Raw genomic sequence first — 65197 nt, forward strand, 5'->3', positions numbered from 1 at the left:
GCAGGGCTGTGTGTGCAGCCAAGGGACGCCGTGAATGTGGCGACGTAGGGACGAGGACTGTTATGGTGCGTTCAATGAAACTCGTAGACTCGTGTTTTTCCGTCCTGTGAAGTTGTATCAGTTTGATCTGGTAGGAGTTCACAGGTCGGAAGTTACGAGTGGCCGTTATAGTGACTTTCACAGGTAAAACAGGTCGGAAAAACACGAGTGGGTTGCCTGGAACGCTACAAAGTCGTAAGTTGTGACTTGAAGCTGTAATTTACGATTTCAAAAGCCTGCCTCGAACGCAGCATTAGCGAAAACGACCGGATCACTTACTTCTGCTTTAACTAAAGTGAGTGTATGTGAGCCCATGGTTTACCTAAGACTTAACCAAACAGACAGACACAAATAAAACTACATAAACTAATATTACTGACACAGTCTCTCTGGGATGGAGCTATACTGCTTTTAAAAAGAAAATGTCCCCACCCTATATTTGATGTGATATTGTATTTTATCTAATATGTAACTTACAGAATCATAATGAGAGGGATGGGATGATCTTCCTGTTACAGCATAACACTTCATCCCTCTGTGTACCATAACCTGCTTAAGACTGACACTTGGGTGTTTTACTTACTGCTGCTTAGATGAAAATGGGACGATAAAAACTGGAAAAAAAATAGCAGATGACAAAAACCATTACTTTTTTATGAGACTAAATTTGAGCACAGCTTCACCCATGTCCCATCAGAGTTTCTTGATTTCCAGAGATCCAGAGAGATGTTAGAGATCGTCTCAAATCCAAGACTATGCAGAGTTTGACCTTAAACAGCTTTGCAGACCATTTAAGAAGAAATCTGCCTGTTCTCTGTTCCTCGTCATAGCAGGTTAACCTGGAGCCCCCCCCTGACAAACAAAGATCACTTGTTGACTTTGCCTCGAGGCAGGGCAGCTGTTCATTTTACTGCTAATGGAGCACCACTGACATCACTTTAATGAGACAGCACTAATGAGTGCTGACAGACAGCACCATCACCTCACCTCCACCAGGTTTAGCTACAGTAGCAGCATCTAGAGAGCAGAGAGTGCCCTCTTCTGGTTAAAATAGGGAATGACCACCACAACCACCATATCCACAAGGCCTGGAGGTGCTCCAGCAAATATATTCCCCCTCTTATTTCCTGTCTGTCACCTGTCAATGAACAGGTTACATACAAACAAAATGAGCACACAGGAGAATCAAACATGTGTGATCTCTTTAGCAAATGATTAAGAGCGTTTCACAATAAGAGAAAAAAAGTGAACACAAAATAGGTAAATGGTGAAACTAGAACATTTAACTTCATACTTGTAATTCTAAAACTAAATACAATAGTATTCTTTATAGTTTATTTATAATAATAATAATAATAGTAATAATATAGTAATCCTGTCATACAATTGCTATTTAAAGCATCAAGAGTAATTTCTTTCATATACCTTTCTTTCCACTAGAGGGAAGCACTGCACCAGAAGTGAACCATACAATATTAAATGAAGGATATAAAGTGAATCTCTTATCAGTTGTCCTAATAGTATTAATGACTTTGTGTGTGTGTTTTGTGTTATCATCCGTATTTTTTCCTCTAAAATCAGGAATTATGTGAAACTTGCTTTAAGAGAAATTGGGAAGATGTCAAAAATAATTTAACGCCCTTTGTTCCCTACTCTGAGTGTGTGCTTTCAACAGCTGTATGTGAGAGTAATGAATAGTAGCAGCAGTAGCAGCAGCAGCAGCAGCAGCAGCAGCAGCAGCAGTCCTGACTGTAGGAGACAAGCAGGGGACAGACAGATAGATCAGCACATCCATCCACCCACGCCCAAGATAGGGTGGGTGTGATGATTAGTGCCACTGCTGCATGACAACAGTGACTTCTTATCACAGTGAGTAGACCGAGGAACCCCACCTTCCTCAGCAGTAACTCCATCCACATGCCGCGCTGAAGCCTCACGAAACGTCAAGATGCATCTCTATAACAACTAACCCTCCTTTGTCTCCCTGCTCATGACTGACATGTAAGACATATGACAAGCTAACGTCAGAAATGACAGAAGGGGATGGTATCAACAAACTACTGTAACATCAGCTAACTAAGGCAAAAGTCAGTAACAAACTAACATTAGCGCCCCTCAATGACATAGTCGTTGCAATGATGAGGCAGTGACGACTGAGGGGAAATGTTCAACCGATGTCAATGCAAAGGAATGGTACGATCCACTTTAGGGGTGTGAAATTATAGTACAAGATTCTTCCAGGCAAGAATACAGGAAATATATTATAATATTTCATCCACTGAAAGGCAGATGGCCCACCCATACATCGTGTAAGTCAAATTACATTGGATTTTGGAGGATACTGTATGCACATATCGGCGCCAAGACAATGCTTACCTTACCTGCTTAAAGCAAGAATAGACATGATAAGTGTTAGTATCTGTGTCATATATAATGAGAAAGGGCCACCAAGGCAGTGCTTGCTTAGTCAAATAAAATGATACTGCTTGTGACACCAGTAGTATTTGACCTTCATGGCCTGTGCATCTACATCAAAACATCCCCTGGAGTGATTAAAATGCAGAAACATACTTGCATGCTCATAATTTCATTATTGCTCCCGTGAGTCATCCAACAAATGTATGAAAGTATGGCAGGCAGATTGGTTGTGTTTGTGCATGTGAAGCTCACTCCACACAGAAGTGAGACGGCTGTCGAAGCACAAACAAACAAAGAATAATGTGAAAAGACAGCCTCTGAAATTGTGCATGAGCCAATTGGGGCTGCAGCCAGGCGTGCGCTCATTCAGCCACAGGCACGAGTCATCCACTGCTAGCGCTACTCTGCATCAACTTACTGTATCGTATTTGCTTCACTACTATTAGGAGGGTGTTTCTCTAACTAATTTGCTCTTTTTTAATCCAAAACTGACAGATATCTCCCTTGGAGGATTTTCTTAAGATTTCTGTTTCTTGTAGAAACTTCCCATTTCCCACAAGGATTTAAAAGGGTCACGCACCGAGCACACCACATATGACACTTAAAGATACACATATAACCAGTGTGTTAAGGTCCTGACACGTACCATCGTGATCTGTCAATGAGATGCTAAAAACTAGGGGGGGCAGCTTACTGTCATGGTTGTGTTTGGAGATGTCAAACTCATTACCAGAGAAAGGACATCAAAGCAGATGGGCGAGAGTGATTAAGTGAGCCTGGTGAATTTTTGAACAGCCAAGACACAACCAGCTATTTGAAATTCAGCCAGCAGAAAAACCACAGCCTTAAATTCAAGATGAAAGTGGTTCCACATTTAACCAGAGCAGCACGTAAAAGAGGAGTGTAAACACCAAGCTCTGTGTGATACTATCGGAGGAAGGAAAAAATGCAGATAAAGAGATGCAGTGTAGTGTTTTGATATTCAGTTATCACGGCCAAATTAGTGTTATAAACAAGATTGATTGATATGTAGTGAAGCAGACTTAAGGCCAGGCTGATATTCTAACCATGAGCCTTGTGTCAACGCCTCCAATCACAGAATCAACTTTTCTAACTGCAAAGAGAGACAATCTGTTACTGCAGGTTGATGAAGCAGTAACTGTGTGCACACAGCAGATGTCCAGTTAAGCAGACAAATCAATGGTTCAGTCAGTTTTAATTACCTGACTCATACAACTGAATAAAAACAGACAGTGCTGACAGATGATATTGCTTTGTTTACAGACTCCAACTAAATCATGCCATCTCTATCAGCCTCAAGAATCTTCTACTACTATGCATGTGTCCTTTTGGAAAACTTACGTAACTATAACGTACTGTACTGACTATACTATACTATAATATAAATACATAAACATCCGGTGCTGTGCTGTCAGTGGTGCAGCAGTGGTGCAGATTTTCTAATCAAGGCTTCCCATTATACTGTGATATTAAACTCAAATGCACCACTTTCAGTTAACCTTTATTGGCAGGTCGCATTATCTTGCCCTTATTGCTAACCCCAAAGCACCATTAGCCTAACCCTGCCCCTTTTTCCTGCTACCTAACTGTTTCCATTACCCTCTATTGTAGCCAGTAGTGATCAGGCCTATTGTGTCAGGTTATATACATGCCTGCATGAACATGGCGGGTCATAACAGGTCACGTGGTTGTGAATAAACGAGGCAATCACTGTACTCACATGACAAATAGCTGATCAGCCAATACAATCATGGCGTCATTGCTCTGCCTGAACTGATGCTACAGTATGCTGCCTTCATGCTACTTTAAATTTCTATGTGTTGGATTTTATGTTTTTAATCACACAATCTTTTAAATTATTCTAAAAGCAAGAAACACCTTCTTTGTATGAACAATACAATCTTTTTGGAAATGAGTATAGTTTACATGTCGCTTTAAGCCCATTCATTGGTTGTCCATTGGTGTGTCTACTACTGGATGTTACTGAAGAAAGACATTTATTTTTAATTATATTTTTTATTTATTAACATAAATATTGTGGCTTTACATATGTTTATATTTATTTTGCTTTAGAGCTGTAATTGGCATTAAGTTGAATTTCTTATGCTTTGTAGACAAGCAATCAGACAAAGTTTACAAAAGTGTATAAACTATAGTTTGAGAATACATTTTTAGCCAATTCTGGGTTCACAGAGATAAAAATACATCTCCTTTAAATGTAAATTTAAAAAAGAAACTTGCAGGAGTCTGTGGAGACTTTTGAAGGATTATATATGTGGCAAAGTGTAGCTGTAACCTTGCACTTCATTAACTCACTTCATTAAGTCTGCAGGCAAATGAATTTGAACTTTACCCTGGTTTGGGGGCACTGGAGGGACTTGACATTGTAAAAAAAAAAATCCAATGTAGTTTCACCATCTGTTCCTCGACTACATGGACAGGACAGATGTGAAAAACGTCTCTTTCTGAGGAATTAATTAGAAAATCTGCCCAGCCGCTATTGGCAATTTGTCATTGCTGATAATTTATAGGAAGGTTAGACAGCTGCACGTGTGACCACAGTTATAACAAATAGACTGGTTTCTCCTATGGCCATGGCCGGACAGTGGAGAAATCTTTCATTTAAACACTATAGATCACATTCATGCTTTTAATTTTGGTCCAGGAACTAATCTGAGTTAGTAATTTTAACTTTCACCCCTACTGGGGAGTCTAATTGAGCATGTTAATTGAAATTTTCAGAGAGCTCGGATGTATGGTGGTCTATGACAGTGGTAAATGGGTCTATTCAAAGAATAGGTGAAAGCAGAAACTAATAGAATATGGGAACCGGACATCACAGTTTTCACACGAAGTGGCTCGCCCTACTTTGTTTAGAGACACACACCCACTGCCACGACTCACTGTGGTGACTGCAGGGTGACAGAGAATCATTTACATCCTCTCCCATCAGCAGGGCGATCAGCACACTTGTCGTTTTTGCCTCCCTGCCTCAGAACTGATACCAGACATGCAACGAATATCGGTTTGATTCAGTCGACTGGATCAAACAAGTTTACCGCATGGACAAGATTCAGATAAAGGGCAAAAGGGCAGAGAGATAAACTTACTTCACCCTCCTCTACCTTCTCGACAATATATGAAACCGTAAATCCAACAATGTCAGATCAAAATGCTGATATGACAACATCATCAGAACCACCAGCTTAATGCATAAAAGATGACACTATTGCAGCCTAAAAGTGCAGTTTCTTTTTTCACTTCACTGTAAAGAAGACTAAAGAAGTTGATCAAGTTTAAACACATTAAGTCAAAGATTGTAGGTACTGTATGTTAAATTACATTTTGCAACAGACTCTACATTGTATGATACTTTACTCTGCAGTTCATGAAATGTTATATTGGTTGTAGGTTTATCAATCCAATAACCTGTAAAGTCATTAAAATCAGTTTCAGCATTTAAACACTGCTCAGACATTCCTGCAACCAAAATAATGATGATGATAATAAGTAATAAGTAACTATTATGTTACTAATACTCTATATGCACCCTATTAGTATAACATTCATTCACATAGACTTTTGGATTTTGTTCATAGTTCTTGTACTTTATCTTGAATTAGATTTTTGATGTAGAACTTTTATAGAATAACTTTTCAAGCATTCCCAACTATAACCCTGTGACCCCTGCTGATCTTTCCACCAGTGCACACTCCTGCAGATATGAGAAAAATGTTAGTCACCAAGGCCACACACACACACACACACACACACACACACACACACACACACACACACACACACACACACACACACACACACACACACACACACACACACACACTTGCATTCTTTTATGGTCGTGGGACACTGAAAATATGCCTTCCTTCCACGGTCAGAGGCAGTACACACACATATACACACACACAGCTGCGTGCCAGAGGCGGTGGTGCTGCTGGACTGTGGACTACACTCTGGGTTGAGTGGTCCACTAAACTGCATCCATTTAAAAGCGCCATATAAGGCTTTGAGCAGTGCCATGGTGAAACTCCGGGTCTCCTTTTATCCCACTGAAGCTGCAGATTTAACTCTTAGTGTTTGCTGCTGGGGATTTTTTTTAAATAAATGCATTGACGGTGAATCAGACTAGTTAGGCACTGACTTGCAAAAAGCACAGATATTCTACACTGGTTTATTCTTATTTTAAGATATATTTACGAACTTGCACTACTTAGGGGTTATTTGCACAAAAGACCTCATTACAACGTGACGCTCATGACATCAGCCTTACCACCAGCCACGCAATCGTGCGTCGTGCTTCTATTTTTACACTAAAAAGCTATTTTTGAACAGGGGTGCAGCAGCGCGCACTAGACTCTGGCAGAGAAGACAATATATAAGTAGCTACAGAGACCAAAAGCCTGAAATAGTTTCACGTCTTTCCTTTTTTTTTCAAAGCCTCACATCATGTCAACGCGCAATTGCGCAGCCAGGAAACCCAGAGCTGCTGCTGTGAGACCAGAGGCATGACAGGGTGCATGAGAAGTACCGCAGCGCCCCCCGAGAACAAGCCTCCCGCTGTGACCCCATTCCCACGGAACTGACTCCCAGATGTCCTCGTAACGTCCAGGTGAGCGTCTCTCTCTATGAATCCTCTGCGACCCGAGTGTGGTCACCGTTGCCGGCGGGCCCGCTGCCTATACTGAAGACATTTGGAGCCCGGGGAGGGGAAGCATGACAATGTATTGGACTGATATCTGCTGCGACTGCTACTCACGATGACAGTGTGCGTCAGGACTGTGGATGCGCTCATCAAAAGTCACCATGGACGCAGCGGACATCGCTGTCTCCGTGTTAGTTTTGGGGATCATTTTCGTGTCGCTGCTGTCCAACGTTGTGGTGCTGATCTGCTTTCTGTACAACCCGGAGATCCGCAAACAGGTGCCCGGTCTTTTCATCCTCAACTTGACGTTTTGCAACCTGTTGCTAAGCGTGTCCAACATGCCACTAACTCTTGTCGGGCTCGTGACCACGGGCCACCCCGGAGGCAACAGCTTCTGTCAGGTTGTCGGCTTCCTCGACACTTTTCTAACCACAAACTCCATGTTGAGCATGGCAGCTCTCAGCATCGATAGGTGGGTCGCGGTGGTGTTCCCTCTCAGTTACCACTCCAGGATACGGCACCGGGATGCGGTCATAGCGCTGGGATACACGTGGATACACTCGCTCTGCTTCTCCACGGTGGCCACCTGCCGATCCTGGGTCGGCTACCACCACCTTTACGCATCGTGCACTCTCTGCAACGCCAGGGCGAAGGCGTCCGGCACGCAGTTCATCATTTTCACCGTGGCTCTGCACTGTCTCACTTTCTTGCTCACGCTGATCGTGCTGTGTGTAACGTATCTGAAAGTGCTCAAAGTTGCGAGGTTTCACTGTAAACGCATCGACGTGATCACTATGCAGACGCTGGTGCTGCTCGTGGACATCCACCCCAGGTAAACAGTCAGCGCACATGCATTTCAGCCCGAGCCATGTTCCTGTCTGTTCTGTATGTGAAGCATTTCAGCCTGTGGTGAACTCAGTGGCTGCTGATCCAGTGGATTTATGAGATATTTATTGTTGTGCCATGAAACCTGCACTTAGTGTGTTCATACACAGCAGGAACAGGACGTGATACTGGTGGCTTTTCTCTTCCTCTTACAAAAGATACTCAATTTATCATAATTTATGTAAGAATAATCTAATTTATCAAACACATAAAACTATTATCTCACTCCTGTTTCAGGATTTGCTGCTTTTCTCCTTTTTATATAATTTGAAATGACATATTTTGAATGTTGAGGTAGTTGGACAAAGTAGGCCTGTGTAATTTGAGAATGGCACTTAATGACACACTTTTTTCTGACAATTTATGACCCATTGGTCAGCTATTTAAAAAACCTACACTTAGCAGTGGCAGTTAGCTGTCAAAATTAGGCCTTTAAAATATCAAGCATGTGCAGTAACTTTCTTTACTAGAGAACTTGTCAGGAATATAAAATGCTGATGATCTGACCTTCCAGCCTGCTGCCAGTCAGTGTTTACATCGTTATTTCTCATTACGATCAGCAGGGCCTTCTCTGGTTTGATCATGTACCCTGGCTTCTCCTCAATTAAACTTTGAATTGCTGTCCATTTACATAATTGATATCTGTGCAGTGTGAAATTTCTCCAGTGTAATCCCCCCCTCCAGAGATAACATTGCACAGTTTGTGCGCTTTCTTCCGCATCCACCCCTCCCAAACACTCTCCCACCCCTCCCACATGTTTTCACTGTTTTCGTTATGTCTGCCTGTCTGTGATCATGCCTCCTGGGTAGATAATGTTGTACCTGCGTGCTTTGGCAGTGTGCGCCAGAAATGCTTGGATGAGCAGAAGCGGAGGAGGCAGAGGGCCACAAAGAAGATCAGTACATTCATCGGCACATTTGTGGTCTGCTTCGCCCCTTATGTCATTACAAGGTGAGCAGAGATCTATTATAAGTGTCTTTGTTTGTGTCTGTGTGTGTGTGTGTGTGTGTTAGAGAGACAGAGAGGTATTGATTACAATGTATGAGGGTTTCCCACATTTTCCACTTCAAGAGAGACTTGTACATATTTTATCTTTTAATTATCTTACTCTTTCAGCCTCACGAGCAGAACAACTCACCCAGATTCTTAGTTTTCACTTACCTTGTTGTGTCTGCTAATGCGGTTATAGCCTACTTGGCTTATTGTGTTGAATACAGATGGCAGTAATATCTCTGTTGATGTCTGGTAGCATATCAAACATTTTTAACTGCTTCCTTTTCGTAATGTCACAGCTTATTGGTTCTACGCACGTCTCTAATCCTTGTCTCTGAGCCTTTATATCTGAGGAGATGAGAGGGAGAGAGACAGAGAAGGGAAGAGATAGCAAATGAGTCAGTGATCATAGCACTGGCTCTCATTAGTATTAGCCCCAGTATTGGCGGTGGCAACCTGTCAGAAGCTGTTAGATTTGCGCTGTGGAAAGAGAAAGGAAACACATTAGGAGCAGTGTGGTGGTGAGATGCGTTCGACTTAAGGAGATCACGCTAATTATGCAGACAGATTAACACCCAAACAATACTCCAGTTGGTTTTCACTTTGTCTTTAATTAGATTTATTAGAACAGAATAAGTGTCAAGCTCTGGATTCAGTGTGAAATGATTTTAATTAGCAAGAAGTCCAGAAGCAGCAAAAATGACTTGAAACCCGTCAGTTCAAATTGCCCAACACACTGATGACATTTCAATGAAGTGAAATGATAATGATATTTTCACAGTATTGCAGCACCGGGGGGGGGAGGTTCATTTGCTTTGGATGTCTTCCGCTCCAGTTACACTGATCTAAGAATCGGCTCAACCGATTGATGGTGCATGTGTGACTTTTTTCTCTCTCCTCGTTTTGCTTTATTCGAGGTAGAATCGTGGAGCTCTTCTGCCCAGTGCCCATCAGCCCTCACTGGGGTGTGCTGTCCAAGTGTCTGGCCTACAGCAAGGCGGCAAGTGACCCGTTTGTCTACTCGCTGCTGCGGCACCAGTACAGGAAGACCTGCAGCCTTCTGGCCAACAAGGTCCTCAAGAGGAGTCCGCTCAACTCCTCCTCCCTCCGGATGGAGAGCAACGCAGGGAGGAGCGACAACAATGTCAACACAACCAACAACATCCAGCCGCCTACCAACAAGCCAAGTGGACAGTGAAGGTCAACAACACTCTCTGAAACAATTAGATGACAAAAAAAAACTGGACTAAAGGAGGTTAACGCTCATGCGAAGAGGGGTATGACTTTACATTGACCTCTCTGTGATGGCGTGATATCAGAGTGAACACGTTTGTCACTTAATTGCTTGTTGAAGGACAAGACTGGTGATGTGCTGTATTTTTCGGACTGTCACAAATCCCCATACAGACACCCAAACCAACAATGTGTTAATCCATCTGTCAGTACTTTCCTACTTTCCCAGCCTGTCTGTGGAAATCAACCAAGTTCATTTGTTCCTGTGGAGGAGGAGGAGTTGGTTTTGTATGTTGTTTTTTCTTTTTTTCTTTTGTAAATGGTCCTTAAACTGGAGTTTGAAAAAAAAAGTGCATTTTACCATATTTGGTGCAATAGTGAATATTTGCTGCAACAGGACTGTGCACATGGGATTAACTGACAATTAACTACTGTGTCCATGTAAATGGTAATGAAGCAACTTGGGAGCCAGGGCAGTGGTGAAGCTGACAGATGTGTTTTTAATACTTTCTGGACGAGACGTCTATAGCACGGAGTTTAGGTATATAATAGCTGTCAGGGGGATCAGTCCTTTAAAAAAATATAGACTATCGCCAGCCTTCGACCACTTTTGAAGGTTGTGTGTATAGGTTGTTAATGGCATTAAGTATTTCAATACAAATGTAACACAGTCTTTTTCAGAATGGCAATTTCTAATAATGATAGTTTGTAGCACACTTGTAAATTTGTGTCAACCATCCTGTGAGACATTATGGTGACTACTTTGTTAATTGTGTGATTAATGGCACAAATTGTGGTCCAAATGGGAACAAGACACAGTCACTGCCAGATTGATTAGCAGGTCTCATACATGGTAAAACGGTAAGACGACGACTAATGCCCTATTCGCACGGGATTAGTATTACCTGGGGACGTCTGGTAATTTGTAAATTACCCCCCCACGTCTGTGTTTCTTGCGGTGCATTCGCACGGGATAAGTGATGTCTGTATTTTTACTCGAATTTACTGACATAGGCTCCGATATGACGTCAAAGCTGTGCACGTCGTAACATCCGCTGCTTCATGGACCGCGGAACGCATCTGGACAAGGGGGGGCCATAACTTCAAGTCAAGCGGGGAGGGGGGGGGGTGTCCTTGTACCAGGGCCAGGGGTTATTGTTACCAAGGATACGGAAATAAAAGTAGCGAAGCTCCGGACAGAGTTGCGGTGATTGTATCCACTATATGAAACATTATGAAAACACATGAGTCTATATCACGACAACAGATTTTCCGGGATCGATCAAATCCATTGGATCACCACGCTGATTATCCATACCAGAGGTAGGCTGCCGGTTCTCACAGCCCGGACTTCTGCCAATAGTTTTTTTTTTTTGGAGGGTGTGTGTGTGTGTGCGCCGAGCGGACCCGTCTAGAGAGACACGCGTCTATATGGGACAGGCTTTTATTTAATTTAGAACAAACCTTTATATGCTCAGCAAAGATGGAAAATATAGGCTATAGTCTAATATAATAAAATGGTTCGGTTGTTTGGCCACTGTTTAAAAGAGTCAGAATATAAGGAAAGAATCGTAGGCTATCCAGAGCAGCATCATTTACAAGTTTAATCAGCACCAATCAAACTTCTTCTAAATAAACGTAAACATTCAATAACTCGGGTCAGGTCGGACCGCAGGCTTCTTTTTTTTTCTTCATCACAGGAGAAATAAGGCGTGCGCTGCGCTCACCTCGCTACTCTCTGCGGTGCTCTGGTTGTGATTTGTCTGCTGCCTTGAATCCGCCTTTTATACGTGCGCGTTCACAGATTCACAGGCATGACGTATTGATAAACAATGCACTTGATAGACTCACGAATTCAAATCGAAATGCAGCAGTTATCGGCAGCAGTGAAGGTGTGTGTGGTGGTGACTTGGCTCTTAAAAACACAGATACAACAAAAAATGCCCCTCAATTACTGAGATGCAGATTCGCACGGGACTAGTTTTACCACGGGACGTCGGTCTTTGGTGAAATATAGTAGGTAATTTGCGGGGGAATTTTTACTTACTTTTTTACTGACATGGCGCATTCGCACGGGATTAAGATCACAGACGTCCTCCGCAATTATTACAAATTACCAGAGGTCCCCAGGTAAAACTAATCCCGTGCGAATAGGGCTTTAGTCTTCAGTATTAACAACATTAACAAGAGGAAGAGTAACAGATGTTGTAGTTGTAAATATTCTCTGTGAAATTCAAGCATAACTTCTGACCTCAATGCTGATTACCTACCTGGATTAAGTACTGTATGTGTTCAAGGAGTGATTTAAAACAACTATTGACTTCATCAGTACGGTCAACAATGTTGCAGAGAGCAGAGCACGGATGGTTTAATCAAAATTACTGTATGTTGTAGCTGTGAGGCTTGAGTTCTGAAGTGCCTTTTAGACTATGAACTCTCTTACATAATCAAAACACAACAGAGGAAACCCGTCACATTCTTTCATCTTCTTGGTATTCTGTGGTGTGGTTCGGTGTGATGATAGCGCCTGTTATACAGTTTGGTCACATTGTAGGAAAATTTTGAGTAATGTGTATTTTGTAGTACCGCCACATTGTATTGTTGCATCTGGCAAAACAGGGTGAAATATTATTTGAATGTGGTAGCCACTCTTCAGTGATGTGTAATTTACATTCCAACTCATGATATATGAGCGGCTGTGTGACGTCTGAGTATAAAAATTATTCATTTTGACAACACTGGCAAATCAGGATGTTGTACTTTGACTTTACTGTGACAGTATGAAGCCTTTGAAAGGCATAAAATCTATTTATTTTTGTCAAAATTGTGTTTGATTTTTGCTAAATACGTTTGTGATTCTATTGAAATAAATGCTGTGCATTTTGATATTTTAAAATCTCACCAAATGTCTTCTAATGCATTTATTAATGTGTGTTTATCTCTGTAGGATTTGGAAGTGATGTGTAGACAGTTTGTCAAATTTCTACTTAAACAATGCTTTACCAAAAGAGTGTCAGCCAGATCTTAACACCTTTATTCACCCACGCTGATTAAGCCACGGAGAAGGAATAATTAATTTGAGAAATAATTTAAGATGTGTTCCACCCACTGCTGCTGCTGTTGATGTGGCAGCAGAACAAAGACTTTTTACAAAAGCATCACGGCTGAGAGTTTAAGGCTTTCCTTAATTGCAGAGCTGGGATGGCAAAAGAAGAAAAGGAAGAAAAAGTGAAGAAAGTATAGGCACTACTTCACCAAGTTCAGGCAGCTGTAACAGATTCTGGGGATCAGCATCCCTCCATCCTCCTCATCTCATCATGAACCAAATTTCTATCATCCATCCTTCATCGACTCTAGTCATCCTCCTTCTACTCCTTCACACACTTTGATAGCACGCGCCTGAAACAATATCTTTTCTGTCTCTGTCGAAAACATGAAACCCATCGAAGCTTCCACTGTTGGTTTTTATCATTCACCAGGAAGGGAGAGGATGGGGCCAAAAGCTGCATTTACCATTATTCTGCTCTCACAGAGTGCACCAACGAAAGGGCAATTAGTGGAAAGTTTGGAAGGATCCCCAGTCTGGAGGTGTGTGTATACCTCATCTCCCTGGGAGACTCAGTGAGTGGGTGAGAGGCAGACACAAACCTGCCACGCTGGAAACGCTGTGTACAGACCTTGTGATTAAACCACACGGCGTAGGAAGTACAAGAAAGCAGAGGAGGAAAGCAGGGAAGATGAGTGCACTGGTTGACTTTACACAACCCCGACATCAGGGCATAAGTGGCTCTCCCCAACCCCGCAGAGTAAAAGTTGTCCCATCAAAGACCTGGATGTTGACGGTTTTGAGATCAGTTTTGTATACTTGACCATTAATAATGAGGAGAAACTATTACGTTCCTTAAGCCAAGTGAAGCCATAATACAAAAAATATCCTGGGTGGACAATTACATAAATGAACTTAAATGAGATACATTTGGGAATAACTAAACTCACCTTTGTCCTGTGAATTTAAGGAGCAAAGAGCCACCAGAAAACTACATATGCATGTGTATTTATTTTTTTTTGACTTGTTGTAATAAGAGAGAGTGGCCATCAAAGTGTTTTAGAAAAAAACATCCAGGGCAACTGGAGTCAGCCATGCGCAGCACTTTCTTTTAATCAGCAAGAGCAACACTGATCTAATGAATCACCCACCACCACACACTAAGAAAACTTAACTGATTGATCTTTTTTAATTTTGTCATGCCAACAAAAGAGCAAACAATGTGTTTCACTGTACGCTTCCCCAGGTCTGCTCATTAATCATGCTAATACATAGCAGGTGTTACACATAACAGCAAACAAAAACAGGCGATAATGAACACGGGAGATATGCCTTTCCATTACGTCTTATTGTCTCACTTACTCTTCCTCTTTTTGTTGTCTTCACCCTCAACCAGCCTGATATGCTCGTCCATAACTCAGCCAGTGGAACTGCAGGACTGATCGACCACCGGCGTATTACTGTATGATATTAATCATGGGAATGCAGAACTCAAATGTCACGGTATTCCCCGTTCCCTTAAAGCAAACAGTCTGCACTGCTCGCAAGAGAAATAAAAAAAGACCATCTATTTCTGTCCAGGAATGCTGTATTTGTTTTTGCTGTGGGCTGTGAAATTGTTTTTATTAGTGTTTTTTGGTCTCAAAGGCTTTTTCAGCAGTGTTTAAAAAGTGAAGTGAAAACATCATACCTCAAATATACAGCTTTCAGGACCCTTAAGGATATTAGACAAACAGCTTTGATTTCAGCCCCTGTGTAAAATCTTTCATGTAGCCTAAGCATAAATATGTTGATTCATAGAGGATATAACTGTTGCCATACAACAGAGTCTGGTTTAGATGGTTTCCACAGATCAACATTATTAAAAGCAACAGAGGGAGCTGTTTGTTTGTTTTTATATTATGGGTAATCCACCACACAGACATTGTCTGCTCCACATGTGTGTATGTCTGCAGCAAAAAATGTCAAGCAAATATTATGGCAAGGCTATTCAAAGTGTATAATGCTGCAGCAATCTGTTCAGCTGGTAATTATTTACTTTGCTGGCAATGTTGTAATTGCAACATGAAAAATGTCAATAACCATAACTAAACTGGCTATTGATTAGAAGATATAGCACAGTATTTCAGTAAAGGTGTGCTTCCCACAAGATAAAATCACATCTTTAACAACAGCTGGTGATTTGTTTATCAAACTAATAGGCTACAGCTGATAAACCTGCCAATCATCATTTTTTCTGATAAAATCCTTACCTAGGCTACAGCTGTTCATGTAAGTGTCACAAAGTTAAAGTTGCTCAGTGTCAAAGACCAAAAAAGATTAAATGACTCTGTGAAGATTAAATGACAAACCCATGACATCATTGGTGACATCAGGAAATGACCCATGGGATCCATGGTGAGTATGTTTGAAAAGAGGTAAATTAAAATAAATTGGGTTGTCTGTGTTTACAGTAGTAGGCTACTTACTGTAACAATACAAAGTGCATAAACAAACAAACAAACAAACTTGCCATTGTTAATGTGTCTAGTTCTCAAAATTTAGATACAAGTTTGTTTGTTTTTTACCCAAATAGAGTTGAATAATAGAGTTAAAAAAAAAAAACTATACAGGCTATATATTTTTTTTTCAAAGTAATAATATTAATAGGTCAGGCAGCTGAGTAGGATAGGTGCAACGCCTCACCCGTAGGCTACCTGCGTGCCACAGCTGTGAGAACTACATTACCCAGAAGTCTCTGTTTCTGCGCAGATGCTTGATATCGTGATTATCAAGATGCAGCCGCGTGTGTTGACAGTTTAACTACGAATTTATTTTTGTTTTCGTTTTTTTTTGGGTCTCATTTTGTGTTCACAAAGAAAGAGACCGAGGGGAATTGTATCGGAGGAGAAAAGGACTAGATGCTAGTTGGTAAATTTGCAACACCGGAAACCCCCTCGGTTGCTAGGAACTTTAACTTACTTCACCACTAGTTTACTGTGTGTGTTGATAAGTGGCTGTTTGTGTGCAGGCTACTGAAAGTCAGCTGGTAAATATTTAAATACACCGACTGCTAAATATAACTTTTAAAACTGTCTCACCCTGTAGCACTTAGCCTCGCGTCAGCACCTGTATCATATCAAGGTAGGGACAACACACCACTGCATCATCATATGCGTCACATCAGTGAAGATTTCAGGCTGTAATCACTGCTAAAGGTGTTTCAGCTAGCTACATAAGTGCTACGTAAGTTAAAAGTCTGGAAACTTATGTCAGTGTGATATTTCATTATTTTATTTCATTTGTTTTATTTTTTAATTTATCTCTTCATTTCTGCATGCACTGCAAAGCTGACAGACAACATGTCTAATGGTATTAGGTGCTTTCCACAAGCCCTTGTCATTACTTCAAATACTGTTCCAGTTACATTTCCCCCCCATGTTTTCATCATTTATCAGACATCACAAGAGCTCCTGCAACTTCATCACAAGACAGAGGAAAACCTCCTGAAAATTGGCTGCTACCAGTAACAGACTCATTGCATGTGCTCAGCAAAAAGGAAACAACACTTGGCATCATGTCATGACAGCCAGGTAAGTTATTTCCTTTGGTAAAATGTTGTTGTCTACTAAATGACAATCAAGATTCTTTTGAAATTAGACTGGTGGAAGTTTTTCAGACTTCTCACAGTATCAGTTGGCCAATATAACTTTTCTTTTCCCTGGTAACAAACTTCTCATCACAAGAATGAATCTTGATCTGGTGCAAACAGAGGCGATTTTAGAGTCTGCTGGGGCCCTAAGCAAAAATCCCCAGGGGGCCCTCCAACCAGTGTTTATCACCATAATTTTATAAATAATCGAACACCAACAAAAAATGTATGAAATTTAAACTTTTTTTATTCCAAATGTCCAGTTATGGTGTAAGCTGGTGACATGTTGTCTTCATGATGGGCAGGTGTTGCTGTCTCACTGGAGGTGGACGTTCAACTGATATGACAAAAAAACAAAAGACAGTTTTACTTTAATTGATATACCATGCCCTCTAAAGATTCTTTATAACAATATACACTTACAGTTTTCACTGTCAGCACTGGGAGGGGGCACTTTGTCCTTCTGATTTGCTGCTGTCAGAAACCTAAATAATAATCCTGAGGAGAGATAAGAGAGTGATTTTTAAATGTTTTCCTTGGGCATAGCTTTCATAGCACCAATAGATTACACTTTCATATTATTATAATAATAATAATAATAGGCTACTCACTTCAATACTATATGTCACCCTGCTAGCTAGCAAGTTAATAGTGTTGTTACTTGCTGCCAAGGAGGCCAGCAGATAACGTTAAGTTAATCTTGCTCTTTTTTTTGTCTTTTTTTTTTGTCACTTAACGACCGTATCCGAGTGGAGCACCAGAACCGCACACACCGAGTCCCTCACTCCAGTGCAGTCCCACTCGCTAACTGGTCACCACTGGTCTGAAGCTAACATTAGACTATTAGCATAACAGTTATTTACTGTTCACGTTACACTCTGCTCCACTTACCACCACTGTCTTGCATTCATTTTTACTTCAGTCTCTTTTTTCTTCTCGTCTTGCTCCCAGGTGGGCTCTTCTTTTTCCCTCGGCTTCATTAGAAACTCCGGGTGATAAGGTGCTGGTGCATCATACAGGTTGACGTTAGATGGGATCAGGTCCGGAGAATGACATGGGGCCCCGTTAGGGGGGTTTCCTACTGAGATGTCATTGCAAATCGACGCTATACGACGATACGGGGAGGGGGGTGCGGTCACTGCGGGTAGCGCATTTTGAGATATTTCTGTCGATAAAACTGCCCTCAGGCCCCGTCCCTCGGGGGCCCCCTAATGGCTCGGGGCCCCAAGCAGTTGCCTGCCTTGCCTGTTCACAAACGGCGCCTCTGGGTGCAAATGCATAATATCCAGTCTTCACTTCAGTATCTTTGCTGTCAGGTTGTCTCCTCTTCCCTCTGCTTCTGCCTTTCTCTCTCTTTTCTCACCATGCTCTGTCTACCTCGATCTCAAACATTGCAAACTTATGGCCTTCATACAGCATAAGTGAAGTCGACCAACATATTCAGTCTTCATGAATTTTAAAACCTGCCAAAATGATGAAAAGCTAAACTGCGCCTGGCTTGTCTCTTTTTTTTTGGAATAAAGCCCTCCAGTGAACAGCAGTCAGCATGGAGCAAATGTTAGTTTTTGAAATTAAAACCAAGTTTAGTCCATTGCAAGATGTTGCAGCATTTCTTGTTATTGTAACAGGCAACACAGTCGACACTCATGGTTCCCAGTCACCACCAGGGCAGAAAAGTCAGTATCAAGTAGCATTGACATTTCTTAGATGTGAATGCAGATCAGTGTATTATTCTAACGATACATAGCTGCTAAAAATATGAGATCCTCAAAGATTCCTCCGACCTTCCTCCCCCATCCATCTGCAGCAGACGAGAAAATAGTCTTCAGGCTGACCACAGAAGTGAGCAGCCTCAAAGTTTTTTGTTTTCTCGATAATATTACAATGCTAAGTGACTGGTGTGTGACTAACAGGTGGGGACCAACATGACTGAGTGTTTACAAAATGCAGAAAGCAGCCAACCGTTCCTGTTCATTTTGTGCCTTGGGGACGAGTTGATAACGTGCCAGCCAGGTCTTTACCATTATTTCAGGCGAGGCCATCAAAACAGAGTCTTTGCTTGAGGCTGTAGATATTTGTTTCAAGGCTTTCTTTGTGTTTGACATCAATCACACCAAGCAGAGCCTGCCCACTTGGGAGTTTCTCCAGCATGTGGTGTCATATTGATGGACATGAGTCCATGTCTGCGAAGCTTTTGAGGACAAGTTTGTTCGGCCCACACCTAGAGTTTGAGTGTGTTGAAGGATAATCAAAACTACATTTTTTTTCTGTAATGATATGGTGCCATTTAGCCATCAGTGTGTGCAGCAGTAATTTTTTATCCATGAATTCTCTGACAAAGAATGTACAATGTAATTATTAAATGTACATTTACAGCGGCCTGCTGTACGGTGTGTGTGTGTTTTATATGATTATGGAACATTATATATTATACATTTTATTGGACATGATATGTGAGGATATAGTACATATTATAAAGTAAACCAAATCCATTAAATAGACAAATAAAGAACTGGACAAATAAAATATCTGATTGGATGGTGGCCCCTCATGAAAAGCTTTTCAGATTAAAAGTCTTCGTGCTTTGGCAACTGACCTTGAATTTCTCTACAAACCGATTCTATTGAATGATGCTTGATTAAATTCACTCTGGACCAGAGTGTGAATCAACCAACAAATGAACAAAAGGTCTGGGGAAAAAAACATTAAGTGGGGTTATCACGATTAACATAAACACTTTGTTCTTTTCATGTGCTAAAAATCTATGTTTTCTTCATGTTCCATCTAATTTTCTGGATTTTGTTGCAGGAAAGAAAAAAAGAAAAGGAGATGAGGAAGCAGAAGACAAGACAGAAAAAAAAGAGGCTACACAGAGGAACTTAACTCACAAGAAATGCGAAAACACAGCGTCTCCTCCTGCGGCTTCATCATATCTTTCAGGTAGAGCATAAACACACACTGACTGCTCCTAGAAGTGTAGCTTCATGTCTGAGTCACACCCGCAGTTGAGTAATGCTGCCCTGAATCCAAAAAACAACAAAACTCCAGAGGAGGGAATTCTGCTACGACTTGTGCTCAAAAATAGATCAGAGGGCAAAAAATGCTCCATATTTTCTTGTCTTGAATTTTGATTAGGTGTGAAAAAAGAAAAGACAGCAGACATTTTAAGGTGGAACCACAGGGCTTTTATTTCAACATGACATTGGAGGGAATTGATTTGCATTAAACTGCTTGGCTCAGTGCTTTTTAGAGTATTTATTATTAATAGCCTACTGTATCCTCCACGACCACTTTTTACTAGACCTGGTGTAGACATGGTAATGTTTTGGTGACTTTAACTGTGGCAGCTGCTCGGAGAGCCGCACAGCTGACAGTTAATGAGAGGATGATGTATGTGGCTTCGGTTTTTCGGAGTGAGTCATTTCCAACCATCTGTTTAATGATCACAAGATACAATAACTGGGGAAAGTTTGAGTGAATACGTGATCTGAATGTACAACAGATGGTGGCTCCCAGTGAAACTTTTGATTGGTATCAAAGATTTAAAACCCCGGGATTATCATGTTCTGAGAAGCTCAAGACCTGAAAGCGAATTGATGGCAGATAGAGAGTCTTTACTGGAGTGGTGACAACAAAAAGTGTCCAGTGAGTTGCATTAACCGTTGTTACATTATTGAGAATGCAACAAACAAACGAGCCCAGTCAGCAGTTGCAGCAGAGAAAAGCGGCTGATTTGATGCACTTTCTTGCAACCACACAGCGTCTCAGATCAGAAACCTGCCATGTTGCTCGACGAGAAGGCGCACGCTGGGTCTGGCTACACGCTAAATGCTAATCCTTCATCTGTGTTGACTTCCACTGGCAGACAGTGACGTGACTGAGCACTACCTTTCTGCTGTTTCTGAACATCCCTGTTGTGGCTGCATTGCTCATTCAGTTCAGTGCTTAAGAGCTCGGAGGAGCTGAGTGGACTTGTTATATATTTTTTGCACTGAGGTACGAAAAGCAGATAAGTTGGATTTAGAGCAGACTGAGGAGGATGTTGTGGTGCGCAGGACTCCCAGGGAGACGCTCAGTTGTGTGCAGCAAATGACTGAGTGTTCGCCTAGCAACCGAGTGTTTTGTATGTTTGACGGCTGCCGCTTCTGTGTGAGTTCATGTTGTTCATACATCCCTGTCTTTGCTGCTGCTTTATTCTATAAGAAGTGGCAGCAATTATAGTTATGTTGCTTAATATTGCTACACTATAAAGACACATCATGTTGTTGTTGTCATTATCTTTGATGTGCAAAAGCTGCAAAGTGCTTAAAGTAGAGTTGTGAAGAAGAGCATTGAAAACTAATGCATCTACACCCGGTAGCCTAAAGACATACTTTAATATCACATATTATTATTATTATTATTATTATTATTATTATTATTATTATTACATTATTTTCAGTCAGTTCTTTTTTACAAAGTCAGTAATAGACTGGGATTCACTGTGTGTTATTCACATGACTTTCCCTGGTGAAACATGGGTCTCTCCTTAAGAAAAAAAAAGCTTTACTGTTTCATTTATCTAACTCAGTGTTTGCAGGGCGTGTGTGGGTGGCAGAAAGATAAATATTCTGCTGTAGCATGCAGTATACAGACGGATGAATAATGTACTATAGATTATAATTAGCCGAAGCCAGTTTGGTGAGATGACTCTCTACAGTTAAACAAAAATCAGCTCGGCCCAAGATTTGTCCTCTGGAAAGTCTTTCTCAAAAAGTGCTTCCAGCAACAGCTTGTGCATGTGATATGAAATGAGCCAAGGGGGTGAAATGCACCAGCTACAACACAGCTACATCTGAAAGCCTCATGTAATTCAGATTCAGACAAACTCATACCAAGCTAAGTGTGACAAATGCAGTGTCTCGAGTTAGCATGCTGCCCATGTTTACCAGTGCTGCCCAGTATACAAGGCACATATTCAGACAGCTGCCCCCCACTTCATTGATGGAGCGCCGCACGCAGACTCTCAACTTTCTCTAAATCCATTAACTTAGCCTGACAGCATGTCACTTCAAATCCTGTGAGATCAATTCCTTTTTCTCAATATCCATGTTTTTAAACCTTTGACTTCATTTGTCACGGGTAATAATTGGAGTAATTACTGCCACCGTGGCACTACAACAGTGTGATTATTTTATGACAACTGTTGTTTTCAAACTCTAATCCATTCAGTGCCATTTTTCCTGTTTCTCCTTATATCAAATAGACACACCAGTGTGCCTTTAGCTTGTGTCATTTTGCTATAAAACCCTCAGATAAACCTCAGGCTATGAGATGATACCATGAAATACATCTGACAGGTGATTCCACCTTTTTCATTACCCTGCTGTCAGCTCCAGTGAAGGTTGTGTGTGTGTGTGATAAAAAAAAATGTACCAAAAACACCAACTTTGACAAGAGGTACCATTAGAAATCCCATCAGACCATAATTGAGACCAAAGAGGGGCACATCTTCACTGACACAGGGAGGACATATTCTTTTTTTTGAAGATGAGTAGGAACCCAAAGAAGGTTAAAGTTGAGGAAGTAGTGGAGACACCACTCGGGGTTATGTTGTATTTCAGCAGATAGCATTCAGTTTTATGCCCTGGGGGGAAACAAGGAATATCCACTAATGCTGATTGGCACAATGTGGTGAGGAGAGTGTGGCATTAAAATGCAACAGGATGTGACTGTTGCTCAGGGACCGTATTTGTCTTTTTCCAGCCCTGATCCGGTCAATACCCTCAACAGCCTCAACAGCAGAGGAAATCTAAAAGAGAAATGTAAGGGGCAGAGAAAACCCGTCGGGAGGGATTGGGAATCCATCAGTAGGACAGAGAACAAAAAGTGATCCACGCAATCATTGTCTCAGCCAGCTAAGAGCCCATGGATTAGGCAAAATCCATCAAGTCATTTCATTAGGACAGACTTCAGCAGTGAAAAGATCTGGAGACAATGGAGACACTTTCTGGAGAGCAGCGGTTACACATGAATAGGCCTCTCTCTCCGAGTTCAATGAAACAAGCAAGCTCATGTTCTAGGAAAGGAGAATTACTGTCAAGTGAAAACACTCGATAACAGCGATTTAGGCAGAGCTGGGATTTCAGATGCCTGTCTTTGTAATTTCCTTGATTAAAAATGTTAAAGGGGTATTTCAACATTTTGGCAAATTCGCCCATTGCCATAATCACTATATTTGTTACCTTTAATTGTCGGTGCAAGCTGTTTTGGGACTGGCCGGGCAGAGATGCAAGCTGCTCAGCTAACACCACGGAGGCTTTCCCTCAAAACTCATCAAATACACAATCCAACAACTCCAAAACGCTCTCATGGACAAGTTATGACCTGCACATTCACCACGCTATGAAATAATGGAACATTACAAGACAGAGTTGTTTTCGAGGCAAATGCATGGGTAAATGCAAAGTTCCCGATGCGCATTCCCGTCGGGGCAGTCGTTTTTCCAACAAGGAGTCTCTTTTCGGCACAACACCAGATTTGCATTTGCCTTGAAAACAACTCCGTCTCGTAACATCCCATTATTATTTCATAGCGTGGTGAATGTGTAGGACGCAACTTGTGCACGTGAGCCTTTTGGAGTTGTTGGATTGTGTGTTTGATGAGTTTTGAGGGAAAGCCCTTTGTGGCGTTAGCTGAGCAGCTCGCATCTCTGCCCGGCCAGTCTCAAAAAAGCTTGCACCGACAATTAAAGGTAACAAACCTTCTCCTAAGACTATAGGGACTATGACAATGGGCGAATTTGCCAAAATGTTGAAATATCCCTTTAAGCACAAACAGGAAAACAAACAATGAAATAAAAGTGGGCACCTGTTCCTTGGACCTGTTCAGTTCACTGAAACGTTTGTCTGACCTGTACTGGGTTCCCCCTTTTCCCTGAAGAATAGTTCTTTCTTAATTGTCACTGTATAATTCATTCTGCATCATAGCTGCTGTGAAAATAAAATGGAACATAGTGCATTTATATAATTAAAGACGTGAACAGTAATAGCTTATAGAGTATTACTGTAAGTGTGTGTGTGGATGTGTATGTAGATGTAACACACTTGCTCAGTAAATACAAGCACCATCATCAGTGACAGTGGTTGGCCGTCATTAGCGGACATGTGTGAATGTGTGTGCATGTTTGTGTGGACGTATACAGGGAGTTGAAAAGCTCAGGGAATAATGGGGCTGGCATGACATTAAACCTGACATAGGCGAAACATCATTACCTGCTGTAGACTACAGAGGCCCCTCATCCATTTCTCCTGGTCTGCTGGCAACATCTCACACTAATAGGGAGCGAGAGAGATAAAGATATGTATGCTAGTACAGTACAGTATGTGTTAGGGAGAAACTCAACCTGATCTGATGTACTTGGGGTAAGAAAAAGACAACGTACAGTTTGTATTTTTTATATAGGGACAAAGAGGTTGTTAATATATTAAATGTTGTCTGGGGAGGGGTTATTGCAATGAAATGGGATAAATTCATTTTATAAGTAAAGTGCCATTAATAAAGGTGAAACTGCTACGAAAAGACCCATGTCATACCAGTCTGAATCACATTATAACACATTATCACATTTAAAAGATGATGTTTTATATTGATACATACACCTGATAACTAGCTGACTGGGGAAACATTGTTAAAACCCAACCAGAACTACTTGCATGAGTGTCCCCACTAGCACTAATTACTTCTGAATACCAGACTGTCAGTTATGCTGTTGTGAGTCTGTTCAACCCTCTGATGGCATCAAATAACTGAGTTTATCTGCCGTCCTTGAGTGACATGTTTCCGCATCCACCCTGATTGATAAAGCTTCAGTTCAGCTGTATATAATCTGTTACTGACAGTGTTTCAGTCGACCACTCCTTTCAGCAGAAAACTGCATCCCTCAAAATGCAAAACTCCTTCATGGGCATCCTTCATCAGTAGGGTATTAAATTATAATACAATTAACTATAATATAATCTATAATTCAACAGGTTTTCTGTAAATTATGTTGGTATGTATTGTCTCAAATCTTTGTTTTGTTGCATGCACAGCTTTTCTAACTTGAAGCACTGGCTCATTGTTACAGCCTTTGCACAGTCCTAGATGTGAGGGCTTTGAATACATTGTCCTGCATTGTGTTGCATGTGTCAGTTTTCTTTGCAACACTGACATGGAAAAAAATCATTCACAAAAAGTAGAAATAAACTTGAGTTCCAGCGCAGTTGGCCTTTCTATTGTGCAATCAAATGAGATGGCAGGATGAGTTTCCTCTATCCGAAATTGAAGTCATAGCACAGTTCAACCATGACTGATTGCCTGTGCTCAGGCCCAGTACACAGAGATTTATCTCTATCATTCTTTTACTCTGTTTGTCTCCACAAGCGTTGAAGGAGACGCAAAGCCTTTGGATGTAGCCGACTGTTGCTGTCGTTGCTGGTGGGTGGTCACGAGGAAACATCTGTCTCGACTGCAACACATAGCTAGTTTACCAGAGTGTTTGATGTTTGTGTTCTGTGCTGTGTAAATGAAAGATGAAAACATCCCCAAAGCATTACACATATTTTATGCTTTTGTTTGTATTTTCTTCAGTTGTAATTTTTCTTAAGTCTCAGCCTCATTCATTGGATTCAAACTAAAATCTTTTGGACGTGGATATAATATAGCTTTTTCTCATGCACAGTTTTCATCGTTTGATTGCTCTTAAGTGGTTAAAATCGCATTCCTTCACACTGTATGTCTCAAATATAGTCTATCAGCTTGTTAGTTATGTTATAGTTTTTCATGGAATGCTCAAATGAAATCAAATTTTTTATGAGTGCGTTATTACATCAAAGTGAAACATCCTCTGTGTCTTATAGAAAGTTTTATATTCATCCTGATATCTTTTTAGATAAAGATGTATCCAAAGTTATGTAAGTTCAAACTGTGTGGGGCTGGATAGCATTCATTTATAATGACTGACCACCAGCAGGCCGCAGCTTGTTGAGTTGAACATATATTTTATTGACTGAACTGAGCCTCTGCAGTCAGTCATTAACACAGTATCAGTGGACCATTACATATAAAAAATGTTGCCTGAGAACATCATCAATTCATGTCTTGGTGCTGTGATTTCCACCTGAGGGGAATCTTTATATTTTCATGGATATGGGCCTTATTGTCCAAAAATCAATAGAATAGCACAATACAAAGTCTGTTTTATTCAGTTTTTTTTTCCTTCAGGCCTCGTTCGCCTGGTGAGAGTTGTGGGGTTAGTGTTTGAGATGGACTTAATAAAGGCAACTGTGGTGGTGAGGTGTCCTAAATGTTGTGTTAGTCTAGAGTGTCTTGTGCTTTTTTAGACTTTTTTTTTTGTTGTTATTGTTTTTAGTTGCATCTGCCAACTATCTGGCCAGTGCTTCAACTCTAAGAGCTGGCTAAAATATCCTGATCCTGTATTTTCTTCTCTTCTCACATAGTGATGTTTTCTTTAACATTGGAAAAGTAGAATATTCCACATAATGACACATCTATGACCAGTAACTGTCTTTCGTGCGTATTTCAATTAAATCATTAAGATCTCAAATCTGTCTTTTAAGAATCCACGTGATGACAGAGGACGTATTATAATAGTAAGTCGTAATCATTTAGCTTTTCAACAAATTATATATGAGTGTTAAAAAACGTGACGTTACAATTATGATTCAGAAACGGGTCTGATTCTCTGATAAAAGTAGAGGCGAGACGTCATGTAATAATTGGATTAATTGGGCTGAGTACTGTCTGAATCACTGCTGTGCCACATGTGGGCAATTTGCTGTTCTCAGTACAGCTGGTTTCAGCAAAGTCATAGATGCATGACGGAGGACATAAATATGCTTTACCTCAAAGCCTACTATTTTAAAATCATTTTTATTGTCAACAATCTGTGGATTTTTCAAAACTTTGTTACTTACTATCAATTTCAGTGAATAATAAACAGAACACACTCCAGTAACAGAAAATTCAGGTGCAAAAGTTAACAGCTTGACTTGTTCCAACGAGCTGTCTACACAAAACGAATGTGCCAAAAGTGGGTTATTTTTTCACTCAGCGCTGATGTAGCTCCACGGTTATTAATAGTGTCTCCAGGTATAAAGTTCACCTAATACTTGGATGATTACTTGGCCAGGAGCACTGGCTTTCTGGAGTGTCTAGAAATTTCACAGTGACAACAAGTCTCCTAGCAGTATGTTTCCCCTGCTTTCAGGTCAGCCTTATATCTGAAGTGGTCACAACAAAAGAGCAACTAAAATGAAAACAAATCAAAATTTGCACTTGAGTTTGGAAAAAAAATAAATGAACCCATAGCTCCATATAAAACCAGTATTCAGAATATCAAGGATGAACAGCATTACTCTAATAATATCCTCTCTTCCTTCCTTCCATTACGTCATTCCTTCAGCAGCTTTTAGCATCTCCAGGTCTAGGATAATGATTTTTATCCATTGTGTCCTCCATTGATTCACTCATCAATGAGTTGAGGATGCTCCAAAGCTTCAATTGCCTTTTTCCTCCCCAACATGCCTAATTTACCTCAATTCATCACAGATGAGCTGTTCAAGTGCCACACGAAACCAAGCAGCGCAATTTCAAAGCAGAAAATCAGATATGCGATCAAGACATACACTGTGTGTAGAAAAAAAGTTCATCACATAAAGTTGTTGTTTTTTAACTTACTAAAAAATCAAAACGGGTCTAATGGGCTGGGCTGCACTGTCAGATAGAAATGGTAAACATCAGTGAGTATATCAGTAAAAATCAGTGAATTCATGAACATTTTTTAAATGGCTAAAAGGAATTGGTATAATCACAAAATATAGAAATAACACTGATACTGAACGCTTCATTTTTCACAAACCAGGCTATAGCTAATTGTACCTTATCATATTCTTTTCATAACTGTGCATGAATCACAACCCTCCCACTACTTGCCATTGTACATGTAGTCAGAAAATTAAAAACGAACCAAACTTCTCAGCTCTAGGATTAGATACTAAACTACAACATAAAAAACGTAGATTACAAAGCAGTATTTAGGATTTCCAGTGCATCATCCTTATGGAGACCAATAGAGAACTTGGAAATTTGCCAAGTGAAACACATTTTCATTTTATTTTACAACATGTAATTTCAAACAGCCTTCACCAGAAATGTCTCCATCTCACTTTTATTTCCTTTTATCTTAGACTGGACTTGTGAGGTTGTATGAATGCCCAATCGAAAATATCTTATCTCCTGTAAATCTAATTTCTTAATCTATTCTGTATCCTGCTTTACAGTATGTTGCTAAGCTCACAAGGTCCTGGTAATAAAGGGCTGTCCTTTCACCGTCAGTAACGGTCCCGTAGTTGGATCAGACTGCTGTAGTAAAGATGCTCAGTGGACAGTAGATGATGATGATGATGATGATGGTTTTTATCGTCAGTTCAGGTGTGAATGTTGAAACTGTGAAACTGGGTGTGAAAGAGGATGATGCAAGCAAAAGGCATAGTTGCTCAGTTGACTCTCACTTCATCTTAGCTCCTAAAATAGTGCACATCCACACTCACACTCGCCCGTGTCGTGTGCTTTTTCTGATGTCTTGCGTGCACACAATCAGACGTCTCGTGTCCTTGACAAAATGAAGGAATGTCAAAAGACGCCGTATTGGTTTCTTGCGCCTTTGAAAGTCCTGGAGAGGATTACCATCAATATCGCATGAAGAGGGCAATCAGCCGTGCCTGACCACCTTCTCTGAACAAAGCAGCATCGCTTCCGCCCCGTGGCTCCCGAGACCGTTGTCATCCATGAGACCAATCACATTGTAAATGCACATAATCATAGCGCTAAGCAAGGTGCTTCTCTTCAACAGGCCCTCCTCAATCTCTGATCTGTGGTTTTCTTTCCTGGTGCATGTTGACAGTGACAAAAGGAGGAAGTCTCTTGCAATTTGACTGGAATTAATGGGTGGTCGAGCCATTGATTGAGGCACAGATTGAGGAGTCATTTTCTTGTGTGACGGTGAATAATGAAACAACTGTAGAAAAGTGTTTACATAAGCAACTGGTCCATGTAAAGCTACTGATTAAATAAGCAAAGCTCTGACAGCTTTTCATGCACTTGACGCAACATAGTGCAATAGTAATTTTATTTAAACCAAAAGCAAATTAGCCCTCAAAGACCAGAATTGCAAAGGCAGTTCACTAAACTACAGTAAATACAGACAGAAAACTGTTGACGACAATAAAATAGTTTTATTTAATCAGCATTTTCTCAGATCTGCACTTAAAAATAATCAAGCAAATTACAATTTCCCTGCAAATGACAACGTAACAGTATTTTAAAAGCATCAACAGCACTTGCATAAAATAACATCTGGCAATATCATGTCAAATTAAAAAAAGAAAAAGGTAAATTGTATGTATAGGACTTTCTGGGTGGAGGCCAAAAAATGTCATCGTCTGTTTTGCATTCAGTAGTAACAACAGAATGTTCTGCCTTGTTTGTTGTTTCAGGGTGCCTGAATACAATTGTTATTCATACAATCTTTATCTGTGAACATTTCAAATATGTATTAAAACATACATGGATGTGTACCTACACCAGAGGGGTGTATTTGCATTGCAGTCTTTGAAATTAGTTATTGTAATTTTCTGTGTAAATATTTGTCACTGCAAATACATAAAATTACTATTTATCTGCAGAAAATTGATTGTGTTGTTTAGTCTGAAGCCTGGAGGGTGGAGTCGGTTCATCAGAGAGCTTGAGTTCGTCAGGTCTGTTGATATATTACCCTCACTTCCCTGGATGTTGTTCTTCAGCTTTGGTTAAACTTAGTTAATTGTGCCACACAAGCATCAAGCAAGTTGTACCCAACGCTTTAGCCTTTAATCCTAGCCCCGTAACTTGGAAAGGAAAACATTTCATTTTAACTTGGATTGTTTGCTGTATTTAACAGTGAATAACCACACAAGCAGCACACCTGTGGAACAAACTGAGTCTTATGATGCTGAACTACCTGTGTCATTATGTGAGTTTTAGTGCCCTCTTGTGACTAATCCCTGAACAAAAACATCATGTCTGAATTGTCTGTCAACCACCACAGTATGTTAGATCTACTCCTCCGACCTTAATAATCTGTATGCAATAAAACCACAAGGTGGAGACACTGCACCTGCGCACCGCCTGAGAGCTGAATTATTTCCTCACAGTGAACATGAGTCATAACTAAGTGAACTAAAATTGAGGCATATTTTGTAATATCAGAATAGGAACACAGTAATTACTGAACTTGGCAGCTTTTTTTCTTTTGCTGGTGATGATTTACGACACTGTACTATAAAGTCTGAATGTGCTGGCACTAACACTGTGACTACCACCAGCTTTTGACAGTACTAGTAGTAGCCCATCTACAACACCAGCTGGACGGGTGCCCGGAAGGAGGAGGAAATACTTTGTATCCCCAATTAAACTTGCCCGTAAAACACTGTGATAACATTAATAACACTGTGTTTTATGGATTCTTATGGAAGGAAAAATGTTTTTTTAACATTATAAAGTCACCAAATTAAAACACAAATTCAGTTTATTTTATTATCAACTTTGATAAGTCACTGACATTCTCTCAAAAGCAAATAAATATCACAAATCCCATACACACAAACAGCCCACACACATCATATAACTCCATATACAACTATAGACCTGTGTTTTTTCCAATGTAGATTCATTTCTGTCAATAAGTATCCCTGCTTTAGCTTCTTGCTCTGGTTGTTTATTCATGTCCGTCCACTTTTGGTCCATTTTGACCCTGTCAGGTGTTACTCCAGAGAAAGGCCTTTTTGTCCAGCACACTAGCAAGTTTATGGTTGAAAGGCTGGTGAAATTTCCTGAGAAGGTCTCTGGTGGCTGGAAGCATCGGACCCAGGTTCCTGTCTGCCACTCGCCGGGTGTTAGACATGGGCCGTTTAGTCACTGCTGCCTCCTTCTGCTCTGACAGAGGACCTGCAGGGAAGTGGGACACAAGCTGATTTAAATCCTTAAAAAATATACAGAAACATGGAACAAGGAAGACATGATGTTTCTTTTCTTATATTTAAAAATTTGGACTAAGTATGTAACTGTTGCTGATGTTACTGTAGCATTTTGGATACCTACCTACAGTCAAAAAATCAAAAACTTTCTTGATTGTAACTTTAAGATTGGCAGCGTAGTCTTCAAGTCGAAGAACTAGAATCTGCTCCCTCTGGAAAACTGTCAGCCAGTCCAGTAAGAAGACGATGTACATCCCCAAATTTAGCCTCACCTGTGGCGAAAAAATCAACATCGGAGAAGTCAATATCAGACAAACAGGCCGTAGACAAAATCAGGTAAACAACACATGTAGTTGAACTTTGATGGATAAAGCTGGTGAATCCTTTTTTATTGTCAACAAATCCACTGAAAACACAAGAAAAAAACAAAACATCAATGAACCCATCTACTGACAAGTACTGTGTACACAAGGTCTGGTCTGCTTAAGCCTCCATGACTGAGACCTCCACTGTTGCCCAAATAGAAAACACATATAATGGAAACTGGATTTTAGTGGGCAAATGCACAATTTACTAATGTTTGTGGAAAACTACAGCGGCCAGATTATTTAGGAAATAGGAAAACTCTTTGTTGGTTTAGTTCATTCTCACAGGAGTTGTTGACAGTCAATTAAATAGGTTTAATAGGTTAAATTGTGTTTAAAAGGGTCTTAATCACATCTATAAAAGAGTTCTGCAATCAATACTTGATTTATGAGCTTTTAAAATAACATTAAAGAATAGGACAAAAGCACACGGGGCAGAGACCAAATTATTTCTATGCAAATTACTGCTGAATCAATTAATGGAAACAGTGACTTCACTTATTGGTAGAAAAAAATAAAAATAAATATGTCAGAGACAAATTCATGAAGTTGAACAGCAAAAATGTAATATAATTTAATCCAGGTGTACAGGCACAGTTAATCCTCAAGAGGGCGCCCCAGCACAGTACTGCTGTGAGTGGCACAGAACAGAGGCAAGAGGCATGTACGTAAACAAACACCCTCGGGTTGTTTTTCTGGATGTTTTTGTTGGATCTGTTTGTCGTTTTGGGCTGAGCGGATTGCTGCTTTTACTGGAGTTAATCTCCTCAGATAACAGTGCTGTCACCTACAGGTTATGATTAGTCGTGACCAACTGACAGAGCTCATGCCTAATTATATTCCTGACTGAGCATCTGCCTGATATACAGTAGGATATATGCCAAACGGTCTGACGTGACTTCCCTGCACTTCATAGGAAACAATTCAGTGCTTTTGCATTTACAGCCACTTGCAGGACAGATAACGGTGAGGTGTTTGCTTGCTGTGAGGCATGATTAAATGTGTGTGAGAACATCATCTCAGCTAACCGGCATGGCGTTGGAGAGGCTGGTGTTGTAGACGCACGAACGAAGTGACCTCTCAGACAGGCAAGACTGGAACAACTGCACGGACTCCACGACCTTGATATGGAAGTCCTCCGCTGATTTGTTGGCCATCTTGAAGTACAGGTAGTCAGAGTAAAGCCTGGAAACGGAGTGAGACGGAGCTGTGAGCCAGTTGCACAGATGAAATGACTTGTTTCTGGATGAGCAACAGGAGCTCTGATGTAAAATAAATGTGTTTTTTTTAACAATGATAAATTACTGGAAAACCCCTTTAGAAGCAATCTGAAGCATTGTTGAAATTGTGTCACCGCTGAAAATCGCATCTGTATCCATAAACACAGATGTGAAGATGGATTTCTCTACCTCTCTGCTGGGTCTCTGAGCATGATGATGATTTTTGCACTCGGCTGAACTGAGTGGATGAAGTCTTGTGCCAGGAACGGGGGCTCTGTATCCTCCCTGTCTCCATGGACATAGCTCCAGGCCTGGTTGTCCCACATAGTGGATGCGCTGGCTTCACCTGTCAAGACATTGACAGTCTTGGCATCACCTTGGGTAACAGGAGTTCATTAAAAATGCAGCAAGTAGAACAGACATGCACACATAATGTGGCAAAGGTGAGCAGAATTTCAGATGTTACAGTATAAACACTGCTTACCAGGGAACGTTGTGCTTTGCAAATCCATGCCTGAGCAGCTTTGCAACAGTTCAGTTTTTAAAAATTAATTGGGTAATTTATTATCAGTTCCCATGCAAAATCCAACTCAGTTTTTTTTCCACTTCAGCAAACAAAGCCAATCAAAAAGAGTCATCCTGACTGCAAAACTTCACAAAAGCAAATAAAATCGCCTTTGGAGCCAAGTTAATATTAAAGATTGGCCTTCAAAAGATCAATACTGCTTCATTCTGTGAATTTAAAATGTTCATTAGTGGCCATCCCCCACTGTTTCCACTGAGTTTGGCCCAGGTGAGCAAAGCTTTCATCCAACCACATTTATAATTACAGATGTACAACACCACCCAAAGGCCTGTGAGCTTCTCTGTGCACTTCTAAAGGCGCTTGTTCTCTTACAATAATATCTAGAATAATGAGAATGGTATTTCCCTCCGGCTCTTCACATGAGCGCAGCCGTGAGACTGAGGTCAGCCTCAAAATGAGCAAAGCCTGACAATAAAGGAAAAAGAAGACAAAGTAGACCCGCAATTTGAATCATGCTCAGGATCCAATTGTCTGGATGTTCAAAGGTCCTCACAAAACAACAAATGAAAACTACAAAGGCAAAAGAGATTCTTCTATCCGATGCACAATGGGTGCTAACAATACCAAATCATACCCACCCACGCACAAACACTTTGACATGTGTTCACCTGTTATGAGCTGGAGTGCGCTGTGGTCTCCAGATGAATTTCCACTAAATCCTGCTTGAATGTTTCTGGCTGCCAAGTCAAACAGATCCAGGTAATCTTCCACAGGAAAACTTTCCTGGAAGCCATCTTTGAAACGGATATAACCTACATGGAGAATAGCATTCATTATATCATTTATAGACTTCCTCACCATAAAAGTAGATTAATAGATTGTATAAGCTTTAGATTTCAAAAAAAGGAAAATATTACAAGCTTAAGTCACTGTTCTGGTCAAGTCTAACTGCAGATACATGAGAATTTGACTGTTTTGCGGAGAGACAAACAGGCCAACAACAGACACATACAAAAGTTATACAATAGGTTATAAAATGTACAAGAGTGCCCTTAGATTATGTGTAAATATGCAGCACTTCCTGCAGGCAACTCACAGTAAAAGCCCTCCAGGGAAGAGAATTAATGGAGCCTTTTATCACTAAGCAGCTGCAGAAGGTCCTCGGTTATAGCCCGTGGTAGTACTTTAGCTTAACCTTATTTTAGCTTGCATTTTTATACTGCTGAATTGGAATTTCCTATGATAAATTATGTGTTTAATTTTGCTTGTGAATCCTGAGTCAGAATTTTATGTTTTGAACCTTGTGTGGAAAATAGCAAGAAAACAAAACACAAAACTGACATTGAAAAGACACCAACACTGTTATCCAAATCAGAGGCAGGGGGAAGGAAAAAGGACACGAAAAGGTCATCGAGTGTTTTTCACAGTGTTAAAATGGGAGACATCAGAGTTCTTGGGTAATTAGCATATTAAATGTCTTGCCAAGAGGTAGATGAGAAAATTGATACCACTATCTGTCCGTATGGTTAGCTTAGCTTAGCATAAAGACTGGAAACAGGGAAAGAGATGGCCTGGTTCTGTCCAAGGATGACAAATTTCGCCTGCCAGCACCTCCAAAGAACACATCCAACACATAATTTCACATATTTTCCACTTTCTGAGGTAACTTCTGTCATTCCTGGGAGGCTTGCAGCTAAGGCTCAATATTTAACACGTTGCAGTGCATCTCATTTGTTTAGAGAAAGTAGAACAGTCAAACAACAAATTGTGGTTTTATGGGAGGGTTGCCATGGTTATTGTTGCTATACTTCTTGGACAGAAGCAGTGACTACCTGAGTCCCCCGCTGGTCGACCATTAACCTCATGCTGACCACATTTCCTGCACTCGAGAGGGGGGTAAAGATGGTATTGAACTTTAATAAGTAGCTACATTGAACAGTCGTTGCTATGTTTGTCCTTTCTTTTGTAACTATTAATCGATCATCAATCAACTCTAATAACACTTTAAAAAAAGAATTAAAGCAAACTGATCAAACACATCTCCTGATGACTTACCGAAGCGTTTCCTGGTCCACCAGTGTGGCTCCTTCATGGTGTTGAACTTGAGCTCTGGATGCAGCAGCAGTCTGTGAAACAAGTCAGTCGTGCCGCACTTTGGTTGGCCGATGATGTAGAAGTACGGCAAGCAGCGCAGACGAAACTGCTTGCCGTCCCTGTGGTACAGGTGCTGCTGGAAGTCGGTCCTCAGGTGATCACACACAGTCTTAAAGCTCTTTGAGCGCAGAGTAAAGAGGTTCCTCTTGTACGGATCCATGCCCAGTTCACCAGAGAACTCCTTGTACCAGCAAGGGCTCTTGATGCCGGGCAGGAAGTGGCGAGGGATCGCAGTGAACAACTGCAGAGGGGAAGATGACAAAATTAGCAAAACAGAGCATGGTCAAAATAAGAGTAAAGACGTAAAGAAATAAATGGAAATGACAAGCCCATAGGCCATTTATTCATTGGATTATTATGACCCATAGTTACGTTTTGTTTGAAGGCAACATCTACTGGCTGTGGTGATTAGGCCAGATGTGTGATGACGTAGTATAAAGAGTGACAAAGACTTCTATGCAGGAGAGTGGGGTTTGATTCCCATATGAACCTAGCGCTCAAAAAGCTTTGTTTATGCAGGAGTCTTTAACAAAGCATTCATGTCATTATTCTTGTAGCCATGACAAACAAAATTGGTCAGATGTTGAAAAAGTAGACTACGCTACTTATTTTAACCAAACTGTATGACCTTTGTTGTTAACCAAGTGCTTTATCGTGCCTAAACCCAATGATGACAGTCGCTACGCTAGCACAGTGGTGTCTTTATTATGGTAGCCATGACAACCATGTTTCGTTTGGGGAAACGCTTAATATGCATCGTATGTGAGAGGTTAGAAAAATGACCTTTGTGGTCGTTACAAAAATGTTTAGGTTGGAGGACTCCAAAATAACAGAAATACTGTCTAATACAGTGTAGTCCGTTGGTAAATCACGATTTGGAGACACATTGTTTCATGTCTGTTGAATCAGACCAGAGGTAACATTTGTCATTCATGTGAAGCTTGCAGCTGCCGGAGGAGGCCCCTCAACATTGTTCACCTTTAGTATCTGTGGGCTTGAGAGGTGGGTGGTAGCAGCAGGTGGCTGGCAGCAGCAGCTGTTTTCACCTTCAGTTCATGTGGCTTCTTGCTGTACGACAGCAGTTACGGCTTCTCATGCCATAAAAATGATCAAAAAACCCCCATAATATAGAGCCACATGGCATGACTTTGCAATCGTCACAATTTTAGCTTGTTTGTGCAACTGTGAGTTTCTTTATGTTGCTTCAAAAAGCCAAGTTAGATAGTCACATTGCAAGGCCTACGCTGACACACCCCACTAATTGGTATTCATCTTACTTACTCACATGTGTTGCTGCCCTGTGCGATTGTGATTTACAGTGTAGCTGCCAGAATTAATGATGCCCTTTCCATAAACACTGGGAAATGATGTAAAGTAAAGAAGAAAAGTATGATGTGAACATGCACCGATGGCTGGAGAATTACAGCTCATTAGCACATAGTAACAGCAGTCAGCGGACCCCTAGCAACACTTGTGGCATATAATCTGATGTTTACTTAACAGCTCTACAACCTTTGGCTCTAAAACCATGAAGTTGAATCAACACCTCTGACAGACTCGACACTGATTATTATGAGCTTCAGCAAACAAGCACCTACTGCAGGGTTGATTGTAAAAGTGTTTTGTCACTGTCAGTCTCCTGCAACTCACATGTATTCTCACAAAAATAAAGGAATCACATACTGGCCACTTATTAACAGTTTTCAGTGTAGCGTCTGAGTCATTTGCCAATATGTTTTTGTTATGTTGGGTGAAAACATTGTGTCATCGCAGACTGAAACTTTAACAAAAACAGGTTTTTCCATAGTTGGTCAACAGCAAATATGAGTCAGACTTACATGCGGGTCTGTTTCAATGACGACCTTTTCATCGGGCACCGTCCTGGGTGTATAATCCAGTTTGGAGCTGATGATCTTCACCAGCAGTTTCATGTCTATTAAAGTCTTTTCAGAGGAGACGTCAGCCGTTGCTGTGTTCGTTGGGATGACCACAGGTCTGAGCTGATAGGGTGCTGGGGTGAACAAAAGTCCCTTCTTGTCCCACGGCAGGATGTAGGAGGCCATGATGAGGAACGTCAGCGTCAATCCCAAGAGGAAGCTGACGAGTCTAATTTTTGAGATGCTCCGCAGGTTAGCCAGTGAAGGTAGGGGAGCCCATTTGGAGTCCAGGTTTTCAGGCATGCTTGTGTGCCTGAAATCAAAAAATGTCCTAACAGGCCTTTTCCCATAACTCCCAGGCCCGGGCAAGCCGTGGAGGCTGCAATTGTGGTCCCTTTGGGTATTGCTCCCATATTTGCAGTCCGATAGTGACATACTGACATAGAGGCAGAACGGGCATGTAGAACGAGGTGCTGAGAAATTATTCTCTCAGAAAAAAAGAAAAAAAAAAAGATTCAGGTTTCACCTACAGGCGGTTGTGTGTCCTGATGTGGCCATTTATTACAGTTTTTAATCTGCAGGTCATCATTTGTCTTCATTTCTTACATGCTCCCCAGTCCTTAGCAGGCCCTCCTATAAATCAGAAACAGTTGTTAAAACATGGCACATGACTTTTTGTGTGTGTGTGTGTGTGTGTGTGTTGTTTTCTTTGCACCAAAAGTGCAGCAGCGTAGTTTCCTTTGAAGTATTTTAGTCATCTCCCATAATTCCAAGAAAGGTGGTATGCACATTTTTAATATTAGGGTATTTAAGGGAGCTTTATTTCCCCTATGAAGCATCAGTATTTGAATTTCAGACTACACTCCCCTCTATAGCATGAGTCAATTATAAAACGTTTGAGGTCGGCTGCAGAGTGTGTGTGGTCTGTTGTATGGAGAGCCCTGGCCTTATGATGAGGGATATATAGCACATGCAAAGACAAGCTCTACTAAAAGACTTTCAAGGTCAGCATAATAGTTACTCTGTAATTCAAAACTATAAATACACAATTATTCTCTGTGAGGTACGAGCCTGCTGAGAGCTTTATTTTGTTAACCTGAAAATACAATTCTCAACATCAAGGTTTTTCACAGTGAGAACCACGTTAGGTATTGATGCAGGTGGACACGCAGTGTGGCAAGCTGTTTTCTTTGCACGCCACATGAATAATAAGAAAGTAGCTTTATTATTTCAAGGGTCCAGTGGTAGTAAATTCCAGAAATCAAAGTGTAAAATGCTTTTTAAAACATGTCCTCGGCCTGTAAGATATTTATTTTTCTTTTGTCGCAGAGTTTGTAAGATTTTATGGTCCCACTGGATCAGGAAATGAAATTCTGCTCCAGTTCTAGCGAACTTCATCATGCAGCATTTTCTAATTTTACTGTGTTTTCTTTCTTGCTTCTTGCTCAACAGGGGGCCTGTTAAAGTGAAGCCGCAAATACAAATTATGTGACTCGGTATGTTCACACTTGGATCATTAAGGTGCCAATTCAATAACTAAAAAAAACCCCATCCAACTCAGTCAGCAACTAACATCAAAAAGAGAAACTCAAAGCAGCTCACAACCATTCAAATATTGCACAGACAGTGTAGCCAGCTGGAGAAGTGACTGGCAGGTTGCCACCATAACTGTAGGGCAGGTTTGTTCTGTAGACTACAGTAGTTGTTACTGACATTAGATTCATTGGCCAACGCTGTCAACTAGACGTCATAGGTCACGGAAGAAGTTTTTAAAGGTTATTGGCAACAGTCAGTGAGTGAGAACCGCCTCTGTTTACCCCCCTAAGTAATGAAACTCACAGGCTTCTGGGAAGTGTAATTATAAAAGTTCAGTTTAGTCATTATGAGGATTACTTAATGCCCAGCCAATAATAAAAGAAAAAATTGAATCATATCTTGTGTCACTCTAAAGGGAATCTGAGAAATATAACCCTGATGTCATAGTGATCAGGGTGAGGATTATCTCAACCTGGGCTTTGACTCACATTTTTTATCACAGATCCCATGTTACAAATTGGGCCGGGGTTAGAGAAGCAGCAGGATGATGAAAGACACGGTTATATTATCAGAGGAGTAGTGTGCAGTGTTTTTGCAGCTTGACACATCATAGAGAGTCAAAGTCAGGATATCTCGGCGTTTAACCATTGTTTTGTTTTTCATCCTCTCTATTTCGACCCCTTGACTTTATAGATGTTTACTGGGACACATTTTCAAAAGTCATAATCCTAATAATCTAACACAATGTCTTCTTGATTCCTACAACCTCCCCCCGTGTTGTCCGCATCTGAACGCAGCAACAACGCCATAGATTTTGGGTTACACCGCCAGAAACGTCTGCTTTAGTGCGTAGTACTTGCTGGATGTGCGCTCAAAGGGCTTGAAAAGTCCACATGAAAGCCCTCACACACTTGCAGGTTTCATAATGGGACAGCTGAGCCCTTGCAGATTTATCAGGAATGCACAGCAATATCTGCGAGCTTACGTGGGTAGACAGTGGGATTGGCCGAAGAACTTACGCTTGATCCTTCTTGAGGTGTTAAGAGCCTCGATTAATGAAATATTAGTAGACGCAGGTGGGCTTTTTAAAATGCCAACAGCAACACTTGCCAAATACGACAGTGACAGTAGCTGGTAGTTATTAGCAAATGATTCTGCCTCTGATACTAACCCCGATTCCTGGCTTTGTGTTATATCTCTTGTACCTCCATATTTTGATGTAGCTCGGATGATTTTTAATGATGTGCGAAACTTCACATTAATGAATATGAGCTCTGTGGTCTCGTTTTATTCGTGCCTCTGCATATCTTTACTTTCAGGTAATTGTTATCTCTTCTCTTCTCTGTAACTATTAATCTATTATTCCCATTAAAAATTAATCTCTGGTTGGATCAAAAATTCAAAGTGGGAAAGAAGAGAGAGATTTGGAAATGTGACAGAGCGTAAAGAGGACAGTGAGAGTCAAGGGTAAAGCACGAAGTGGAGAAGCGAAGCAGCAGAGGTGAGAAAAACCGTGTGAGAACGAGCAGAGGAGCCAGCCTTTAGACCTCTTTGATCTAAAAATCGATCAGTGGTGGGGAGCAAACAGCAGGTGGGATTGACTGAGGTGAAAGCCCACCATCAAAAATCCTGCTGACTCAAAATGAAAAAACCTGCATTAATCATTGCATTACACGCCTTTGTTGCTCTAAGTGCACAAAATGTCAAGACTGATCTGGTATTACAGCCAGAAAGGGTTATTACTCATGTTGTTGGTAGCAATGCGCTGGGCTAATGTTGTTTGTCAGATTATCTGAAGTCTTGTAGACCCGGAGCTTGATGATGTAATTTCATCCAGCACCTCATACAGTGCAGTAAATATAAGCCACACTGAAAATATACCCTACCACCAGTATACGTTGTTCGTTTTTTATCCTATACAGCTACTGTACTGGTTTTTATCTTTATCCTTGGCGTGTTGTATATTGTGTATTACTCCCTATTCTCTAAGGTTACCATACCCACTATTAGACCTGCAACATAAATTGTTCATAAACACAAATCCGTCATCTAGAGCTTGTAGCAACGCAATTGAAATTCAGCAAGTTCAGAAATTCTAGTGGGATTGTGAAGAGATATAAAAGCTATTCTTTCTAGAAGCGGGTGTGTAATCTGTAAAAGATTTATTTGGTTTTGTGAACCATACTTTATGAACCAAGTTATTATGTCCATTGCATTCAAAAGAAAAACAAACACACCTTTATTTCTTGTCTTTTCTACAGTGATTCCAAACCCCTGAAGCGTTCATGTTTTGACAGTTGAGTGGTCCATCCCACACTCTGGACTTAATCAAGATATTACAACACTTGTGGGATAGATTTAGTCCTGGCTTCGATATTCATGGGCCACAGAGAATTAATGCTAATATTTTCAGGGATCTCTTTACCTTTCTGGTAGTGGCACTAACAGTCAAAGTTTTCCCATTTGTAGAAAGGAAATGTCAGGAATTGATGGGCAGATTGCCACAGAGTTTAAAGAGCACATCTGTGTTCCCATTTTGTGTTTATCCATTTTGGACACCGAGTATTCCTCTTGCTCCATCGACAGGTCAAAATCAAATTTGCCCAAGATATTCAATGAGCTAACAAGGAGGATCCTATCAAATTTATTGAATCTATTCAGGCTGAGTGGCTAAAACTATTTGATTTCACTGACTCTGTGTTTATAACACCACACATGACATGAGGTCAATGATGCAAGATGTTTTTGTATATAATTAACTGACTTGAAAATCCCACTTGATGTTTTGCTCTCCTGTCTGACCATAATGTGTGATTTGTTTGCTCCAACCTAACCCACGACATTACGATTTGAAATGATGCCTTAGGTTGTATTCAGTGTTTTGAAAACACAAGTCTCTTTACGCCTCATGAATCAGTTGAACTTGAACCCTTATGTCTTTATCACTTTATCTTTCGTCTTATCTTAAAACAGACACTCAAGGGAAAGTCGTGGCTCTCCAACGTTATTGGGATTCACCATCTGGGAGACTTGGATGCATGTACTGTAGTCAATGTTGAGATATTTCACTGAATAAGTCAAACTTTTGACCCGCTGGTTGTGCAAGAGGAAAAGTCATCAAAGTCATAAGAATTAACCCTTTAGGCACTGTCAATATATGCACCAAAGCTAGTAGTAATTTAATCAGTGAGTCAGGGCAACAATGATTTAGCAATAGAGACTTAAAATTCACTTATTTGGATGAAAATCTCCGAGATGACCACTTTACTGGTGCAAGACATAAATCAGAAGATAAGCAACATCAGAGAGATTCATCCTCTTAAGTGACAAAAACATATACACATTATTTACTGGAGAATCCATCCTGTAGTTATTGAGATGTTCCTGTGAACCAAACCACCACACACAATGATGGACGTTTCTTAATTACGTACATAGTAGGTTTAATAAGTAGTTGTTGAGCAAACATTGTCGAATAGGTCATTTTGAAGAGCTGCTAATGAGAACGTTTGTTTTTTTGTTACCTTTGAGATAATGAGTCTTTACCCTCGGCGTAGAGGCCACTGAGCCACACAGAGGCTGTTGTGAAATACGTTGTTTACTGATTTGTAATGACAATGTGCTCAGCTGTGATAAAGGTCCAGCATATCAGTAGCTTGTGGCCGGTGCGTGGGCAAACCATAAAGCTTGTTATTTTTAATTTGCAGCAGCTGCAAGGATTCAACAGCTTTATGTTCGATATAGAATTCAACCTTTTTTTTTGCTGCTGATATATATGAACAATTACGACTTCTAAAGTACAGCCCTGATAACCTTTTCTGTGCTTCCAACTATTCCTGCCTCCTTCAGATAAAAAGACTTTTATGCATCTGCCTGATTTGTTCATTGAAATTGTTGGGGGTGTTGAATAGAGTGCAGGTTATTACATGGGAGTGTAAAACCCCACACTCCCTACACCACATACACAAAAAAAGGCATGCTCATTACACACTATCTGCCTGTCTTGCACCCTCTCATTTATCCCCTTCTATCTACCCTTCATGACAAAATGATGCCAATCAGCCGCTGCTGCAATGACACCAACTACACTGCAAATGAAAATCAGCATCCCTGCAGAGCTCTTCCAGGGAGAAAATGCTGCGCGCCGTATGCAGATGTAGAGCTCTGTCAAGCGTCGACATTATGAAATCTTAGCATGAACTAGAGCTTGTACAAATGTGACGAACGCATCGAGGAGAATCAGTGTCAGCACAAAATCAGCTGAAGAGAGGGGAGACAATCACTTGGCGCTCAATCCAGGCACATTTTCTCACCTTGCTCTGAAACATGTTTTAATCATGTCTTCATGTTTATAACTATGTAAACACATTCTGGCCTTGTACAGTACACTGTGTGACTGGGACTTGGCTGGATCCCAGTTCCCCAGAAATAGGAGCCACAAGAGAAACCAATGCCACAAAAGGACATAAGACAGTCTCCCTGCCGATGGGGAAGATAATCAAAGATGGAGGTAGTACCAAACAACTGCAGTAATAGTAAAGTAACAGTAAAACTTATTCTCTGTGGATGAACAAAAAATCAAAAGTTGAATTGCTGTTATTGGTGAAAACATTATTACAGCTGTGTATCACTGTTATTATGTCCATTATAGCAACCAGTCTGACAGCACATGAACACAAACTGTTCCTGGTCTCTCTCTCTCTCTCTTTTCCAGTTCTCTCCTCTCGGCCCGATCAGTCAAGGCAGCCACCAACTCTCAGTTCAGGTGTTATCAGAGGTTTCTTCCTTATATTTTCCAAGCACTTGTTTATGGTGGCAGCTGTTGAGTGTCTCTCTATAATACTGCAATATCTCTTGACCCCTTCTTTTTATGTGCCATGAGATAATGTACATCCATGTCCTGATTTGGTGTCCTTAAGTAAAACTGAATCGAGCTGCTCCCCGCTGGGAGGTACTCAGAGATCAGCTTTTATTTTCTTTCTCTGGCCGATTTCACAGTGAGATTATGGATGAAATCTTGGCAGGAATCGTAAAAAAGCTCCATGAGAGCGCAAACAACTCAGGAAGTGGGCTTCATCCATCTCATCATGCTAGACTAGTCCCCTTCCTTTCCTTTCTTCATTCCCACTAAGAGAAAAGATCAGCGGGTTGAGTTTCTGTCACTGGAGAGTGATGTTTGCCTTCACAGGAATCTGACTCCTTAATGGGTGAAATAAGCAGGCTGTTGAAGCAGTAATACACCCTGAACAAAACAGACGGATGCTAAGAAAAGCACCAGAAATATTAAACCTCTTGTTTAACAGTGGTGTCTCTCTTGATCACACAGGTCACCACAGTCCACCTGGACATCTGGAGTGCAGATGTGGTCCTCTGTTAAACTGCATAGTTGTGAATGCATATCCATGTATATATTTGGATGCATATGTTTTTCTTATAGCAGCTGGTTGTTTGCTTTAGCAGCACTTTGAAACCGATGTAAATGTTAATAAGGAGCGGAAACATGTGAAACGTTTGCCCTACTGTTTAGGGGGTGTGAGGGTTAAGGAATGGGCGGGTCTGAAGAGCGGTGTCTGTCGCTTAAAGGGTTATTCCCCTTTTTACAACTTGGGTATATTCCCACTTTTGGACACTGTCTGCTTCTATTGGCTAACGTTGTATTGACTAAGTTAGTTGCCCATTGTGATAATCAATTAGGAGAGTTCATGGTTCTTGGGAAATGTACATATTTTTTTGCTGCTTTGTGGGACAAAATTAAAAGGTATGGACACTACTGTATGTCAAAATCAGCTCACAGGCCAGCACTATTTTAGGAGGCTTGGTAAATTGGCTTGGGTGTTAAAACCAGTGGGTTTACTTTGGGTCATAATTCTTCAACTCACCTACTTTATCTTCCAGAATACGTTGGACTAATCTGGGGATTTGTTTAAAGTCTGTTTGATCGTCTGACGGCTTGAGTTTGTTGCCTCATCTGACACTTTAATCCCAGATCTCAACAATTAACTTGGCGAGTGCAATGTTCACCAAAAGACGCAAAACCAAAGTAGTAATAAGCTATGACCACAAATTACCCTTTAGTGTACTCTATTTCCTTTCATTTTATTGTTTTGTTTATTTCACTTCAGCTATGATTGTAAAATTATCATGTTGGGATCAAAAAGCTCTTTAAGACGAGACTGAACAAATCTTTTAATGTACTGGTGATTACGGGCATGGTTTAACATGATTTATTGTCGATAACACTGTGATACCATTCCAACATGGCAATGAAACAACATGTACTTCGTCTTTGGAGTCACTAGGACATGATGAATCATACTGTAGCAAAGCCTGCCAGTTACATCTTAGCAGGCAAACCCCTCAGCCTCATCACTACCTGATTCTTCCCACTGATTAGTCAAATCAGTGGGAGGAAAGTGAAGAAAGCTTGGCTGAGCTTCGGTCAGCAACCAAAGCTCGATGTTCGCCGTGAACCCATTTGAAACCGGAATTTCAGGAGTGTCTGATCACGTCGAAACAAAATCACTTGGAGACAGACAGAACCTGTCAGCTCTGTTCAACGGCCGCTGCTTTTTATTGTTTGTTGAGACCTGCTACTGTAGACTAGATCCCGTTTTCACATACAGACACTGAAAACATTGCCCCGCGACGTGCTGAAGCCTGACGGTACTTGTTGGGTTTCTTTATTAACTTTTGTTAGCCAAACGCTGTTCACACGCTCAGTATGCATCTAAAAGGTTGTCAAGAGGTAACAGGAATATGTTCATACTTGTGAAAACATTATTCTATTTTTTAAGCCTTTCTAATTAGACTGTAATTATGTCATCAACGTAATGAACACAGGACATCTTCCTGTATGAGTCGCTTGTAACTCCTATGCCTACAATTCACTTGGAGAACTGCCTGATCCTACAGTACATTATAATGTTTTAATGAATTAAAGAAAATATTCATCTTGGATCTCTCTCAGGGAAACAGCACATACACAGCTACAGGTTAATTAGTTGTTATTTTTACTCGCAGGTGAAATCATTGAGCACAGATTCAAAATTTACTTTCAGTAATTAAGGGTAACATTTTAAGTTAAGTGTTAGAAGAACATTTTATTACTGTAGAGACTGAGCCTGGTTTCTGAACCAGTGGGAGTCGAAGTGACGTGAGTACAGTACAAACTCACATACTTTTATAATATGATTGACGAAGTTTAAAAGTTGGCTTACAGTACGGTGAACCAGCCTCGCTAAAAACAGTTGGAAAAAACACAGAGCCAATCTCACATTACTGAGACTCGTTGTCATCTCAGGTTAGAAACTAATCAACTCTTGAAATAGAACGTGGAGCTTACGCCAAAACACTTGAGTATCATGCAATCCTCCCACATTCCTAATGCTCTCTGTTACAGAATCCTTTTCTTCCATTTGTGGTGGACCCCCAGAGTCCAGTCTAAACAATCTGATATGGTACAGCTCTCTCGCTCTCCCTCTCCCCGCTCATACTTTCAGCATTACCTAACCCTTTACGAACATCGGCCCCTGCCAAAAGAAGCATGGCTATGACATCTCAGCAGCTCCAGACAGTTGTTCCACAAACTTGCGGGGCAACCTAAAACCTTCCTGCCCATGGACCAGACCAGCTGCAGCCTGAGAGAGTGGGGGGTGGGGGTGAGGGTGGTGGGGGGGGTTTGTCCTGGGTGTGTTCAGGAGAGTTACTGTACAGTATGGGGCATGGAGAGGTGCTACAGTTTACACACTGCCTCCTCCTCATTAACAATAAAATACAACTTTAGTCATTTAGAAGCTCCACTCAGCGCCCAAAGGTCAACTGGCCTACCTGTCAGGACCTCCGCTCTGCAGCCCCCTTTTTATTCGACTAGAATGGGGGGAAGGCACGGGAGTGAAATGAGCTAAATGTCAGAGACAGTGCGTGCACACAAACATCTCACACATCACACGCTTTCACCCCAGACTTTCAAACCAAACCTCTGCAACGAGCTGGAAAAAGAAAACACAAATCACTTCATGGCTTGTTTACTGGGATGCATGAGAGAAACCGTTTAGGCTTAATGGAAGGAATTAGCCGAGAGAATCTTAGATGCTGACAGACTTGCTCTCCGGGTTGTTATGATACAATAAACAGAATAATAATTACAGTACTAGACATGTGCAAGATCCTGTGGAGCACGTATACAAATGTTTATGGCAGTTTATCTTCGCCTCATAACACATCTTGTCTGTGCCTCGGTCTCTGCTGGTGGAGTCTTTTACCCCCCAGAGACATGACACTGAGATATTCTGCAGCTGCTCAGTGAGGGAGAAAATTTGACCAAGAGAACGAACGCAACTCTTCACTCCTTTAATGCCAAGACTCAGATCCACCAGTGTTACTTTGAGGGACTCTACACAGCACAGTTGTGTTATTTAATCTCATTTAAAACATTTGCATGTTGTGTTTGTAATGCCGGGTTTAGTTAAGACTATTATTGTGTGTTGCTGCAGAGCTGTCTTTTCACACACACAGCTTTACTCTAAGTTTGAAGACACATAGCCACAACTTTATCTTTTAGATTAGTGATAAGGAGGTGAATTAGAAACTAAACTTATAGATAAATACTAGTAGAATGGATAGTAAAAAATGGCACTAAAGTAACAACAACAACAAAAGAGCCTTTCCCTATAATCTTTCTGTAACTAATGATGTTTCTAAGCAAAGATACTCACTCAGTTGAGTCGTTTGAACCCGGGCGTCTCTCTTGCAGCCGCTCCTCACGATCCGCGCTGACCGGCAGTGCTCAAAGCGACCTGACAGGTGTCTGTGTGTGAAACTCCGAGTGAAATCAAACGATCAGTGAACGGATCCTCAGCATGGACACTGTTCATTTTTTGAACCCGAAAGAAAGAAAAAAAGAGAAGAAAACGCCGCCTGGGTTTTGTCGCGGAAATGCGAGACTTTCCGGAGTCTCCATCTGACTGAGCTCCCCCTCATGCGCGCAACAGAGGGAGGGGAGAGAAGAGAGAGGGAGGCAGGGGGGAGGTGGGCGCGCATGTGGAGCAGCGCAGTTTAAACAGCAGCGGCAGAAGAACCAACCCATCTACATTTCAGACACGAAACGCGTTTATTGATTAGATTTTGACGCGCCGCCGTGATGAATGGTTGGAGATATTACTTTGAAAAACAAATCAGCAGATGCAGCTTTACGTCTGCCAGAGGATCCTCACAGGCCGCAGCAGCTGTGCTGAGGGTTAAAATGGGAAAATAGTTCACCCATCTTTGTGTTATTAGCAGCACACGATTGAATTAAGTTTAACAAAAGTAGCCATCTGGATCCCCAGCTCAAAATCAGCGACAGGAAGTGCATCTGCTGCCTGTTTAAGTTACTGCAACATATTTAGGGTTTGAGACTAAATTGTGATGCAAAGTGGCCATGGATGGTCCATTTTATTGAATTTGGTTGCATCATGTTGGTCTATGTTTTGACCATACAGACTCCCACTTTAACTATACACAGTAGCCCTCAAGCATTGTAATAATTAAATGTAATCTTTGTTTGGATGCTCACCACTTGTCCTTTTCAGCAGAGATGAAAAGGTATTGAGGCAGCTAATGCAATAGCCTTGAGCGATTTTTTTTAGGTGTCTTTGAAGTCCAGTGAAAATAATCACCACTGCTCCTCATGATTTTGTATTTTTTTGTAAATCCTTAATTTCTTTTAGTTTTTAATAACATATTATTCTTTATGAAATGCTGATGATTTTTGTCAGTAATATTGTGCAACCAACCAGCGACTTTACTCGGTCACGTATCATCTTCTTATTGTTACAGGAACAGCTATCATGTTCACTAGAGGTGAATATCACCAGACTGGTCAAACTTGTACGTGGTCGTAATGTTCTGTTAAACTACAGGAGAGTTTTCTCTTCATTAGTCGTCATGACTCACTCTGGATGAGTGGGAGTCAGTGTGGATGTTTCACAATGGCACATCAGAGGCTAATGATGAAACCACAAGCTCTGCTGAAATGAAACTGAACTGCAGGTCTGCACTAAAGTGGGTCTGAGGTATTTATCAACAGTGTTTTTTTAAAACAAAACCACATTTATCCAATTTATACTCCAAAAAAAGAAGTTGTGGGAACGGGAACGTTTTCACCATCTGCCACCGTCTTATCAGAAATGTTCGATATGAGCCAGGTGTTGCAATGTGTGTTGCATAGCTTTCTGTGAAGTAATTGTCCCACATCCTGCCTCATCTACTTCTAGCTTAGCGAGTGGTTCATTACATTTCCTAGAAATTCCATTTTCTTCAGAGGAGTCATGAATTCGATGTTATCTGTCAAAGTTGAGCATGTGCCATGTTAAAGTAGTGTAGCACAGCACTGCATGGATTATGTTCTCTGGTCTGCTGAGGCTGCTGCTGGTGGAGAAATTGATTTTACTGTACTGATATCACAGTTTCCTCCATAGTTCACATGATCCAAGACTGTGATCCAATACTACTAAAAGCTGACATTTATATCATGTTCTATATGCCTAAAAACTAATGTTTTTTTATGTTTATAATGATTATTATTAGCATTAGTTTGTCAACATTGCAATGAAATCCATAAAAGACACAATCAGACAACAAAACAAGAACGCAAAGTGCATTTGTGGCACCATTTTTACCACCATGAACAGTCTGTGGGGGGGAAAAAACTATCATGATGACATCCTTTCAACTCACTTCACATCACTCCAGATAGAGGTCTCTCAAATCACTGAGGCGTTTCCTCTTTACAGGAAGGAAATTAATTCTGTTGTGGAGAGCCAACTTCCTCACCATTCGTTATGACGTCTGCCTTTTGCTCTTGCAAGAAATAAACAGGAGGTTTAAAAAAAATAATAAATGGGAGAAATGAAATGTCAGGGGCTGCCATGATGCTCATCTTTGGCGCTCCCACCGGTTGCAACTTTAAAGAGGTGAGATGGTTCATTTCTGACAAGTGAAAGCGGCTGCCCTGGGAAACTGACGCTGCTTTATGAAGATAAAGTCTCATTTGAATAAACAGCCTCCCGTTTAGAGCATATCCATATGCATGAGACTCCGCGTCTAATTGCTGTTAATTCCTGTTGAATTGATTGCGATTTATTCACATCTCACAAAGATGCACAAGCTGTGGCCATTAACTGAATCTAACAGATAGACGTCCCTGCAGAGGTACCTAGATCAGTTTTGATGGCTCTAATGTATCAGATGATGCATGTGTTAATTGCTGTATTCATATTCAAACACACCATTAAACACTGTTATCATCATAGGGATAGCTGCATGGGCTAATTGGTCCATCACTTTAGTCTAGACTGAAATATCTTGAAAGGATTTTTCATATTAAACAGTTATTCAGGTTCCTCATAGGATGAACCCTGACTACTTTTTTTTGTGACTTAATGTCTCAGCAACGTAATAACTTAATATTGGAAAACATTGATGAGTTAATCCCTCAGCTTTATGCTTTATACCTATTCCGGGGCATCTGGCCTTCAGCTTCTCTCTCACCTCTGTCATAGTTATTTTTACCTCAACTTCTCTCTGCAAAAAAAGCTCTAAAACCCACTGTGCACAACCTGCTCACCTGAATGTGGTGAAGCATCTTACAGCCACAGAGCCAGATCGTTCCCATCGTTCCCTCAGAAGAAGGTAGAGACCAAAAACGGAGCAAAAACTGTGTGTGTATATCGGATTTAGTATTTAACAATTGAACAGCTCAGGAATTATGACTTTTCTCTCTGTTGCTTTTTAGTGTTTCACTTCTACCTCCGGATGTTTGAATGATTCTGTTTTTGTTTTTGTGTTTTTTTTCATATACTGATTAATAGATTTGGATTTACTGTAAGAGTGCATTTGTAGCAAAGCTTCCTCTGTCATCAATAGGAAGTTGATCGACACTTCCTATAAAGGCCTATCCCACTGTAAAACAGGGTTTTTGTTTTTTACACATACTGTTGATGTAATAAAATTGAAAAAAAAACAGGCTCATAAAAAAAAAAAAAAACCTGAAAGTTTCTTCTCTGCTGCCTCCAGTTCTGCCTTCCCAGCATTTCGTGGCGGAGTCAAATATATAGATATCAGCTCTTCTTGGAGTGTTTACTCTCCGGCACAGAAACATCATAATTTCATCAGCGCTCTGGGTCTCTTAGCTTTGATTGAGAAATTCTACTATGCAGAATCCTTGCATGAAAGGAGAGAGGCGGACAGACTGTTGCATCTCTTACCCAAATCTAACAGCAGCAAAAGAGTTCATTAGATTGCCATTAGTTCACTCAGCAGCCGTTGCGAGATAATGTCCACTAATGATCATTTGTGTGCATGTTGGTGTGTGTGTGCACGAGGGAGGATAAGCTCTCTTCTAGCACTGCGGTCTTTGACTTTGAGACAAACTGTAATTAACAGCACTGTGTCCTCTTCTGCGTGATTAGTGCATCTGACCTTTGAATGCATCAGATCTGTGAAACAACACATCTGGTCAAGCTGCAGTGTTCAGAGAGAGGAGAGGTGGAGAGAATATTAAACAGTGATCGGCAGCGCGAGGAAGTCTCACCAATTATTGGAGGACGTACTGCACTGTTTTGACCCAAGGTTATATCAATACCCACATTCTGCCCGGACATCAATTCCTTTTTTAGGATTTTCAATATTTATCATCGCTGAAAACCAATACTGTAAGTCTTCATACAAAATGCATTACACAACTACAACCTTTTTTTTTTTTTCTTCTCTGCAGCGGATTTAACTAATGACTTCTCTGTCGGTCGTCCAAGCTGATCAGACGGTAGAGTGGTTTTATACTAGAGCACCCACTGTTTTGAAAGTTCAGCACAGCCTCCTCTAAGAGTGCAGATGGGAAACACACTCCCGTCAGTTCAGCTCAGAGTTCAAGTTGATTCAAGAATCTGGAATCCCCCCTCATCTTACTCACGATTAAATCACATTACAACTCATTTGCCAAACCATAAGGCCTTTTCCTTGGAAAATCTGGTTGTTTCTTTCTTTTTTTCCCCCCCCTTTTTTTTCATCCTCTGCTCGACTCCTGTGCCAGTGATCTTGTAATCACATCAACATGTCTGCGTTGGCCCGTGTGCAAGGATTAGAACACATCAAGTCAAAAGATTTGTGAGGAAGGGGAAAAGATGGACCAGACAAACTTAATCGGCATTGCCTGTCAGAGATTTATCCAAAGACATAGCTCACACTGGCATGCCATTTCCGGAATGTCTTTGAGTAAAAACCCAAAGTGGGAAATTATCCAAACATTTTCCCTGAAGTGAGATTAGGTCTGGAGTCTCACTCAGAATCATAATTGCTCTCACTGTAGCTCAATTGAGCGTCTTTAATTGTTTTGCCACTTCAAATCTTCTGTTTCTCACAGTGAACTTTCTCAACGCGGGAGGTATAGAAATAGCTTTATCAAAACCACATTGTTCATCATAAAGGGAGCGAATCAATGAGGGAGGGCAAACCCAGGCTGAATGAGACAAAATATTGACTTTCCCTGAAAATCTGAACACACTGTCCTCCCTCAGGCAAATATACAGACAGAAACCAGTCTAAATAGAATCAGCCACACCAAACAGAAACTCTGATTTAATTAGGAATACAGAAAAATAGAAACTAACAGACTTTAAACACTTTGACGATTTCATTTCTTTACATTTACATTTTTTCCTAATGGGTGGTAACAGCTGGAGATGGCAGCTGAGATGATGACAGACTGCAGGCAAACAGAAGGAAACATTTGGATTGTCAAGCATTAGGATTTGTTCCTCCTGAAGCACAGTGGCAGTCCTGCGTTTGGGTAATTTGTCTTTTTAGCTTCGAGGATTTAAACTGGGTTTAACCAAAGGAAACAGCTGCTGTTACAATCACAATGTAGATATTTTACACGACTGTGCAAAGATGATCCGCACCTCTCTCTTTTTTTTTTTTTTACTATCGGAGCTGTTTAAGTTTTTATGACTTCCACTTCCTGTCATTGAAGTGACCCAGAAATGAAGTGGTACTGTACAGCTTATGTCCATAAACCACTGAGGACCCCCACCACCACCACCACCCCCATCACCCCCACCATTCTTTTAAACCTCAACCTGACTTTCACTTTCTGCAGCTGATTAAAAGACCATTACAAGTCGGCTGCTCCTTCTGACTGACTGCCGCTTGGTTCTGAAGAAATCAGTTTTATCTCCCCCTGCCTCGGCCGGGGCCCCCGCTGCGCTGGAGGATGCAGTTGAAATACAAAGCGTCTAAGAGAGACGTCAAGCAAAATTCTAGCATTTCAAGCAAAGGCAGGATGTGTGCGAAGTCTCCAGGACTAGCTTTTGCTTTCATGTCACTCGAAGCATCTAAGCAAGGCAGCAATGTTCCCAACAGAGCAACAGAAATACACAAGGTGTATGATGTGAGAAGTACAGATTCTCCTGTGTTGCACACCTTCATTTATAAAGATGGTATATGATATAATGAATTTTACAAGAGCCAGAGTTCACAGAGAGCTGGCCGCTGGTAAACATTAGATAGAAAAACATTTTTTTTGTGCGTTCCTGCGTTCACAATTCCTCTGGAAAGTTTATTCGCCAATCAAAGGCAGTCTTCAGATGTTACAGATGTGAACTCTGAGTGAGCTTTTAATCTTGAAACCGCAGCTGATCTGGTGTCTGTTAAATCCATTTACCCATGTTACGTGACAAAACAGCCGTGTATAGCACATTTCCTACAATACAGCTGTAATAAAATTGCACGCCGATGGACAAATAGCAGAGAGTTTTGAATATGCAGCATAGGAAGGAGTGTGTAGGAGCAAATATCTGAACTGTTGCCACTGAAGCTTATAAATAAACCAACTTGGCGATTCCTCAGTGCTGCTTTTAAAGCTGCTCTGGATATAGACAAATCTATAACATAGATATCCATAATGGACCTATACTTGTCTGTCTGTGTTTCGATTTGCTTTTAAACAAAAAAAGTCTCTCATTGTTCTTAAAAACAAAGTGAGAGGGTTGTAAACGTGCAGAACACAGCATCTCAACAGAGGGTTTGTTTAGTTGTCTCATTGTTAATATCAGTATGACAAATGAGTTGTTTCCGTTATTTTCTTATGAGTGAAATATATCTGTGCGAAGACAATGAGTTGCTGTTGAAGTACTAGTAAGCGGAGTTCATTCAGTTGTTGACTTTTCAGTGAAATGTCACTCTTTGTAAATACTGGCTGTTTCCCGCATAGAAACATGTATTTGTTTATACTGTTGCAGAGTTGTAGCACAAGTTTTAAGACTGTTACAGACAAACAGGCTACAATCATCCATCCATTGGCTCTACTGCTTGTCAGGGTTGTGGGGGGCTGGAGCCAATCCCAGCTGACATACGTAGGGTGAGAGTCTATCACAGGGAGAACATGCAAACTCCACACAGAAAGGCCTCAGGCCTGGGCATCAAACCCACAACCTTCCTACTGTGAGGCAACAGTGCTAACTACTGCAACACTGTGACATCCTTTGTGACCTTTTTATATAAATTATGGATCACATGTCAAAGAGGAAATCTCATGGTGATTATCCCACTGAATATTATCATCGGAGTCTGCAGTTTCCATCAGGTCCATGGACATTTCGGTGTCATTGACCACATTGTTTTGTTTGGCTTTCATATTTTGGTTCAGTATCACTGCGGTCATAAACCCGCTGGTCACTATCTGCCTAGTAACAGCAGAGACCAGATATTTCCTCAACAGCAGATGGAGACCAAAAACAGAGCTAAAAGAATGAATGAATGTTAGACTCATTGTCCAAATGAATCATAATGTTGTTCCATACCTGCTGGGTGCATCACTATGTTGATATGACGATAATGTTAATGCAAGTTTAAGTGGTTTATTCAATTCAAATATGCAACCAATCAGTCACTTGACCTTTCTAAGATTAAATCAGCGTTAAAGCTTGTTTTTCTCGTAGTTGAGTCAAGGACAAGACCTGATTTAAGCAGGAGACAGATGAAAATGTAATGTGTGTTTATTTAATGAATTATTAGAGGGAATCAGATACTGGGTATTTTCAGTATGCATGGCTGTTTCCTTAGAAAGAACACTCCCACAGGCATCTACCTGCAAACCTCTGTCTCTCTTTCTTCATATGTCTCTTTTCACCCACCACCGCTCCACCGCCCGTTCTCCTCACCTGACCCGTGAACCTCAGTGGAAACGATGCCGGTCCCTGTGGACCTCCACAACTCAAGATAGCCCACACACACACACACACACACACATACACATAAACGCACACACACGTCAGGAAATCCTCAGCTCCATTTTATTTATTCAAGCCTCCTACTCGTTTCTCTGCCAGAGATAAGTACAGCGAACAGGGGCTGAAGATGGAATTTTCTCCCCATAACACTGAACACACACACACACACACACACACACACACACACACACACACACACACACACACACACACACACACACAGAGGTTAGAAACGCTGTTACTATTAACATCTGACCTTGTCCCAGAGCATTCTCCAGGAATGAATTTTAAACACATGCCCTCTTCGCCCAGACCTTACTGACCCCTCCCTTAGATACCTTGCAAAATTATTCATCACATTGTCGTATAACAGTTGCCTCAAGCCAAAATACGGGATGGGTTCCTAACGCCTGATTCCCTGGAGTATTGATCAAAACTGTCAAATTCTTCGGCTGCATGCCAGGCCTTGTTGGAATGGAAAATACCACTGAACCATATGAAGGGAAGGTGGGGGGGGAGGCATTCATTTGCACCAGTCAGAACAAACAAATCTAAATGGAGGGAGGGGGTACCGCATTTTTATTAATGTGTTTTGAAAGAGAGCGAGCGTGTGCAAAAGGTATTCACATGGGAAAGAGAAGAGATGAAAGGAAGCAGTAAATTGCCACTATACCAGCACCTCAGCGACAGACAAGGCCGACACTGACCGGGTTTTGACAGCAGTGAGAAAATTCTATCTAATTGAAGGATGTTTGTCAGCCCTCTCAACGTCAACCTGATCTGTCAGAGGAAAATTGCCTACCAACCATTCCCAGTCTGCTCTTCTCTTCCTCCACCTCCTCTAGCAGAAGCACACTCACTGTCTGCCCATATACAGTTGATAGAAGCGTCTTATTCAACCTGTGTATTTCAAGCTCACAGTGGTGAAGGCGCAACACACCCTTGAAAGATGTCATCTACTGGCTTGACAGCGGGTTTGAAGCTCTGCTATCACCGTCCTCTCCTCTGCACTGATCACACTGGGCTGTAGCTGAGGCACCAAAACCTTTTCTCTCCATCTTCTGTTCTGCTGGCTTCTCCCCCAAGCTGCTCAGTGGGAGATACATTACATCAGTCATGCTGCACATCAAGCAAAGCACTTAAATTAGTTGTAATAGAAGAGTTTATCTCTCTGAATCAATTACACCTATAGAGCAGAGAATGAAATTAAATTATCTGCCGCCGCATCATTTAGCTTCTCTGTCTGTAAACAATATACAGTATTTGCTGGCAAAGCCCCTGCTGAAAATGATCCTCCCTCATTCACTGGGCTTCAGTCACATGTTGTTATAAACATGTGGTAATTAACTATTTAAATGACTCGTGACTTCATTACGCTGGAAAATGATCTGACCAAAAAAAAAAGAAAAAAGAATCTGTTTACCAAAACAAATACGTACGATGCAGTGTAGTGTATGGTGTGTAGGTGGTAGATTATTGAAAATGATAATCAGTGCACTTCTACCTGATGAGACTGGTGATCATAGGCTAAGTGCAACATTTCAATAAATAGTTCAAGGGATCAGTCGGTGTGTAATTATGACACTTCTGTCTCCACATGATGCAAACTGACAGTCTGTTGAGAAAAAGAAGTGAAATGGTGACACTCAGTGGTTGTTGTATGTAAGTGGATATAGACTCAACACAGCAGTAGTAAATGTTTCAGTAAAAGCCCTACATTTATAACGTCCAGAAAATATATATAATAATGTATTTATAATATGATTATATATATATACTAAATGATGCAGTATGTACACAGTCTTTATACAAGTGTTTATGAGCTGCAATTAGCAGGAAGTCTTTTCTCCCTGCTGCAGTGAAACTTTTTAATGAGCACTTGTGACCCTTGTAGGGACAGTATGGATGTTTTGGTTTTTAACTTTATTATGTATGTATGAATGTATGCATGCATGTGTGTGTAGTAATTAATTAATTTCCTGCAAGTACCCAATCGATTAATAAGAGCAGCATTTAATGTTTCCAGGTTGTGGGAAACTACGGTCCAGCATAGCATCACTCCTTGATTAATTTGGCCTCTTCTCTGGTTTCTTATTTCATAGCTAACCCCATGACTCCAGTTATAAATGTTAGTAAGTCACAGATAAAGGGTCACACATCTCACAGTTTCTCTCCGAAGCCATCAGTAAAAGTTTTTTTATGGTTTGTTTATTGTTGCACAGCCAGTGGGTTTCCTTTTTCAACCACATCTAAAAAGGCAAAGCAAATATTCTGGCAGAGGAGGATTTTCCCACAACCTGGCAACCCAAATATTGTTCTTATTTATTGCTAATAACTAATCTATTAAACATTTATAAATGGTTTCTTCATCATTAGTAAACTGACTGCTGAGAAAACCTTTAGACTTGGCACTGCATGTTGGACATGAATGCATTTTGGTCATTTATACATTTACTTCAATGTACTTGGAGGGACAGCATGTTAACTATAAACACAGGATTTGTTTTAGGAAACTAGAAACTAGCTGCTGGCATATACATATAAAAATACTTATAATAATAATTATTAGAAATTATTTTTAATAAATGATTAACTAGCCCAATACTTTATTTGTTTCTAACCCTCAGCTACTTGAAGGAATGTAGATAATTACTCTCTGCCACTTTAGAGAAAGGCAATTGGTGCTGATTTAATTTGGTCTTCAGCGTGTTGCTGTTAAGACTTAGACATTAGAGTCATTTAATTGCTTGGAGGCTTAAGTCATTAGTAAGGTTTCTCACTTTACTTCAGGTAAAAGCTGAGGTCTTGTTGACCAGGAGATGGCAGCATGAGTCATTTTAGATCATCCACCTTCATTACCAACTTCCTACTGATTTCACCTTTTGCCAAATGTTAAGGTTGATACAAAATGTCACATGATTCATCCTTATTTGATCTGATGTTTAGTTGATAATACGCAAGCCACACACACGCAGATGTTTTATGTTTTTTTAATTAAGTTACACTGATAATGTTGCATTAATGGCAACAGACGTGAGCTGTGCAGGAGAGGTAGAAACACAGCTGGGTGTTGGATGGTTGCACTATATGCCACGCTGTGAAATGTAAAACACACCGATGCAGAAAATGATCCTGTATGAGCTGTAATATAAACACACAGTGTGAACAGGGGTGTTTCAGGGAACACAGTGACACACAATCAGTGCATAGTGGAGCAGGTTTGAATGTTTAGATCATTGTTGGGCTCAGCTGCAGATCACATGTTTTGGCATTTTGTTGAAGTCCTGGAAAGACTGAGACTTTAATAATGTAATAAAACTCCTTCCCAAATAAACCATGATAATAAGAGGATGGAACAAGAAACCTTGTACAAACAGGTGCGTTTCCCCCCTCCTCACTCTGTAGAACATGACCTGGCCTCGGTGCAACAGCCACAATGAGTCCGGGCAGCTGATTACAGTCATTTTGTCCCAGTAAAAGTGTCGCCAGCTGCAACATGTCAGTCTTGGCCTCTTTCATAGATGTGGATTAAAATAATGAGTCGGCTGCACGAATCCACTGGACATGAAGGGATGCAGGAGCCCTCCGGTGGATGAAAGTGGAACAGCACCGGCCGTGTGGAAGATCACATTCCCAGAGCTGAAGTTGGGGAAAGTTTGGTGGAAGCTGGTGGCGGCGGCGCTCGACCCACAGGCGGCCTGGCTCGGACTGACGTTCACCAGGGAGCCGGGGCCAGGCTGCAGAGTGCTGTCCGCCCCGGGGTTCTGCTTTTTCCACTTGGTCCTCCGGTTCTGGAACCAGATTTTCACCTGGGTCTCGGTCAGACTCAAAGACAAGGCCAGGTTTAGTCTCTCGCACACGGACAGGTACCGAGTGGCGCGGAACTTGTTCTCCAGAGCCACCAGTTGCTCGTAAGTGAAGGCTGTTCTGGCGCGCCGCGGTTTGGCGCAGGCCTGGTCCTGGCGCCGCCGCTTGTGCTGTGAGGGGAGCTGCTGCTGTGGGGTGGTGGTCGCCGGCTCTCCATCCTCCTCCTGCTCCCCGGTGAGGCAGGGGTCTGGGTCGGGGTCTGTGTCGGTCGGCGGGGAGAGCAGAAGAGGGTCGGCTACGACTGCGTGATGCCTGGAGGCTGAGGAGAACTCATCTCCTGTCTCTTCCCCTGGAAATAAAAGAGGAGTTAGTTCATATCCAACATCAAAGGGACCATGTGAGGAATCATATGGTGTCAGGGAGAAACATATTTCATCTCCAGGTCAAACTGTGTAAAGTTTAAGTTTCAGCCTTTTAAGGTAGACAGTAGACTCTAGAGCCTGTCCATATGTCTGCAAGTGGCAAAAGCTTTTTCACTGGATTAAATTCAATGCTTTGATACAGAAGCAGCATTTTGACTTTAATTAGAAAGTGGAATTTGCTAATTTTCTTAATGTGACATTAAACTATTGTTTCAAGAAAGAGACACAGTAACTCCCTTATTGTAATACAAATTTAACAAAGTAAAATTAAGTGAATTCATAGGAGGAAAGGCCCAAAAGTAAACGTGCTGAATTGGCCGTGGTGCTGAGGACAGCTCCTCCTGACCACAGAGGCCAGATGTCAGATGTAAAAAGCTGAAGGCCTCGAGGCACATCAGAGTTAGAAATGTATCTTCATTGTGCAGTAATGCTCCTCTTTGTCCAGTCTGAACTGGAGTTTGAATACCAGACACAGGAGGTGCCTGTATGGTTGACATCTGTGAGGTGTTTGGTGAGGATGCTGAGGTCGTCCGAGCGGAACGGAGCAAAGACTCACGGGAGGAGGTGGGGGACTTGGTCACTAATCCTTAAATAATTTATAAACCACACAGCGCCTCAAATGTCATGTTGCGGAAAGAAATCCCGTCTAAATCCAGCTCCGCCACCTCAGCCGTGACGTGCTAATGGAGTTTCATATTTGCGGGCGGATCGATAAATGTCATCTATTTAAAGGGAAGTTTTAATCGAACGATATTTAGGATCAGACATGGATGGGGTGTGAAGTTTGTACCTGCAAGGTGCTGGAGGGAGATATGCAGGATGCAGTAATGGGATATCGATCAAAGCGCGCAGAGGCATCCTCAATGGGACGATTTAAACAATTATCTGGCCTGCCTGTCCCAGTGCCAATCACACGCTGGGGCTCTGGGAGCAAGCCTTTGTGGCTTCCTTGAAAGGAAACGCAGCCTTGGAAATTAAGGGAAGGTCATACAGAGATGACAGTAAATCTGATAGAAAATAGCGTCTAGTTTGCAGGTGCAAGTCTAGACCCAGAAAAAACAGTTTTTTATTGTTGGATCGCTAGAATTAATTTTATCCATGCGGTTTTATTTTACAGCGTTTGGACACGACGAGTTCTGGATACTTTTAAATAATTGGCATATTCAGAACAATATAAAACATTACATTGTATGTAGCGTATATTTTTGATACATAGGCTGAGAAGTCGTGGTAAAATAGTGTGTTTTCTCTACCTGATTTCGTGAGTTCAACTCTGAAGTCTCCGCCTGCTGTGCTGTCCGACTCCAAACTTGTTCCCTCTGCGTCTGGCACGGAAAACTTCTCCTTGGCGATGGAAAGTTCGTTCACCCTTTTGCTGTTGAATTTATTCGGATCCAATATATCAATTATAGAGAAGGAAATTTTGTGACTGGACGTCATTGTCACTCCACACTCCTTGGCTTCCAGCATCCTTTATACAGACAGAGCCTCAAAGAAGAAAAAATGACGGACGTGCGTAATTACGCGTGTGGAGAGGAACTTCTCATAGTTTCGCCGACTTCTCGTCTTCAAGCTTCATGAAGCCGGATTAGTGGTGATGATCCCCCCTCGGAGTGTGGACTTGGCTCCCCTGCTTCTGTCAGTCAGTCTTGCAGCGTGAATGAGATGACCGGAGCGCGGTCTTTAAAGCGTCTGTCCCCCACTCTCTCAGCCAGACACGTGACACAAACACTATTAGTGTTTCACACGACCACCTAATGGGCTCAAAGCATTCGTCGATAATCACCCATATCATTAAATTCAATAATCCACGACCTGAAAGTAAATTGGGCACAGATGGCACTTGATCCATATCAGAGATCGTCCTGTCTCCCTAAATTGGACAATTTTAGATGCTGTACTGTCAGGAAGGGGATTTCGTGTCCCCTGAGCAACAGAAAAACTTTCCCTTAATCGAAACCAAACGGTTTCTGCTTACAAACTGCTGACTATTTGTGGAAATGTTGCAGCAGCACCAGGTTTCCTATCAGTGCATAGCATAACTTAGTTTTATATTAAAATATAAAAGTACTGAAAGGTCACTATAATATTAACTATTGGAGGCGTCAGTAATGAGCACAGATGTTAGTAGATGCAGTAACTGAAAAAAGAGAATCAAACACATTGAATATATATATATACAAGAGATATTTAGGTGTTGATATAACATTAGGCAGTAAACAGCTGAAGATTATTTCCAGCCACTATATGTTGCCTTTCATAAACTGATGTGATGCTTTTAAAGTGGTATCATAAAAATGTATAAATACAGGTCTCTTTTGTTTTCCTTATTTCCTGAATTTCATCCTTTTTTGGTTGTTATTGTTATTTTTATGATAATAACATTCCCAGCCTAGCATTTCCAGTATAATTTACACCGCATTGCAGCACATTGCGGCACATTTCATATAGTTTAATGACAGAGAACCAGGCCTGAGATGGAAAGGTTTGTTGTGTTTTTGATTTGGAGAAAATGGTTTATGCCCCATTTCCCTGTCCTAGTATGGTAATAGTCCATGTCAAATGACAGTAACTTCCACTTGCTTATTAGAGAAAACTGTGAGGATGTGACGGACTCAAAGGATCCCTGATGAATTACTATTCTACCTGCATCTTTAAAACATTCAAAGCCAAATTGCAGCTGCACAATGAATACAGCTGATTGTTTTCTCACCTCAGGTAATAGATTTATATTCACAATCAATCGGCTTCGTGGTCACTGCTATTAGTATTCAATATGAAGTGACATAGGGTTGTTTAAAGCTTGATGCCTGGTGATGGCTAAAATGGTGAAACCAGCAGAGGATCAATATTCTCAGCAGGTGTCCAATACAGATAAAACCTGATGGCTACACACAGACATTTTGGATACTGGAAGACCAAACCAGTAGCTGCAACAACACAGGAGGGGTTTGTTAGAAGTCTCCTTTAGCTTCTCTGTCTCTGAATGACCCAGATTATGTCGGTTTTCACTTATTGCATTTCTTATTGTTTACTTCAAATTGCTTATTGTCGTTTTGTGGAATTAGAAAAGGTTCAAATTGGTGATAAAAATGTACTTTTTTCTTCTGCCAGCTGGTGTAACTGTTTATGCATTAACATATTTTACCATAGAAGCCTGTGAGGTCTACAGTGTGTGAGAGAGACAGACAGACAGAAGGCAGAGGGGACATTTTTCTGTTTTTTAGTCCTGTCCAGTGTTAGTAACATGGGGGATCACATCGTGTTTACACACTGTTAAAAGGTCTCACATTCCTCCCTATACAATTTCCTGTGTCACCTATACAGTTCAGGGTGATTACTCTGCTACATTGAGGTTTCATTGCTACTCAGTCATAGTCTGGTGGACTGGCATGGTGTGTAGTAGTTACATAGTCAAACATTTGTTAAAGCCGCCCCTACGGGGTGTCTGCGTGTCACCATTTGCATGTGTATGGCACTTGCACAGCCATTACTGTAGCCCCTCCATATGAATAGAGCCCACTGCACACTGGAGGTTTACAACTTCCTACGAGAAAGCCCGGTGGCTGGACATCTGTTTGTGTGGGTCAGTGGGACAAAGGGACCGAGCCCCGAGGACAAAGAGGCCCTCAGGTAGACTTCAGACAGCGGGAACAGCAGCTGGCTCAGCTCCGAGTCTGTTGGGGCCAGAGCGAGACTCCACAGAGGAGGAGAGGTCCCTGTCGGACACCGCAGGGAGCCGAAGAGACACACTTCCATCCAAGACCCCCCTCCAGGGTCAATAAAGTCATCACTTCACAGGGGAGGCTGCCCCCAGTCTGCTAAACGTCAGATAATTTGTCTAATGGCAGGAGTGGCATTATAAGCTGCAGGTCTACTCACAGACTGTGGTGTCTATTGTTTTCTCTGAAGTCCTCCGCTGTCTCCCCAGCTCTCTTGTTAAGTGGGACTCAAACAAAGGCTCAGAAAGTGTCTGGTGGAGCATCAAGGGAAGCTGTTACATCCTCTGTGTCAGATTCCTTAACTTTGTAGTTGGGGTTTCTGTGGTTTTTGCATATTTGGGCCTGTTGTTGACATTTTGTGCAAAGCATCACATTGTGCCTGCAAATCTAGCCTCACAGACGCTAGCATCGCTGTACATCTATAGTCTTGTTTACATTATAGTGGCTATTTAAATGTTTCTCTGTTGCTGTTGCTGAGAAGAAGAGAAAAGAACTTGGACTACGTCTTCAGATTGGAGGTTATAATGAGTCGCTATTGCAAGATAACGAGACAGGCTGCGGCTAGGTGGTGAGCATGCTAACTTCAGGCGAGTGGAAAACAGATGTTATCAAAATCAGTGAGTTGACATTGGTGACATTGGTTGCTTTCCAGTGCTGGAGACGGCTTAGAGTAGAGAAATAGTTGCTACTGCTGAACTGATTTGTTGTAGACTGGTACAGTAGGTAAACAGCTGTTAATGCTAACTCTTCTGCAATGTCACATTATCTTCTTGTGGTAATTGCATTTGCAAGCAGGAATAATTGTGAATATTCTTCCACCTTGCTGCACCCAAGTGCGTTTGACATGTAACTAATGTTTTCCATGCATGAAGCTTCTTTTCACAATACATCTTGAAGGTACAACACCTGCAACCCATCAATGTAACTTTGACATGAAAAAGCAAGGACTAATGAATAATCCCTGATGTATTACAGAGCTCAAACAGCTTTTTCATGTTCATTTTCCAGCTGTGACATGAAACCACCCTCACAATTAATGGCGGCCTTTCATTTGGAGGACTGTCAGCACAACTTAGCGGTTAATTGGCTACAACTTGCAAAATCTCCAGCTTGTACATTTAACACCTCCCCTGTGCTTGTCTTTTAATCTGACCATTTAGAGGCAGTTATCTCGGAGTATTGAATCCTGCCGCTACCTGCGTTTCTACTTTATCTGCGCTCAGAGGCCATTGGCATTGATGTGTGCCAGTATAGATCAATACAGTACAATCTTCCTCAACGGGCATAAAGCTTCCCTCATTTTTGCCAAGTCTCTCCTCCGGATGCCGGTGGGTTTTTGCCGCCAGCGCTCCTTTCAGTTAGACCCCTGTGTTTGTTTGACTCTCTCTGACAACAAGGTCAGTGGCATTGCCCAGTAATTGTCCTAACGGCCTGTATACCTGTTGGGTGGAGGCGAGTAATGAGAGTTTTTCATTACGGGCGGGACGGGTGAGTGCGCCTGGCAGATGCTGACAGGCAGCAGATGTGTAAAGTTGGGGGTGATTTGTAAAGGGGTCAACTGCATCACAGAGGAGATGGAGGGCGATGTGGGGCTCAGGGTAAATTATGCTGAGGGACACTGTCAGTCATACTGCACCCCTGTCACAACAAGGTAAAGGTCAGTTCAAGCGCTGATGTTCTCAACTAACAGTCCAGCACGGTGTGACCATGTCGGCAAACTTTCCCCCCACATACAGACGTGTTCAGCTCAGTATGAATCACTTCCCTTTAAACATTTTTCTAATGTAGTTTACAGATTAAATAAAAAGTTCAAATTCAAATGCTTCATACTGTATGTGGTTGTCCTTGTCTCAGCCAATATCAGATTTAATGCAACAAAAGTCATGTCTATGTCTAAGTCTATGTCATTTTTGTGTAGCATCCATGCAGAAGGAAAACAGTCATTTGCCCTGGATCCTGTCTCATTAATGACACACACTTGTGTGCACTGCTTTCCTCAGGCATTCACGTGTCTTTGCAGATATACATGGATTCAGAAATCAATGGAAATGATCCTCAGTTATTAGATAGCGTCGGGTGTCCAACCGAGGATCAGGGCATTTATTGTATTGTATTCCTCCAGTCCCGTCTCATTGATAATGGTGTAATTATTAAGACAATTAAATACTAAGAAGGATTACTTAGTGAAAGACTATGGAAAGATAAAAGCACAGGCACTGGGTGCAAAGTGAGGTTATCTTAACCCAGTGTCTGGGCTAGGACTTTAGATTGTTCACTCTGTGAATTAGGCTACATGGGTATATTTGGCGAGCTTGTCTT

The 65197-nt window shown here is 41.3% G+C and overlaps 3 protein-coding genes across 4 annotated transcripts; 1 reads left to right on the top strand and 2 right to left on the bottom strand.

Annotated features, from left to right (window-relative positions):
* Positions 1-7302: 7302 nt before the first annotated feature.
* Positions 7303-10218, top strand: LOC310998194 (G-protein coupled receptor 26-like; the record flags this gene model as incomplete). The annotated part of the gene is made up of 3 exons (XM_083988131.1): positions 7303-7973; positions 8865-8978; positions 9942-10218. The coding sequence occupies 3 exons, from the start codon at positions 7303-7305 to the stop codon at positions 10216-10218; spliced, it is 1062 nt and encodes a 353-aa protein (XP_083844257.1).
* Positions 10219-30418: 20200 nt separating this feature from the next.
* Positions 30419-47588, bottom strand: LOC310998521 (carbohydrate sulfotransferase 15-like). Of its 2 annotated transcripts, none has more exons than XM_083988628.1 (8): positions 47377-47588; positions 37088-37759; positions 35151-35490; positions 33764-33907; positions 32759-32915; positions 32378-32534; positions 31109-31256; positions 30419-30955 (listed from the first exon to the last, which is right to left on the bottom strand). In XM_083988628.1, exons 2-8 carry the CDS (start codon positions 37559-37561, stop codon positions 30765-30767), a joined length of 1611 nt encoding a protein of 536 aa, XP_083844754.1. In that variant the 5' UTR covers positions 37562-37759; positions 47377-47588; the 3' UTR covers positions 30419-30764. The 2 variants fall into 2 exon arrangements, with proteins under 2 accessions (XP_083844754.1, XP_083844753.1); XM_083988627.1 differs by having other exon boundaries at positions 32759-32945.
* A 10854-nt stretch (positions 47589-58442) lies between these two features.
* nkx1.2la (NK1 transcription factor related 2-like,a) lies at positions 58443-60626 on the bottom strand (the record flags this gene model as incomplete). The annotated part of the gene is made up of 2 exons (XM_083988227.1): positions 58443-59083; positions 60410-60626. The coding sequence occupies 2 exons, from the start codon at positions 60624-60626 to the stop codon at positions 58443-58445; spliced, it is 858 nt and encodes a 285-aa protein (XP_083844353.1).
* Between the last annotated feature and the right edge of the window lie 4571 nt (positions 60627-65197).

Source organism: Trachurus trachurus (genome assembly GCF_905171665.1).
Source record: "Trachurus trachurus genome assembly, chromosome: 15".
Classification (NCBI taxonomy): Eukaryota; Metazoa; Chordata; class Actinopteri; order Carangiformes; family Carangidae; genus Trachurus; species Trachurus trachurus.

What these genes read in the sequence shown, in the direction of transcription:
- LOC310998521 (XM_083988627.1), bottom strand. Translation starts at nt 37,561, where the DNA reads ATGTCACTATCGGACTGCAAATATGGGAGCAATACCCAAAGGGACCAC. An exon ending in GTGGACCAGGAAACGCTTCG is followed by an intron (nt 33,908 to 35,150) that starts GTAAGTCATCAG and finishes TTCTCCATGTAG; the next exon opens with GTTATATCCGTTTCAAAGAT. An exon ending in CTCAGAGACCCAGCAGAGAG is followed by an intron (nt 32,535 to 32,758) that starts GTAGAGAAATCC and finishes CTCCGTTTCCAG; the next exon opens with GCTTTACTCTGACTACCTGT.